Source organism: Sorex fumeus, unplaced genomic scaffold, assembly GCF_029834395.1.
Source record: "Sorex fumeus unplaced genomic scaffold, SorFum_2.1 ptg000264l, whole genome shotgun sequence".
NCBI classification, from domain to species: domain Eukaryota; kingdom Metazoa; phylum Chordata; class Mammalia; order Eulipotyphla; family Soricidae; genus Sorex; species Sorex fumeus.
The window spans coordinates 8,018,791-8,088,850 of record NW_026606321.1 but is presented as its reverse complement, the minus strand read 5'-3'; the positions used below and the strand labels follow the sequence as shown (position 1 = coordinate 8,088,850).

Sequence of the window (70,060 nt, the reverse complement as noted above, 5' to 3'; positions counted from 1 at the left end):
ACGGCAGTTGGAGGGTGTAACTGTCTAGCTACTGACAGGTCCAGTCCCAAACCGTGCAGGCTTGGAGATCTCAGCCCCGGGTCCCATACACTGGGTTCCTCTGCCAGTTCTGTTATGCCTGAGGCTTATCCAAGTGTGTGAAGAGTGGCCTCAGTATGGCCTTGGCTGGGGCCTGGAGGTCTTCAGCTGTTGGGCCCTGGCGAGGATAATCAGGCACAGGGTAGGAGACTCTGCCTTGTGCTCTCCCGGGAGCTTGTTGTGATAATCTCTGGATCCTGGCCGTTGTTGGGGTTACACGGCAGTTGGAGGGTGTAACTGTCTAGCTACTGACAGGTCCAGTCCCAAACCATGCAGGCTTAGAGATCTCAGCCCCGGGTCCCACACACCTGGGTTCCTCTGCCAGTTCTGTTATGCCTGAGGCTTATCCAAGTGTGTGAAGAGTGGCCTCAGTATGGCCTTGGCTGGGGCCTGGAGGTCTTCAGCTGTTGGGCCCTGGCGAGGATAATCAGGCACAGGGTAGGAGACTCTGCCTTGTGCTCTCCCGGGAGCTTGTTGTGATAATCTCTGGATCCTGGCCGTTGTTGGGGTTACACGGCAGTTGGAGGGTGTAACTGTCTAGCTACTGACAGGTCCAGTCCCAAACCGTGCAGGCTTGGAGATCTCAGCCCCGGGTCCCACACACCTGGGTTCCTCTGCCAGTTCTGTTATGCCTGAGGCTTATCCAAGTGTGTGAAGAGTGGCCTCAGTATGGCCTTGGCTGGGGCCTGGAGGTCTTCAGCTGTTGGGCCCTGGCGAGGATAATCAGGCACAGGGTAGGAGACTCTGCCTTGTGCTCTCCCGGGAGCTTGTTGTGATAATCTCTGGATCCTGGCCGTTGTTGGGGTTACACGGCAGTTGGAGGGTGTAACTGTCTAGCTACTGACAGGTCCAGTCCCAAACCGTGCAGGCTTGGAGATCTCAGCCCCGGGTCCCACACACCTGGGTTCCTCTGCCAGTTCTGTTATGCCTGAGGCTTATCCAAGTGTGTGAAGAGTGGCCTCAGTATGGCCTTGGCTGGGGCCTGGAGGTCTTCAGCTGTTGGGCCCTGGCGAGAATAATCAGGCACAGGGTAGGAGACTCTGCCTTGTGCTCTCCCGGGAGCTTGTGATAATCTCTGGATCCTGGCCGTTGTTGGGGTTACACGGCAGTTGGAGGGTGTAACTGTCTAGCTACTGACAGGTCCAGTCCCAAACCGTGCAGGCTTGGAGATCTCAGCTCCGGGTCCCACACGTTATTCATCGGGGATTAAGTGATTAAGTGATTGTAGTACAATTTGAAGGTGGTGAAGTCTTCCCTCTTCTTTTTCCCAAGGATTATAATAACCAAAATAATCCTTGGGAAAAAGAAGAGGGAAGACTTCACCACCTTCAAATTGTACTACAAAGCAGTAATAATTAGAATGACATTGCACTGAACTGAAAACAGACCTTCCAATAAGTGAAATAAAATTTAAAATCTGGAGATAGACCTTCAGTTAATCTTTGATAAAGGAGAAAAAAAATGAAGTGGAGCAAGAGACGCCTCTTTAATAAGTAGTATTGGGAAAACTTGTTGGCTACAGGCCAAAAAATAAAATTAGATCTCTTCCTGATGCCATACACAAGAGTCAAATCAAATGGATTAGAGGCCTTGATATAAGATCCAAATCTATAAGTACAGAGAGGAAAATATAGCAGAACTCTCTGTAACACTGAAACTAAACACATCTTCAAGGATGAAATGCCACTGACCAAGTAAGTGGAAGCAAACATAAATAAATGGGACTTCATTAAAGAAAGAAGCTTCTGCACTCAAAAAAATACCAAATGACCAGAGTACAAAAACAACTCACAGACTGGAAAACATTATTTTCCCACCACTCATCTGAGGAAAGATTAATATCTGGAACATAGAAAGTACTGGTAGAACTTAACAAAAATTCTACCCCATTTGAAAAATGGGGAGAAGAGATAAACAGAAATTTCCTCAAAGAAGAAATCCAAACTTCTTTTCGTGTGCAAAAGGTACATGAAAAGAATGGTCTAAAAAAATGGTCTATATTACAAATCATCAGGCAAATGCAAATCACAACAACAATGAGATACCACCAGATACCAGATACCAGAGAGATTGGAACTCATCATCACCAAGAACCAAAAGCAACCAGTGCTGGTGTGGGTATGGGGAAAAGGGACCCCCATTCTCTGCTGATGGGAATGCTGACTGGTCTAACCATTTTGGAAAATATTGTTGACATTCCTCACTTTTGCTCAGCATTGAGTTTCCACATGACCCAGAAAATCTGTGCCTGGGAATAAACCCTAATTTGCCCAAAACATAACGCAGTAAAGGCATCTGCACTCCTGTTTATTGCAGCACTATTCTCAATGGCCAGAATCTGGAAACAAACCAAGTGTCCGAGAACAGATAAGTGAATAAAGAAGCAATGGGGCCTATACAAGAAACACCACACAGCTGTTGGAAAAAGTAAAGTTATGAAATTTGGTGACACAGGAAGGGAGATTATAGTGCTGAATGGGGTGAGTCAGCGTGAGAGGGACAGATGTAGAACCATCACTCTCGTTTGTGAGACATAAAGAAACATGGTAGGAGAATAATGACCAAAGGCAATACAAATGAAGGCCAGGACAGAATTTAGCAGAAAGCCTGCCACAATAGGGGAGGAGAGTCAGGTCAAAGAGGAGGGTACCGGGATGATGTCAGGGGGAGTGATCACTCCAGCCAAGAACTGGGTGCTGAAAAGGGGTAAAGTGATACGTATGATATCCTATCAGTAACAGTATTGCAAACCACAGTGTCTAAAAGAGGAAAAAGTGTCTGCCACAGAGGCAGGCTTGGCGGGAAACTGGGGACATTGTTTGAGGGAAGTGGACACTGGGAAGGGATGAATTTCAATCATGAACAACTTTGTATCTCATGGTGATTCAATAAATTCAAAAATTAAAAGAAAGAAAGAGAGAGAAGGAAGGGATGGAGGGAGGGAGAGAGAGAGAGGGAGGGAGAAAGGAAGAAGGGAAGAAGGAAGGGAGGGAGGAAGTGATGTCGGTGGGCCCCAAGGGTGACTTATATGAAGTGGGGAGGAGAAAGACGGTCACTTTCTCCTCACCCGCCTCTGCCACCTGGGACCCAGGCTTAGTGGGTTCTTGTCTCGCCTCGCAGAAAGGAATTTCAGGAGTAGACAAGCAGTGAAACAAATAGATTTTATTTGGAGGATTTTTAGGTGCGGAGGGGGGAGAGAGAGAGAGAGAGAGAGAGAGAGAGAGAGAGAGAGAGAGAGAGATAGTAAAGTTAGACATGAAAGCATGAAAATACACATATCAAGAGGGGAGATGCTGGCGACACACGTGCTCGGGCACCACATGTGCTCGGCCACATGGGCGCAAGCAGCACATGGGCTCAGGCAGCATATGCGCGCCCTTCCTTTGTTCAAGGTGGCCTTTATAGGGTTTCTCCAGCCTGTCCCCACATGAGGCCTCTTTTCAGGTAAAAGTCCGTTGCTAAGGAGGTTACCAGGGAGGTCCAAAAAGAGGAATTTCATGGGGAGGCCTATATCCTGAGGGTCTGGGGATGGTCTTATCAAGTCTTTATTCTCTGTGTCCACAGGGTGGGTCGGTCCTAGAATTCTTCTTCCGTGAAACTTTGTTTAATTGCAAAGGGCCTTTCCCTATCTACCTGCTTACATCAGAAGGAAGGAAGGAAGGAAGGAAGGAAGGAAGGAAGGAAGGAAGGGAGGGAGGAAGGGAGGGAGGAAGGAAGGACCAGCTCTCCAAGGATGGATAGACCAGCTCTCCAAGGAAGGATGGACCAGCCCTCCATGAACAGATGGACCAGCTATCCAAGGATGGAAGGAAGGAAGGAAGGAAGGAAGGAAGGAAGGAAGGAAGGAAGGGAGGGAGGGAGGGAGGGAAAAAATAGGAAGAAAAAGTGAACTACCACCATTAACATCAGTTAAGAACTGGAAGCAAGCACTCAACAAACCAGAGACGAGTGGATCAAGATGAGCTGATCTCTATACACATAGTGGAAAACTACCTAGTTATGGGGAAAAAAGATGAAATCTTGCCTTTTGATACAACATGGATGAAATTAGAGGGGAGACCATGCCAAGTGAAATAAGTCAGGGGGAGGAAAAATGCCAAATGATCTCACTGACAGGGGCGACACAAAGACTCCAAGCCGGGAAACAGACAGTGTGCATCCAGGGAGAGCAAGTTCTTGGTGGGTGGTGGGAGGTAGTAAGGAGCTTCAGGTGTTCGCTTTGCACACGGCTAAGCCAGGTTTGATCCCTGCCATGACATATGGTCCCCTGAGCATCACCAGGAGTGATTCCTGAGCACAGACCCAGAGGTAAACTCTGAGCACCGATAGATGTGGCCACAAACATCACAGAGCAAAACAAGCAAAAACAAACCTTTAACTTCGGCGACAGAACAAAGGTTATGGGTTGAGACACCGGGGTTTGGGGTAGAGAGGGAAGAGGCAGACTAGAAGGAGTGGATGCTCATTGGCTCTGACGGTGGAGGCAAATGACTGTGCAATGACTGTGGTTGCCCAAGAATGATCACTAACCATTAATAGTATTGTAGCACATTGCCACAATAACTTATTTTTATTACATCAATGCCCTGGTCATAAAATTATGCAAAGGGTATGTTTAATTTCTCTTTACTATTTCACAACTTTTCTATCCTCTAAGCAAATTTTAAGGTAGAGTAGAAAAAATTAAAAAAGCGCAGGACAGGGGTTAGGTGTTTGCCTTGCATGTGGCCGGCTCTGCTTCAAGCCTTGCATAGGATAACATTGGTGTGTCCTTTCTCCCTTGCCACAGGGAGCTTAGGTTTATTGGGTTACAGCCATCACAGTGCTCCCTAGTCACTCCCATTCCTCTGTATTTATTTGTAAACTCTTCTCTGTGCTCTCCTCCCCAACCAGTTAATCACCTTTTCCCCCTAATCAAGTCTGTTGATTTGTAAGGTCAGGGTGGTTCTTCTAAGGACACGGAACTTGTAAGTTAAATATTGCTTTTCCCCATCTTTTGCATAGTTTACTTTATAGCAATGTCCTTTTTGTATAGACACCGTTAATATTATGCTTTGTGCATATCTCTTACTGTGCTCACAAAAATGACATTGCTAGAAATATTAGAAGTAAATTTACTACAACTATTTAAGTGGATTACTAGCTGGGGAAAGAAGAAAGCAACACACCCTGGATGAGATATCCTTGAGCGGATCTCCTAGGAATCTGGAGAAATCTCCTGAGGTGAGATTTTTGTCCTTGAGTTTTGTCCATTCCTGGAGGAGTGGCCTTACCTCTCTTTGTTGATTTGTCAATGTTCAGCCCACCTTTGTATCCCCACCCTACATGACTTCTATATCATGAGACTGTAAAGGGAGCAAGAAGGAGAAGGAAGGAGGAGGCAGAGAGAGAAGCAGGAGAATCAGAGGGGAATGGAGAGGACATTGGAATTAAATGCAATGGAGACTGACCAGCTTGGCCCTCGTTCCTTCACCTGCCCATCGGCCTCCCTGGGGTGGGGGAGCGGAGACCACCAAACACGGGCAGTGAGAGCTGCTGCCCTTTACTAAGTACACACCTTGGACACAAGCACTAGCAGGTGTAGCCCACCCAGCCTCTTGCCCCCTAATAAGACTCATTTAAGAGGCTGTGGTATCAGAGTGTGTCCTAGGAAGGAATCAGGGAGTTAGTCAGGGGCAGGAAAGAGAAATCCCTGGCACTCAGCCATCCCTGGACCCTCATACTGAACTGTTGGCTGATTGTCTGAAAAGTACTAGGACTGGGGCCAGCCAAACTCCCCACTACCACTTGGGACTCCCCAAGAAAAAAAGTACAGGAAGTTCTCACATACGATCAGCTAATAGCTCTATGGAGAGCAATGTGGAGATCTATACCACTGATAGCCCTAGAACCCCCATACAATCCAGTTGTGCTGCTCTTGGCTTCTATCACAAAGACATTCATCTGGAAGGCTGAAGGCACACCCACCTATGCTCATTGCCACACTTAGTACAAACAATTCAAATGCCCAGACACAGATGAACGGGGCAAGGTGTGGGTTGCATAGGTACACAGCAGAATACTCTGCAGCTCTGAAAAGGAACAAAACCACGCAGTTTGCAGCAACACAGATGGATGAGAGGATATTCTGCTGAGTTAGTTCAGAGGGGAGGGTGGGTGCAGAATGATCTTCCCCCAAGGTGGGACTTGACGGAACACTGGAAGGCCACAGCAAAGGTCCAAGGCGACCACTCTCCCTATCACCCCAAAGAGGCTTGCTAGGTCCCTGGGAGTCATCCTTTCTTAGTGGATGTCCTGGTCGTTCGTGTGTGTGTGTGTGTGTGTGTGTGTGTGTGTGTGTGTGTGTGTTGGGGGTGACCGAGACTTAAACCCGAAAGCTTTATAACTGCTCTCACGGTGATTCAATAAATAAAATTATAAAAAATGAAAAAAGAGTAAGGTGGAGGTCATGCACAATTCAATCAGCTAATCAGTGGCTGAATAAATAGCAGTACTCCTACATGAAAAAAAAGAATTAGAACTCATATCAGAATTTATATCCTCTTGAATTACAGAACATTTATTTTAGAGTTTTCCTCCAATTTTTCACCCAATGTGTGTCTGTTAGAAACCTGTTAGGAATTCAAAATGTTTCTAATAAAAACAAAACGTATTAATTCTAATTCTAGGGAGAGGATCTTTCTGATGAAGCCTTCTTCCTAAGACACAAAAAATATGAAGAAAGAGAACAAGCCAGGTGGTCACTGTAGGACCAAAACAAATGGCACAGAAGAAAGAGCAAAAAACAAAAACAAAAAAAGTAAGAAAGAAAAAAAGAAAAGCCACTCATTGGGCTTGAATGATGCCAAGTCCTTTTTCTCTCATGATACACTTGCTCCTGGTCAGACACCGGGACTCTGTGCCGTGACTGCCATCTGCCAGTAAGTTTGTCTAGCTTCTGACAACGGGAGCAGCAAACTCACCGACTGAGTCGGCAGCTGGAGAATTTGGAGTCCTGGAGATGCCTGAAGCCAGCTCTGCGGATTTGCTCCCAGAGGGAGCAGGAGCTGCACCCGCACCGTCTGCACCTGTCGCCGGGTCATTCTCTCAGAGGATTCCGGAAGGAGCTCGGACTCTGCGAGGCTTCAGTTTCACCTAGTGACAGCACACTGCACATAGCCTGGGGAATCTCTCTCTCCCTCTCCCCCTCCCGTTCTCTCCCCTTCCTCTCCCTGCTCTCTTCCTCCCTCTCTCTTCCCTCTCTCCCCCTCTCTCCCTCTCTCCCTCTTTTCCCCCTCCTCTCTCTCTCTCTTCCTCTCTCTTCCCCACTCTCTCCCTCCCTATCCCCCTTTCTCTTTCTCCCTCCCTCCCTCTCATTCTTCCCCCCTCCTTCTCCCTCTCTCTGTCTCTCTGTCTCTGTTTCTGTCTCTGCCCCTGCCAGTGGCTGCCCGCCCCCCCCCCCCCCCCCAGCTCCGCCCGAGTGCTTACAGGCTTCGGAGCAGCCCCCTGGCTGTGCCCTGTGACTGGGAGGACAGCGCCCCCTGCCTGCAGGTCCTTGTCCCATAGGGGCTCCCCGGGGAGCAGCCCCCTGAACCTACCCTGCCAGCCATCCCCTTTTCTGGGCACCTGGGGGTATAGACAGCGGGAAGAGTCTCAGAGATAAGCTCTGTGTGGCCTGGGCAGCGGCATGTCCCTGCCAAGGGAAGCTTCTAGAAAAGGAGCCAAGTTCACCGGGAACTGGGACACACCTGGGGGGGGGGGGGCGCAGGTCTCTTCCACTGGGGGGACCTGGGGGCCTGGGTGGGGATGGGCGCTGCCTCCTCCCTGTCCCTGCAGGGGCCTGGAGATGTGTGGCACCAAGGCTGCATCTCGGCTGTGCCTGTCCTGAGGGGGCATAGCCCACGCTCACAGCCTTCTCTCGCGAGGACCTCGGGGTACAGAGGAGGTCCTGGGGTGCCATGCCGCTGTGCATGCAGCCGACTCTGGTTTGCACACATGCCCTCGTGCACTGACCAGTACAGTCCCAGAGGCTACTCTAGCCCTTCTGGGGGTTACCTCCAGCCCCCTGCCCACCCCCTACCAAGCAAAACAGAAGCAAACACTCAGGCTGGGTCTTTGTGCTTGCCCGCGGGGCAGAAATCCTGGCCCAACCCAGGAGGGGCTGGAACCCCCAAGTCTCATCCTGGGCTTCTTCCGTGCTCCCACCACCCTGCCCCTGCACAGATGGGTCCTAAGGGAGCTGGGGCGCCCAAGACCCGCCCCAGAGGTGCAGTTCCAAGCAGCTTTCCTCACCAGAGGAGCAGTGCGCCCCATCACAACCTTGCTCGTGTTTTCAGTGCAGCGCAAAGAGAGGACTGGTAGCGGCTGGTTTCTAGGGACCCCGAAGGGCCTCCTGCAGCCTGCGGGAGCTTCTCAGCCTTCCCCATCCTCATGGCAACTCCACCATCCAGCCCCAGGGCCATACTCCCTCTGGGCACCACGCAGCCAGCAACAAGGGTTGAGAGTGTGAGAGGCTGTGAGCCTGTGGGAGCAAATGTGTGTGTGAATGTGTGTGAATATGTGTATCCGTGTGTGGGGGAGTACTAGTGTGTGAGTGTGAGTGAACGCCTGAGTGTGTGAGAGAATTCTGTGAGCGTGTGAGAGTGTGCGTGTGAGTGTGTGTATGAGTATGTGAGATAGGTGAGTGTGTGTATGTGCGAGAGTTGGATGAGTGCGTGTGAGTGTGTGGGTGTGAGTTATGAGTGTGTGAGTATGTGAGAATGTATGTGTGTGTGTATGAGTATGTGACAGTGTGTGAGAGAAAAAGTGTATATGTGAGCGTGTGTATGTGAGTGTGAGAGTGTGCAAGTGTTTGAGAGTTTATGTGTGAGAGTGCAGGTGATATATACATGAATGTGTGTTTATATGTGTGTGAGAGGATGTGTACTGAGAGTTGTGTGTATGTGAGAATGTGTGTAAGACTGTGTATGTAAGATTTGTGTGTGAAAGTGTCTGAGTGTGTGTAGGAGTGTGTGTATATGACTGTTACATGTGTGTATGTGAGAGTGTGTGTGGGTGTGAGGGTGTGTTTGTAAGAGTGTGTGTGTGAGAGTGTATATGTGAGAATTGTGTGTATGTGAGTGCGTGCATATGTGACAGTTGTGTATGTGAGAGTGTGTGTGTGAGGATGTGTTTGTTAGAGTGTGCATGAGAGAAAATATGTGAGAGTTGTGTGTTTGTGAGGGTGTGCTGAGAGTGTATATGTGAGAGTTGTGTGTATGTGAGTGTATATAAGGGTGTGTGTGTGTGACAGTTGTGTGTGTGTGAAAGTGTGAGAGTATGTGTGAGAGTGTATGTGGGTGTGAGGGTATGTTTGTGAGAGTGCGCATGAGAGTGTATATGTGAGAGTTGTGTGTTTGTTGTTGTTTTTTGGGGGGAGGGGTCATACCCGGCTGATGCTCAGGGATTACTCCTGGCTCTGCCCTCAGGAATTACTCCTGGTGGTGCTCGGGGACCATATGGGATGCTGGGGATCGAACCCGGGTCGGCCACGTGCAAGGCAAATGCCCTAACGCTGTCCCTGCTGTACTATCACTCCAGCCCCTGAGAGTTGTGTGTATGTGAGAGTGTTCTGAGAGAGTGTGTCTATGTGAGTTGTGTGTATGTGAGAGTTGTGTGAGTGTGTGTGTGTGTAAGTGTGTTGTGGAAATGCTGCCCCTCGGCCAGGGTCCCAGAGGAAGAGGTGAGGAGCAGCGAAGGGCAGGAGTGCTGCTGAGGACGCCCTTCTCTCCCCCACCCTGACTCTGGATTCCCACATGGCCTCCACTAGCCCACGCTGACGGTGAGATTCGTGAGCAATGTCCCCGTGGGCCAGGGCTAGGACGGGCTGCGGCCTCTGCCTCGTGCCGACACCCCGATTGACTCGCCCCACACAGGGCCACGGACACCTCCAGGAGGGACCCTGGGCAGAGGTGGGGAAGCTTCCCCTTGATGGCAGCAGCCAAACCACCCACGACAGGCTGGGGTCACTCTCCTGAGCCTCACCACCTCCAGGTGAGTGAGTCACTAGTCACTCTCCAGGGTGGCTGGGACCCCTCCTCCGGCTTTTTCCATCATGGCCTTTAAGCAGGTACAGTGCAAGCCGGGGCAGCCCCAGGAGCCCCCATTCCCTGCGCTCACCCAGCCCCCTTGGGTGCCACAGTACGTGGGAAGATGGAGCTGGGCTGGGAGTTGCCCCTGGAGACAACTGTCCCTCACCTCCTGCAGGGCCCGACTCCAGACTCCTCTCTGTCCAATGATGCAGGTTCTTGAAAACTGTGGCACTAGACCACAGCACGGTGCCAAAGCAGGTCCCGCGGGAGCAGGGGCAAATTCACCATCACCAGTTGTGGTGTTCTGGTTAGTTTGGGGGCCACGCCTGCAGGTGCTCAGGGCTAGTCCCTGGCTCTGCGCGCAGAGACCACACTGTCAGCAGGCTCGGGGAACCCTATGGGGTGCCAGGGATTGAACCCAGGTCGGCCACAGGCAGGGCAAGCACCCTCCCCGCTGAACTATGGCTCCAGCTCATAGCATCATCCGTAGCTGGGCAATTAGAAACCAAAGCTACAGAGGCCCCCCCAGTTGCCCCCCACCCCCCAAAAGGCCTCCTCAGCAGTGCCACCCTGATCCCTTTATCTCATGGGGGTGGTCACCCAAATGGAAGGCTCTTGGCACTCGGCGCCCATGGCGGCCCTGTTCCCTGTTACCCGGACTGGACGGGGCCCATGGGCAGGTGGTGGGTAGAGACAGCTCGTGCCACTCTGCTCTGCTGTTGAGACGGTGTCTTGGGGACACAGTGGGCGGGGCTTGGGGTGCCTTGGGGACACAGTGGGCGGGGCTTGGGGTGTCTTGGGGACACAGTGGGCGGGGCATGGAGCGAAGCTGAAGTGAATCAGGAGGCGAAAGGCCATGCCCAGAGCAGGCTCCCGAAAGCAAACAGATTGGCAACAACAGCAAGACTCCCCCTGACGGTGAGGACAGGAGGGAAGGCGGGGCGGGAGAGGGGAGGGGGACCTGCTCTTGGTGGTGAGTGTGGTCACACCTGATGCCGATGGGCTAGGGGCTCACACCCTTGACACTCACGCGCAGCTAAACCCACCAACTGAAAGTGCATAATGGGTTAAACCGTGAGAAAGGCCAGAGAGGGGGTGGGGGAAAGGCTGCCGTGGGCTCCGCGGGCTGTGGGTTCTGTGCCGGGTACCCTGCGTGCTTCCGAGTCAGCCAGGAGTGATCCCTGAGCACCGCGGGGAGTCCTCCCCTGAAAAAAAAACCGACTTAAAACGTCAGACGTCAGACAGTCTGTCTGCACACGAAGGGGATGCAGCCTGACGTGGGGGCACGGGGGCATGGAGACCTGGGGACACGGGGGCAAGGGGCAAGGGGGCATGGGGGCACGCAGGCACCGGGCATGGGGCATGAGGGCTGAGCTGGGCCGTGTCACAGCATGAGGACCCAGGCTGTGTCCCCTGCCGTGAAGGTGCCGGAGTAGAGCCGGGGGGTGGGAGCTGCCTGTGAGGGTCCTTCCTCGGGGCGCTGGCTGCAGTGTGGCCCCACCCTCAGAAATGTGCCTCCCCCTCCCTGCCGCGCTCCTGCCTTTCCAGGAACTGCCACACATGCACCCAGCGAGGTCCTTTGGCACTTGTGAGAGGGGGTTCTCCGGCCGGGCTGCCTGCAGGTGTGGGAGGAAGGTGAGACCGTGCTGAACACTCCCTTCCTCTTTGTGAATAAAAATAAAATTCTTCCTTGTCCTGGCACAGCCCTGGCTGTCTCCCTGGGGCCCCGTGGGGAGCTGGTATCTGTCCTGGTGTACCCCTGGCTTCCCCCGGGGCCCTGTGGGGATCTGGGGTCCAACACAGCCCCGCGAACACGCGAGGCCCTTTGAGCCACATCCTGGACCCTTGTTTGTCATGTTTGTCATGTAAAAGTCATATAGAATGTGGAGTTCATGCCGAATTCAATCAGCTAATCAGTGACTGAATAAATAGCAGTACTCCTACATTAAAAAAAAAAAGTCATACAGAAGCCGATCAGGGGCCACAGGGACATGGGGGTGTGGGTCAGGGCTGAGTCCTGCCCTTGCCTGAGTGAAGCCCCAGGCTCAAGTCCTTGCTCTGCAGAATTAAAAATCACAAGCGTAGTGAGCAGAGCCCTTAGGTAAGCCGGGCAGTTCCACAGCCATGTGATGGACTCTTCCTCAGCACAGTGGACAGGGAGCCCCGTCATCGCCTGCATCAGTCCTTCTGGCAGAGGGACTCACTGGGACAGTCTGAGTGTCCAGACACGGCCGTGTTTGGCACGGGGCCACGCCGTCTGCCTGGCCGTCGTGAGTAAAGCGACTATTTTTAGGCCTCCGTGGGCTGGAGCCAGTTTCCCTAGTGTTGTAATTATTCAAATATGTCATTGGCTGGGACCGAGACAATGACCACGTGTGTCTCCGGCGCACTCAGAGAGAGCCCGCTGTGGGTCACCAGACAGACGGCTGACCTCTGCCACGCCCGCCCTGCCTCTGCTGGCCGCACGGTGTGTCCATGCTGGGGACGTCTTCATGAGCATCATGCCCCCAGGGTGTCCCTGGGAGCGGCTCCACCCTTGGCCTCCCTCCCTGTGCGCCTCCTCCAGAGTCAGACCCAAGTGACGCATCTCCACCCGCACCTTCTGCCCATGGCCCTGCGTCCTGCCACCTCCCCAAAGCTCCTAGGGGCCATGTTCAGGTTCTACCTGGCCCAAGGCCATGCAGAGAGGCCCTTGCAGGAGCGAAGGGCCATGCAGGAAGCAAGGCCAGGCCAAGCGCAGAGAGTCATACTCTCCTGCAGCCAGGGTCCGAGGAGGCTGTCAGGGCTGGCCACTGGTGACCACATTGGCCAGTGTCTGCCCTCCTGGAAATCCCATTCCATGGACAGGTGGGCTGAGGGCCTGGGAGGGAGGGAGAAACAGGTGGTTGGAGAGAGAAACTAGTCCCGTGACTGTTGGGTTCTTACCTTTCTTTCTTTCTTTCTTTCTTTCTTTCTTTCTTTCTTTCTTTCTTCCTTCCTTCCTTCCTTCCTTCCTCTCTCTTTCTTTCTTCCTTCCTTCCTTCCTTCCTTCCTCTCTCTCTCTTTCTTTCTTTCTTTCTTTCTTTCTTCCTTCCTTCCTCTTTCTTTCTTTCTTTCTTTCTTTCTTTCTTCCTTCCTTCCTTTCTTCCTCTCTCTCTCTTTCTCTCTCTCTTTCTTTCTTTCTTTCTTTCTCTCTTTCTTTGGCTTTTGGGGCCACACCCAGTGATGCTCAGGGGTTACCCCTGGCTCTGCACTCAGGAATCACTCCTGGCGGTGTTCAGGAGACCCTATGGGAAGCTGGGATTGAACCCAGGTCGGCTGCGTGCAAGGCACATGCCCTCCTGCTGTGATGTCGCTCTGGCCCTGGCTGCTGGTCTTCAGGAAAATGGAAAGGGAGGTGTGAGAGCGATATGCCGGGCTGGGCCAGGCCTGTAGGTTCTGCCCAAGTTGGACACTCTAGGCTGCTGCTCCCGCTGCCCCCCACCCACATAGTCAGGCTGATGCCTGGTGCGTGTGCCAGTGTGCGTGTGCCAGTGTGGCTGTAGCTCTCTGGGACCTCAGTCGGGAGGGCCAGGGACCCCCAGCTGCAGGGATGGGGTGTCTGAAGAGAACCTGGGGCTGGCAGCACCGGCCTTCTCCGGGGGCCGAGGCAGAGGGCCTGACCGCAGCAGGCAGGGACTCTGGAACTGCGGGGATGAAGGGGTGTCCTGCTCCCCCGTGCGGTCAGCCTCTGCAGGAAAGGCCCTCTGGGGCTCATCCTGATTGTGACATACTACGCACACAGCTTGGGTGTTGGTGCTGAGTAGCCTGTATAGCATCTGTGTGTGTCTTTATGTTGCGATTTGGGGGTCACGTCCAGCAGTGCTCAGGGCCTACCCTTTGGGGGATACTCCTAGTGGTATTTGGGGGACCTGGTGGTGCAGGAGTTCGAACAGAGCAAGCGCTCCAGCCTCTTGATGAAAGAAAGCATGTCCGTAGCAAACCCTCGGTCCCTGGACCACCTCCTGGATTGAGGGCGTCTGTGCGAGCTCCGGGCAGAGACCCGGGTGCCCCCCCAAGCCTCACCGGCCCCTTCCTCCACCTGGAATCAATTACAGGGGCTCGGTGACGGCAGCGGGTGCTGAGTGCGGGCCAGCTCCATTTCCTTCCTGCGCTGGACCACACCCGCCTGTTTCCTCAGCTGCCAAGGCCCGAGCGGGTCAGGCCTGGGTCTGGGGGGCAAGCTGGGAGGTGCCCGCATCCCCCACTCTCTCTGGGCCCTGCCTCCTCATACCCCCAAGTCCCCCCAGCCCTCCTGGCTCCCCGTGGAGAAGTGCATCAGCCAGGAAGCAACTTCGGCGAAGACGGGGTGGGGGTGGGGGTGTTCCTGTGTGATCACGTGGACCTTGCTTCCAGAACCTGGCCTGGGGACCCACATGCACCTGGGCTGTGAACGAGAGACCAGCTAAGAGTGGGCCAGCCCCTGGGCTGGAGGGTTCCCACTCCCTGCCCTCCAGGCCTTGCCTGAAGCATCCGTCTCCCCCGGAGCCTTTCCTGATGCCCCTGGTCCCCACAAGACCCCTCTGCCTGCCCCTGGCCCTGCCGTGCCCTTGCCCACCCATCTTCCCCTGACTGGCTGGAGGAGGTGGCCGCTACTCAGGGTGCCCCCTAGTAGCGGGACAGGGCCAGTCTGTCTGTCCGTCTGTTGTACCAGAAAACAGTGATGAAAAGTAATCTCTTAGGTTCAAAGAATGAGACCGTGGTTCCTAGGGGGTAAGGGGTGGGGGTCGTGGTGTGGTGAAGGACGGAGCCGAGACTTTGGGGAGGAGCACAGCTTCACGTGTGCAGGCCTGATGGATCGTATTATAAATGCCATATTATAAACCCGCACTACTTCACTTTGAAGAACACAGTGCGTGAGCCAGGAGTAGCCCCTGTGCATCGCCGAATGTGGCCCCCAAAAAAAGCAAAAAAAAAAAAGCAAAAAAAGAACGCCTGCTCAGGTGGGGGTGAGGAGAGAGCATGGGCCCATGGCTGGCATGTGCGACCCCTGAGCGGTTCAGGCCCTGTGCACCTCAGCCCCACCCGCCAGCACCTGCCCCGAAGGAAACGAACCTGATAGCATCTTACAGAAGGGAAGGGCAGATCATTCTATAGAAACATCTTTCCTAAATGTCCCCTGAGTGAATGGCCCAAGGGCTTCAAACTCTCCAAAAGTTCCACTTTACGCAGGTTTTTGGGGAGTGTGGACACACTTGGCCAGGATGGAGCCCAGTGGGGGGATGTTTGCCTGCATGTGTGAGACTCTGGGTGAGACCCCCAGCTAGCAAAAACCCCAGAGAAGGAGGAAACCACCGCACTCTGGGTACTTTTGAAGGAGACACAGAATCACCAGGCCAAGGGATATACCTGAGAGATAACGTCTCAGTGTCTGTATGGCAAACATAAGGCCCAAAAGGCGGGGGGGGGGGGGGGGGGGGGAGGGGGAGGGAGAGAGGGAGAGAGAGGGAGGAGGGAGAAAGGGAGGGAAAGAAGAAGAGTGAGGGAGAGAGGGAGAGAAGGAAGCCAGAGGCCCCCGCTGTGCTGTTGTTTGGGTCTCATAACACAAAATACTCGCATTTTCTGGCCCAGATGCTGTTCTCTCCAGGAGCTCTCTGTAGGAAGGTCCCCAGGGGGCCAGGGAGCCATGGACTGAGGCGCGGTGGTCTGTGTGTGGTGGCCGCATGGCTGTCTCCTTCCAGCATGACAACCCTTCCAGCTTGGAGGCAGCAGCAGGGCCAAGGGCCCATTTGGGATGTGGAAAGGGGGTTTCCTCTTGTGACTCTTCCTCTGACCTGGGAGAACTTCTGAAAGGTCGTGGATGTGACTATCTGATGACCCCTGCCATTGCCCACTCAGAACGGGTCCTACTGAGACTGGAGGGGAGCACCAGAAAATCAGGTCTCACCCCTGGCCCAAGGAGTGTGTGTATGGGGTCCTTCCCACTTAATCACTTAATCACTTAACTTCCCGTTAGTCATCGATTTGCTCGAGCGGGCGCCAGTAACGTCTCCATTTGTCCCTGTCGCGTGCTAGTGTAGCCCAATGGCATCTGTTCGCTCCGGGAACATGAAGGGCCTCAAACCGATCGTTCATGATCTTGACGAAGAAGTCTGACCATCTGGTAGGTGGGCGGCCACGCGGTCTTTTGACATCCCGTGGAATCCAATCAGTAACAGCTCTAGTCCAACGGTCGTCTTTAAATCTCATTACGTGACCAGCCCATCTGATTTTGATGGGCTGGTCCATCATCATTTGACACCTTGGCAAATGAGACAGCATCCCTGATCCTTGATCGTCGACGGATGTCAGAACTCCGGATTCGTTCTCTCATTTGAGTGAAACGTGATATTCCAAGCATAGCTCTTTCTATTCTTCTTTGGGAGACCTGAATAGCGTTCTCATCCTGTTTGTGTAGGGCCCAGGTCTCTGAGGCATATGTTAATGCAGGAAGAACAGTGGAATCAAAGAGATGTGCCCAGAGCCGGAGGTTCTTCGTCCTCTTAGCTATTTCTTCGACGTTCTTGAAGGCGTTCCAAGCCGCTCTCTTCCTCCTGCGCAGCTCGGGTGTCAGGTCATTTGTCATGTTGACCTCTCGACCTAGGTAGACATAGCTGTTGCATTCGGAGATGGTCGTTCCATTGAGAGCGAATGGGGCGTCAGGAACAAGGCTGTTTCTCATAAACATTGTCTTCATGAGATTCAGCTGTAGTCCTACCTTACCACACTCACGGTCAAAGTTGGCCAGCATTTGTGCTGCTTGGCTGATGTTTGGTGTTATTAAAACAATGTCATCAGCAAAGCGGAGGTGGTGTAGTTGCCGACCATCTATTTTCACTCCCATTCCTTCCCATTCCAGTCGTCGCATGATGTTCTCGAAGGTGGCACTGAAGAGTTTCGGTGAAATGGTATCACCCTGCCGCACCCCTCTCTTGACATCAACGATCACTTCTTTGTAGAATGGTGAGATCCTGGTAGTGAATCCGCAATACAGCTCACGGAGGATCCTGATGTATTGGGCTTGAATGCCCTGATTGGCTAGGGCTTCCATGACCGCTTCCATCTCAACAGAATCAAAGGCCTTCTTTAAATCAATGAACGTTAAACAGAGCGGCATCTTGAACTCCCGAGAAACCTCAATGAGCTTGGTTATCGTGTGGATATGGTCGATGGTGCTGAATCCTTTGCGGAACCCTGCTTGCTCGCATGGTTGTCCTTCATCTAGTGTTCTGCCAATCCTATTTAGGATGACTCGAGTGAACAACTTGTAGATGACAGACAATAGGCAGATTGGGCGATAGTTGCCAATGTCCTTCCCACATATTTGGCAATACAGACTCACCTGGCAGAACCAGAGGAATCTGGGGTGGGGGGGAGGGGAGGATGTTGGGGGGGGGAGGGCATCAGAGTCAGATGACTTGGGCAGTAGTCAAAAGCATCTACTCTCAAAATAGGAAGCTTCAGGGTCAGCCGTCTAAGCCCCAGGTCTCACGAGAAAAGCCGTCTCAGGCACACTCACTGCTCAAGCCCAGAATTCCTTCTGACTGGAGAGATGCTTTTAGCATTTAGACCAGGAGGGCTGCTAGTTGCAAGGGATCACTGCTGGGCACACAGAGACTGAAGCAAGGGCCATGGCCTTTGACAATGGACAGGGCTTTACTGCAGGCTGACCAACAGGGCTGGAGCGATAGCACAGCGGGTAGGGTGTTTGCCTTGCAAGCGGCCAACATAGCCGACCCAAGTTCGATTCCTCCGCCCCTCTCAGAGAGCCCGGCAAGCTACCAAGAGTATCTTGCCCGCATAGCAAAGCCTGGCAAGCTACCCGTGACGTATTCAATATGCCAAACACAGTAACAACAAAGTCTCACAATGGAGACATTACTGGGCCTACTTGAGCAAATCAATGAACAATGGGAGGACAGTGACAGTGACCAACAAGGGGCAGTGGACAAGGCCCGAGTCTGTCCCTTGATCTTATGGCCAGCAAGGGAAGATTTTCAGGTGAAGGCAGAAGCACAGAGGGGGCAGGATTGACCTGGGTAAAGCTACTGGGTGGGCTCTGAGTTAGTCCCCCCGGTAATGCTAGCTGGACACCTCTGGTGTTGGTGGCCCTAGCTCTGGAGTAGACTTTGGGGGTGGGGTGTCGACACAGTTCATCTTTTATTTTTTATTTTATTATTTCTTTATTTTTTTTCTTTTTGGGTCACACCCAGCGATGCACAGGGGTTCCTCCTGGCTCTGCATTCAGGAATTACTCCTGGCGGTATTCAGGGGACCATATGGGATGCTGGGAATCGAACCCGGGTCCACTGCGACTGCATGCAAGGCAAATGCCCTCCCCACTGTGCTATCGCTCCAGCCCCCATGAGTTCATCTTTTGTTCTGCCAAAGGCCGAGAGAACTAGGCTCAGTGGGCGGGCAAAGCACGGTCTCCAGAGATGATGGTGCTGCAGTTCAGATGCTCCGGCTCCGGCAAACACCTCCTGGGTGAGGGCAATGTTGCTCTGTGTGTCAGCGTCTGCATGACCCTGCCCTGGTCCCCCAGAGCTCCAGCACTCCGTGACCCACCCCTCTCATTCATGGCCACCTGGCTCAAATCATCCCCCACTGGTGGGTCCCCTGGGGGTGACCTGCAGTTAAGCCCCTTCTGTTCTCAAAAGCAGCCCCCCTCTGAGATGACTGAAGCTCCGACTCCTGGGAGGGGCAGGCTGTTTGACATCCCCAGGAACCCAGCAGAGCCGCCTCACTTGCTCTAGCTCGCTCAGTGGAGAGGCGAAGGCTTGTGAGTTGTGGCTTTACGTTGGCTACTTTCCCCACACTCGGAGAATGGGCGCAGCTGGCTGGCGGGTGAGACTTGTGCTCAGCCAATGCTGCTCCTTGGAGGCCAGCGTGAGAGGGGCCACTCCTGACCGGGCAACTCTCTGCCCACCCTCCCCTGACCTGCAAGACAAGGTGAGCCGTGTGTCCCCTGGCGAGCAGAGCCACACACAGACCTGCAGATGGTACAAACCCCTCTCGAAGGCCCCTTAGTGTTGGGGTTGCTGGTTAGCCAGGAGCAGCGGACTAGCACACACATAACCTGATTTGTTTTCCCAGAAACATATTTATTTCCTGAGCAATTGAGTTTGGAAACCCGGGTTTAGGTGGAGCTGTTTCAAATTCTCCTTCGTTTAAGAATCTCCCAGCCTCACTCCTGCCACATTTTGGTGGACCTGGTGAGCCTCAGATATCTACATATTGACCAGCAGAGCTGAGGGTGGCACCAGTCATGCATAGTGGTCTACAGAGAACAATCATCACATGCCATATATTCTCCACCACTACCGAGAGAAGAGAGGAAAGAGAGAGAAAGAGAGAGAGAGAGAGAATGAGGAGAGAGAATGAGACCGATGGGAGAGAAAAGGAGAGAAAGGAGAGCTGAGAAGGAAAGGAGAGAGAAAGAGAGAGGGGGAGGGAGAGGAGGGAGAAGAGAAAGAAAGAAGAGGGAGCAAGAGAGGAAAAGGAAAGAGAGGAGAGGGGGGAGAGAAGACAAGAGATGAGAGAGGAGAATGCATGGAGGGAGGGAGCAAGGAGAAGAAAAATGAGAAAGGCAGAGACAGGTGAGAGCAAGGAGAGAAAAAGGAGAGAAAGAGGAGGAGAAAGGAGAAGAGAGGGCTGGAGCGATAGTATAGTGGGTAGGGCATTTTCCTTGTACACAGCTGACCCAGGCTCCCCTGAGCACCGCCAGAAGTAATTCCTGAGTGCAGAGCCAGGACTAACCCCTGAGCATTGCCAAGTGTAACCCAAAAAGAGAAAAAAAAGAGAAGAGAGACTGGGGAGGGAGAGAAAAGAGAAAATGGATGAGGAGAGGGAGAGAATGAAAAAAGAGTGAGAAGGAGAGAGGAGAGGGAGGGAGGGAGGGAGGGAGGGAGGGAGAGATGAAGGGAGAAAAAGAGGGAGAGGGAGAAAAAGAGGGAGAGGGAGAAAAAGAGGGAGAGGGAGAGAGGGAGATAGAGGGAGGGGAGAGAGGGAGGGGAGAGAGGGAGAGAGAGAGGGAAAGAGCGAGGGAGAGAGGGAGAGAGGGGCCGGAAGAAGAGAGTTTTTGGCCACATTGCTAAGCAATGAGTAAAACCTCCCTGCAGCCGGGCCCAGTTTCTGAGGGGGAGCATTTGACTCTCAGCACAGCTCTGTGATTTATGTTAATAAATATATTGTTCCTGAGGTACAGAAGCACATTTATGATCAAATATATCAAGACCCAAACCTCAACTCTAATTATAAGAAGTTGACTGGTGGGTAATGGATCAAATTAAAGCTCATTAGCCAGAGGCAAACTGCAAAGACAGAGCAAGAGGCCACAGGGGGGACTGGGGGGAAACTCGCAGCCCATGATAGACCTGGGACCCCGGCAGGGTGACCACTGGCTTCCTCCCCGCCGGGCTCATCAATCATCGGCCTCTCCACCAATGTTCAGCCAGGAATGATAAGGAAGGAGGGAGATAAAACTCTCCCCCTGGACATCACAACAGGACAAGGGCACACCGGGGACAGATGGTCTAGTTTACGGGAGACGGTAGAATCACTCCCTGTCCTCCGGAAGATGCGCTCTCCCTTGGAGCCCAGGGACATGGCCGCATTCATAATCAAGTTAACATGAGGTCACTAGGATGCAAGACAGCACAAACGACACCCTATAGATTGCAGACACAGGGGTGGGCAGGAGCACCATGTGATGGGACCGAGTTTGGACCCATGTGCCAGCCAGTCAAGGACTGCTGAGATCACTGACAACCGGAAGCTCCAAGGCCCAGAGCAGATCCTCCCTCTGTTGGTAGGGTCTTGGCCCCACACATGCTCTGGGTCAGGACTTTTAACCTCCAGAACCTCCAGTTCTGGTCATGTTATGCCATGCAGTTTTGCAGTGTTTTGCAAAGTGGACCCAGGAAACCAAGGAAGATAGATGCAAAAAGTAAAACAGCTTGCAGGAAAGGAAAGAGGGAGCACTGAAGGTTGGGCTTGGAATTGAGTTACAGTCCCTCAGAAGTCCTTACAGTACCAGAGCTGGGGAGGCAGGTGCAAAGGCCCTGGGGCAGGGCTGGGTCTGGAGAGGTGAGAGGAGGGACTTCCTGGGGAGAGGAAGGCTGTTCTAATCTGCTCTGTGAGAAATGATACTGGGAGAATTCTGAGGGAGTGGTGTGATCTGAATTTTAATTTGTTTAACTTTAGGGGGAGGTCACACCCAGAGGTGTTTGGGGGTCCTTCCAGGCCGTGCTCCTATGAGGAACTGGGAATGGTGCTGGGAGTTGTACCCAGTCTCCCACAAGCAAGCATAACTTGAGTTCCCTCTGGTACTGAGCCAACTTTTCATTTCGATTCTAAAGACTGTGTTCTACCTTGCTCGAGTAAAGGCCCTCCCGTTGATCATCGATTTGCTCGAGCGGGCCCAGTAACGTCTCCATTGGAGACTTTGTTGTTACTGTGTCTGGCACCTCGAATACTCTCGGTAGCTTGCCGGGCTCTCCGAGAGGGGCGGAGGAATCGAACTCGGGTCGGCCATGTTGGCTGCGTGCAAGGCAGATGCCCTACCCGCTGTGCTATCGCTCCGTGTCAAAAACAGGTCTCCATGGCTGAAAGCTCTGGGCCTTCCTGGGGTCGGGAGGGGTGACCTCCCCCTGTTCTTTCAGAAGCTCCAGCAGCCACTTCCACGTCCCACAGCTGCACGTAAGCTCATCAACCGGCCCTACTCCAGACACTCAGAAATAAATTTTGAAAGAGCATTTGAAAAAATGCTCTATGTCACTAAATCATCAGGGAGGTGTAAATCAAAACAACAATGAGATATCATCTCATGCCACAGAGACTGGCACACCCCAACAAGAACAAGAACAACCGGTGCTGGTGCAGATGTGGGGCGAAAGGGACTCTCCTTCACTGTTGGCGGGAATGTCGACTGGTCCAGCCTTTATGGAAAACAATATGGCATTCCTCACAAAACTAGAAATTGAGCTTCTATCTAACCCAGTAATACCACTTCTTGGAATATACCCTGGGGATCCCAAAACACAGCAGAAATACCATGGGCAGGGCAGAGCATTAAGACAAGGGGTAGGACACTTGCCTTGCACGTGGCCAACTCAGGTTCGATCCCTGGAGTTCCATATGGTCTCCCTAGCATCACCAGAAATAATTCCTGAGTGCAGAGCCAGGAGTAACCCCTGGACATTGCCAGATGTGACTAAAAACAAAAAAACAAAACAAAACAAAAATGTGATCTGCTTTTCTATGTTTTGTATTGTAGCACTATTTGCAGTAGCCAGAATCTGAAAACAACCTGGGTCCCTGAGAACAGTCGACTGGATAAAGAAATGATGGTGCATCTACACAGTGGAACACTACACAACCACCAGGAAAAATAAAATCACGAAATTTGCTAATAAGTGGATGGACATGGACAGTATCATGTTGAGTGAAATTAGTCAGAGGGAGAGGGACAGACATAGAATGACTGCACTCATTTGCAGGACTTAAAAAAACATAGTACGAGACCAACACCCAAGTAGCATAGAAATGAAGCGGTTGGAGACTTACCACAATGGTGGTGGGAGGGCATTGGACAGAGAAGGGGCCACCGTGACAGTGTTGGAAACGAACACTCAGCGGGAAAGGAGGGAAAGAAGAGTGTTGGAACATTGTTACGACTGAAACCCAATTACCAACAACTTTGTAACTGTGTATCTCATGGTGATTCAATTAAAAAAAAAAAAGAAAGAAAAGAATTGTATTTTATTAGTGTGTGTGAAGCTAGGGATTTAACCCAGGACTCCACATCCAAGAGAGATGTCCTAGGCTGAACTGCCACACTGGCCCCTGAGCTGATGGTTTAAAGAAGCCGAATCAGCAGAAAATGCCAGCATATGGGGCCAGCATGGAGCACGGGAAACTGAGGCTCCCTGTCACAGCAGCTTCACAGGTGGGACTGAGACAGCGGGAAGGCACGTGTCCTGGCTCAGCCCCCGGACTCCACATGCCCCGCCCCAGCCCAGCAGGTGAGATTCCCTGTGTGCAGAGCCCTGCATAGCCATGTGAGACCTGCCCAAACAAACAGAACCGCCGAAGAAAACCCAAAAACCAAAACGGGCTTAGAAGTATGTGTGGTTGTGTAATGTATATGTGGTGTGTGTATGATGTTCGATGTGTTTGTGGTGTGTGTTGTGGTGTGTATATGGTGTTTGATGTATCTGAGGTGTGTGTATGGTACATGTGGTGTGTGTGCATGGTGTATGGTGTGGTGTGTGTGATGTGTATAGTGTATGGTGTATTGTGTGTATATGGGGTGTGGTGTACGGGTGTGTGTGTATGGTGTGTGTGTGGTGTGTATAGTGTGCATATGGTCTATGGTGTGTGTGTGTGTGGTGTACGGTGTGTGTGTGTTGGGGGGTGCGCGCGGCTGGGGCCGGCGGGCTGGGTGAGGGGCGGGCAGCGGCGCGTGCAGGGGTGAAGGCGTCCCCTCCGCAGCGGGGGTGGGAGGCGGCCCGGTCCCGGCAGGCAGTCGCGTCCCCGCGCAGCCCCGGAGCCCGCAGTGGGGGCTGCCAGGGCAGCGGAGCCCCCGCGGCGGGACGGGCGGGGGCAGCGGCTCCGGGCCTCGCAGGTGCCGCGCGCGGGCGCCCGCACACTCCCGCCGGGCCGGGCCGGGGCGGCGCGGCCAGCCCGCAGCGGGAGCCTCCTCCGGAGGGGCACCCGGGGGTGCCCCGCCTGGCCAGGCCGCGGGGGCCCGAGCGCCGCCCGCCCGCCCGGGCGCGGCCTAGCCCGGAGGCCGGACCCCGAGCGCCGCACGCCCCGCCCGGCCCGGCCCGGCCCCGTCCGCGCGCGCCCCCGCCCGCCGCGCGCAGGCGCCGTAACGCCGGCGGCGGCCGGGCCGAGCGGGTTTGAAAGGCGCGGCGCGTGCGCAGTGGCGGCGGGGCGGGCGCGGCGTCCCGGGCGCCGATTGGCGCGCTCGGCGGCCCCCGCCCCCGCCGGCCGCCCCGCGCCCGCCCAGGGCCCGTCCCGCGGCAGCCCTGCTCCGCCGCCCCGCGCCGCCCGCCCGAGCCGCACAGGCCGGGGCGTCCGTGCGTCCGTGCGTCCGTGCGTCCGTCCGTCCGTCCGGCCGCCGTGCGTCGGCGCGCGGCCCGGCTCGGGGCGCGGCGGGGGCGGGGCCGGGCGGCGGCGGCGGCGGCGGCGGCGGGCGCGGGGCCCGCGGGCGGCGCGTGGATGGATCCGCGCGTGGCCTGGATCCAGCCGGAGCAGAAGGGACCGGCCAATGCGCTGTGGATGCAGATCTGGGAGACGTCGCAGGGCGTGGGCCGCGGCGCCTCGGGCTTCGCGTCCTACTTCTGCCTCAACTCGCCGGCGCTGGACCCCGCGGCCGCGGCGGCGCGGGGGGGCGGCCGGGCGGGGCGCGGGCGGCGGGGCCGGCGGGGGCCCCGGGGGGCCCGGGGCGCCCGGGGGGCCCGGCCCCGCGCCGCCCGCGCCGCCCGCGCCCGCGCCCGGCCCCGCCGCGCTGCCCCCCGCGCTGCTGACGGCGCTCGGGCCCGACGGCGCGCGGCGCCTGCACAAGTCGCCGTCGCTGTCGTCGTCGTCGTCGTCGTCGTCGTCGTCCAACGCCGAGTCGGGCACCGAGAGCCCCGGCTGCTCGTCGTCGTCCAGCGGCGCGTCGCTGGGCCGGCCGGCCGCCGCCTGCTTCCACTTCGGGCCGGCCGCGCCCGCCGCGTCCCCGCCGCAGCCCCGCGCGCCCCCGGGCCGGCGGAAGCGCGAGAACAAGGCCAGCACCTACGGCCTCAACTACCTGCTGTCCGGCAGCCGCGCGGCCGCGCTCAGCGGAGGGGGCGGCCCCGGGCCGCAGGCGCCCCGGCCGGGCACGCCGTGGAAGGGCCGCGCCTACAGCGCCGGCATCCAGGGGTGAGTGCGCGGCCCGCCCCTCGCGCCCCGCGGACCCCCGCGCGCCCCTCGCGGCCCCCGCGCGCTCCCCGGGCCCCGCGCGCCCCGGGCCCGCCCCGCGTGGACCCCGCGGCGGGACCCCGGGCGGGGGCCGGCGGAAGAGCCGTTCCCGGCGGTTGGGGTGTTCCCCGGAACCGGCGCATCCTCGGGCCGGCCCGGGCGGTCCCGGAGCGCCCGCGCCCACCCAGCGGGGCCTGATTAGGGGGCGGCGCGGTGGCACTGCGGAGGCCGCTCGCCGCCGACCACGCTGGGGGTGTGGCCGCGCGGCCAGGTGCGGCTGCCGAGCCGGCGTGGACGCGGGCTTCCGTGCTGCTGTCCGGGCGCCGAGGGCTTGCCAGGGCTGCAGGGTTGTCCGGCGGAGGCCCCCCCGTTGCTGGGTGGTTACCGGGCCGGTGGTGGTCGGTGCTGTTGGGGCGGGACGTGGGCCCGCCGTGCTGGGGTCTGCGCGTTGCCCGGTGCGGCAGGTCCGGGCGCCCGAGCCTGCAGTCCACACCCGGCGGGGCTGCTGCCAGTCCGAGCCCGGGGTCCGGACACTGTCCCCCTCCGGTCTGCAGGGAGGAGCCCACCTGCCCTCCTGGTCCCCAGCAGGTCCCGCATCACACTCCCGTGCCAGTGCCCGGCTTAGGCTTCCCCTCGGGGCGCCCCGCTGCATCCTTTTGTTGATAGGTGCTGGCGCGGGCCGGGTGCTGGGCCGGGCACCGTGGCAGGGGCGGTGGTTGGCTGCTCAGATCCGCGGCTTCACAGCAGCTCCGGTGGTCAGGCAGACGGGGCTTCCCTCCTGTCAGAGGCTGCCAGGGGCGCCTGAGGGGGTGCGGCCCTGCTCCTAGGGCATTGCCCAGTACCGCTAGAGGGGTCCTGAGCGGCAGGCCTTCTGGGTGCTGCTGACCCCTCAGTTGGCCCGTTAAGTTGAGCTTTGGGGCTGCACGGTCCAGGCTGCTGCTCATTTCCCTTGTCTTCTCTCCTGTGGGTCTGCTTTCCCCACCTGGCCTAGGGGCTGCCCACTTGCTGCCCTGCCTGGAGAAACCAACCGGCCTGCTGGCCTGGAGGGCGGGGTGGGCTCTCTCTGCCCCCTCTGCGCCTCTGAAGGCAGGGGTCTCTCCCTGTCCCCCTCTACGCCTCTGAAGGCTGGGGTCTCTCCCTGACCCCTCCCCCCCTCGCTTCCGAAGACAGGGAGTCTCGCCCTGCCCCCCCTCCCCCCATAACTTTTCTGCCAGCCTTGAGTGAGTGAATGGGCCTGGCCGGGTGAAGTGTCCCCAGAGCCCTGCTCCCTGGAGCGTGCCACGGCCACCATGTTTGCACCCGATGCTCTCCAAAGGGAAGCAGGGGCGAGAAGGGCCAAGTGGGGTCTATGCGGAAGAAGCTGCTGCCAAGGAGACTGCCTTGTCCCGACAGACGTTTCTGGAAAGAGGGGCCTGGTGGGGGAAGGAGCGGTCTTGCAGGGCACTCGTGGCCTGGCCTTGCACACGCACATGAGACTGACCTGGGCTGCGGGTCACCTGCTTCCTCCTGGGCGTCCGGGACCAACAGGGGAAAGTGGAGAGGGTCAGTGCCCTGGCCTTCAGCCTTTGGGAGCTGAAGGACATACGCTGTCGCCTGGGCCTCTGCCCCGAGGGTGTGGGCAGCGTGCGCATGCCACTGATCTACACTCCCTCTAGCTCCGCCAGCTTACAGCACCTCACTTTATAGGATGGGAGAGGCCCTGGGGGAGCTGGGTCCGAGGGGTGTGCAGTGGCTGTTCCCGCCCCCAGTGACCACAGGTCAGCTCTGTGCCATGGTAGAGGATTGTGGGGTGGGGGGGGGGGGCTCTCCCAGACCTGGGCAAGAGAGACCATGTCCAGCAGATGGGGGCATGGGCCCAGCACTCTCATGCCACCCTGCTGGGTCCGGGCCTTGAGGCCTCCTTGCGCTCGTCCCTCGCTCCTGGGCAGTGTTCCATTCCCCTAACAAGAGGCTGCTGCTTGCCCGAAGGGGGATGCCGAGGTGCCTCCATGCCCGGACGTGATGTCAGGATCACACCGTGGGGTGAGGTGGGGTCTGGAACGTGGGTTAGAGGGCGGGCTGCAGGCCGCTGTGCAGAGGGGCCCTTCCGGAAGGTGGTTTGCCCGCCCGGCTGCCTCCCGAGTGAGAACAGGTGGGTGGACTTGACCTGGGCACCCCTGACACTAACCCTGTGATTGCAGCCGGTTCAGGGATCGGGTCCAAGGTACCGTTTCCCCTGCAGGTCTGTGTGGGCGCGTCCACCCCCGTGTCTCTGGCTGCTGACCTAGTTCTGGGGAGTCGGTGCTCAGGGCCATCTCAGCTGCACCCGTTGCCCCGGTCAAGCCCGTTTCTGCCCCCCCCCCCCCCCCCACTGGCCAGAGTCCTGGGTCCCAGCTGGCGGCCAGCGGGGCCTCGGCGGTGCCTGCAGGGTTCCTGTGGCCAGGGCTTTGTGTGGGGGTTCAGCCTCCTAGAAAGAGGGCTCAGCGAGGGGCACGGGCGTGGGAAAGCAGGTGGGGAGTTGGGGGTTGCAGCTGAGCTTCGTGTTTGCTGCCCCGTGGGTGCCTGGACGCTTCTCCTCCCAGTACCCGCAGGCCTGCAGCCTCTGAGCCCACCCCAGACAGCAGCAGAGGGCACTGTGCTGGGACTCCCCAGCTCCCCAAGGACTGTCTGTACCCCCAGGCCCCTTGACATTTGTGCTGCAGCCCAGGGCCAGGGGAGGGTCCTCGCCCAGGACCCTGCTGCTTTTCTTAGTTTCCTTTTTGGGGGGTCATACCCTCTGAGGCTGGGGGGTCACACTCGCGTCAGCCCCCTCTCCACCCGCCCCCCCCCCCGTGAGTTACCCCGGCCCCTGCACGCGCTGTCCATTTTGCTTCTCTGGTCCCCTGGGAAAGGGGCGGCCTTCCCAGTGCCAGGCACACTGCAGTCCCCCGGCCAGTGTTGGGGGACGGGTGGGTGGAAGGACCTACTAGCAGACTGTCCTGTGGAGGGAAGACACCACAGTTCGCTTTGATGCTAAGTCTAGAGTTTAAATAGACGGGTGCTAGTTTGGTTGGAGGTGCCTTGCTTTATGGTGTGGTCGGTGACGGGGTTTCATGCCCAGGGCAGCTCCAGCTGCAGTCCCCACCCTGTTTGCCCCCCCCCCCCCCCCCCCCCCCGGGTTCCTGCCTTCAGAAAGGTCGGCTCTGTGGACCAGGTCTCAGGTTCTATTGCCTTTGGGCGTTTGTTACTTCTTTACTGTGTTTCTCTATACCTCACATATGGGAAGGGAGTATTTTGTAGCTGCACCTTTCCTTCTGGCTGAAGCCATTCAACATGGTATTCTCCAGTTCCATCCATGAGGCAGCAACCTGCACGGTTCCATCTTCTTTTTAATAGCCGAGTAGTATTCCATCGTATATATATATATATGTATATATCACAGTTTCTCTTTCCAGTCGTCTGCTCTTGGACAGTTGGGATGTTTCCAGATCTTGGCTGTTGTGAACTGCGTGGCAATGAAAATTGGAGCATAAATTGTCTTCTCAAAATAGTGTTTTTGGGCCTTAGGGTGTTTGCTAAGCAGTGGAATTGCGGGGTCAGGTGGAAGCTTACCTCTTGGTGTTTTAGACGTGTCCGTGTTGTTTTCCAGAGCGGTCACTGTGTGCCACCGAGCCAAACCTCATCGGAAACTGAACGGAGAGGTGAACTGACGTTTCCTGAAGGCTTCTGGGCGGGTGTGTGGGCATGGAGTTTTAATTCCCAGATGGGTCACTCTTTGCATCCCTAATCCTGTGGATTAGGTCCAGGTTAATTCCTTGAGCCGTCACATGTGGTGGGAGCTTGTGTCTCTCACCTTGGGAGATTTCAGATGATGCTGACATTCTGGAACCCCGTGGATCGGAAGGAGTGATGGCGGGGAGGGAGGGGAGAGCGGGCAGGCAGCCCGTGGTTTCTGTCCTGTTTGCTTTGCCCCTCTGTTGGTGGGGGCATCAGTTCCAGCCCCGAGGGTGTGTGTACGGCCCAGAGCTGGCTGGGCCCGCATACACTGCTGTGGTTTGTGGTAAGAGGCTAAGCATTGGTATTTCTCCCTTTCCGGACTCAATGCTCTAGAGTGCGTGGGCTCTCCTACGTGAGACCTGTCGTGGTGGTGGGAGTGACCCTCCCCTCAGAGTGGACTTTCTCCCCCACAGCCAGGAGCTGACTTCCAGTGTGCAGAGTCAGGTTTTGTCAGAGTCAGGCCTGGGGTTCCAGAGCTCCCTGTGGTGGAGAATGAAGTTTTGCCAGGCAGGCTCCTGGCGGGGGTGTGGGCACCCTTGCCCCGTGCCTTCTGGGGCGCAAGCCTCTAGTCTCACAAGAAACAGGTCCTCTCAGTGAGCTAAGTTGAGGAGCGGCGTCAGGGGGTGACTCTTGTGTCCCAACCAGTCATCACACATGTGGACGACTCCCCGGACACTCAGGGCTCTGGGGGGCTTCCGGCTGAGCATCTGTGCCAGTTAGAGCAGAGGTGTCAGGCTGGATTTGAGCCCGTGTCCGAGTTGGACCTTCCTGTGGAACTGGGCCTGTCTGTGGCCTCGCTTCAGGTGGACAGTGCCGGAGCTGAGCTGACCGGGCCCCCTGGCCGATGGCCGAGGGCCCCCGGAACTGGTGTCCACGTGACCTCCGGTTTGGGTAGGCGCCGTCCCGGGCACTGAGGCTCAGCGTCCTGACGTGTGCGGGTGTGGGGAGCTGCTGGACCCCTCGCGGCGTGTTGACTGGGAAATTTGGACGCGCTGTGGGCACGTCACATGAGGGATTACAAAGGCCCTTTCCTTTCCTCCCGTCCACTGAGGAAATTGAAACCAAAAGTCTGGGGCTTCTTGTTGCCAGCTGGACGGAAAAATGCCTCTCGCTGGGTTCTGAAAGTTTAGAGACTTTCCCTCTCTGCCGGAGCGTCCTCCCGGAGACCGCTGGAGGCGGAAGCGCCGCCCGGGAGAGGCCCCCAGCCCTCAGAGCCAGGCCCACCCTGCGCACCGTAGAGTGGGTCGCGGCAAGGCCCGGTGCTGTGCCACCAGCGGCCGCCCTGCCCTCTCCCTGTGCCATGTCCTCTGGAAGGGGTCTCAGTAGGCGCCGCTCTCTCTCTGTACTAGCCGCCAGCATGCCTGGTGTGTGTGGAGATTTGGCGAGTGCTGGGGACGCGGACCCGGGCCCCACGAGACGGTCCCGTAGATGAGAGGGATACGTTCTGCTGCCACCCCGCGCACCGGCCACCAGGTACTTGGGATACGCCGGGTGTGCACCCGAGGAACGGAGTTCCAACTCTTAAACGGGACTCAGCCTTGCATTCGGGCAGGCAGAGCTGGGGCACGCTTAGGCGTTTATTTGAAAGTGATTTGGTAGCTTGTCTTAAGTCAGTCGGAAGTCGGGCACCCACGAAGCTGTGTTCCCCCGCGGGTCGCCCCTGCAAAGCTCGAGGTTGCGACTGTGTGTTTTCAGAGGCCACTGTGTTTGTAAGCTGTGCGGCCGCAGGCAGCTCCTGGTTGGGTGCTCCCCAGCGTGGCTTTCCTGCTGGAGTGGGGTAGGGGGTGAACGCTGCGTCTCTCCTGGTTGGCCTGGCCAGGGCCCCGCGCGGATTCCACATGTGGCCGCAGTGTATTTCTGTGTGTGGCCCCAGCGTGGCTCAGGGTGTGGCCCCAGCGTGGCCCTGGGTGCGGCCTTGTGTGCCAGCTGCCCCACAGGCCCCTCCCTGCCTCTGGTAGCCCGCTGACAGGGCGGCTGCGCCTGTAGACGGAGCCCAGATAGGCCAATGACGTGAGCTGGCCGAGGCGCACGGGAGCTCCCGGCAGTGCTCGCCGCCGCGGTTCTCCGAGAGAGCAGCACCCGTTCCGTTCCTGTGAGTGTCCTGCAGGCTCAGGAGAAGAGGACTCTGGGCCAGGGGTGGCCCTGGGGCCACTGGGCACCGCCTCATCGCCCCGAGGACACTCGTGGGCATGTGCTGTGAGGGGAGCACGGTGCTGGAGGCCTTTCCCACTGCCTCTAGCTCGGCCCCTTTCGGGACAGACTCCTGCTGGTGCCTAGGAGCTGCTCCTCGCCAGTGCTCAGAACATCTGTTGCCGTGGATTGAACTTGGGGCTCCCACACGCGAAACCTTTGCTCCAGCCCTTAACCCAGCAGCTGAGCCCAGATGCAGCTGGTCGTGAGAGACTCGCTAGGTGTCAGTAGCCTTCAGCCAGTCTTAATAAAGAGTAGTTAGGCATCAGCCGCCATCCTGGGCCCACTGGGAGGCCGAGGCCCCGAGGTCTGTGTGCGGCTTAGCGAGGGCCGGGCCGGCAGCGGGACCGGGGCTCGCCGTGCCCCGAGGGCAGATACAGACTCCACTGGGCGCCTCGTCACGGAACGTGGAATTGTTAGAAATGGAAGGAAAACTCTGAAATGCCAAGAAATGCAGAGCAGGGGCCCTTGCAGGGCCTGCAAAGGGTCCTGTTCAGTGTCCCCGGCTCCCCCGGGAGCAGCAGCACATCTGTCTGGGCACTGAGGCCGAGTGTGCCCCCGGAGAGCTGCCCACTGGCCTGCGGGGCCGGGCACTGGAGGAGGAGCCGCCTCTGGGTGCGGGTGTGGGTGTGGGTGTGACTGAGTGTGGGTGTGAGTGGGTGCGGGTGTGAGTGTGGCTGTGAGTGTTGATGTTTGAGTGTGGGTGTGAATGTGCGTGTGTGAATGTGATGGAAGGTCTGGAGCCCGGACACCCAGTGGGAAGGAACTGCCTCTGAGTGTGTGTGTGCTTGTGAGTGTGAGTACAAGTGAGTGTGAGGTCTGTCGGTCCAGGCGCCAGGCAGGGAGGAGCCTTCTGGGCTCGAGGCCCCCATACTCCTAGGCATCGTGTGCCTGGACTGTGTCTCTGGCTCCCAGCCCGGCCCTGTGAGTGACCCCGGGGAGCACACGTGTGGGCGCACTATTGAAGGGAACCCTGCCCTATCCTCACCCCCTGACTGTCACCCAGGCTAGGAAGGGAGACAGAACCCAGGTGGCAGTGGGGCTGGGCGAGGGGCTTGCCTTGCATACGTGCTCACGCCTGGACGCCTGGGTGGTTTCCCTTCCTCCCACGCCTGCCCTGAGCCCCACCTGCTGTGCCCGTGGGCCTCCCAACCAGCACTTTACTCCCGACTCCCAGGGGACTTTTTTTTTTTTTTTTTGCTTTTAGGTCACACCTGGCAATGCCCAGGGGTTGCTCCTGGCTCTGCACTCAGGAATTACTCCTGGCGGTGCTCGGGGGGACCATATGGGATGCCGGGAATTGAACCCAGGTTGGCTGCGTGCAAGGCAAATGCCCTCCACCGCTGTGCTGTCGCTCCGGCCCCCAGGGCACTCGTGTGCAGCCCAGAAGGAGCAGGACAGGCCCGAGAGAGGATGGCCGGCTGGGGCAGGCCTGTGGGCGAGCCTCGAGGTGGCTCCATCAAGGGAGCTGTCCCTGTGCCTGTCGCCTCCTGCCCTCGTCGCTGGCCCCCTGTTGGAGTCTCTTACTCTCCGCCCCGGCGGTGCTGGGTTTGGAGGCTCCTTTGGGTTGCGACCTGGCGTGGGCCTGGTGTGGGTCCGAAAGCCTGGGAGTTAGCGCCACAGGAAGCGGTGGAGGGCACTGTCCGGTCAGGCAGATGGGGAACAGCCTGCCGTGGCTCCCGCGGGCCCTGGCAGTGCTCGTTCCCCGCGGGGTGCGGGTGTGCAAAGGTTGGGAGCCTCCTGGTCTCCCGCCTCTAGGTGGCTGACCCCACCGTCAACCAGACGCCCCCGAGAAAGCATGCTCCCTGCTCCCCCCCCCCGCCCCCCCCATTGCCCCTGAGGACACCCAGGTTCCCTTGACAGCCGCGCCTCCTTGGGGAGTGTCGGAGTTTCCAGATCTTTCTGGGGTGCTTTTCCTGCACCCTTTTATGCCCCGAGTCCTGGAGCTCAGGGTCAGCCCTTGGATCCCAGCACTGCAGATTGTCTTGGCCTTTGGTCAGTGGACGGCTGCCCCTGGGATGTCGCCTCTTTTCTGACCCTCCCCAGGGGGTCCTCGGGGCTGCTTGGGGCTGTGACTATGTCTGGGCCATCCTTTCGTCCTGTCTGCTTCCTGGGAGGGAGCCATGCCCCTGGGCCGCACTTGTGGGCCTAGGTCCTCTGGGTCCAGTGCTGGACAGAGAGGATGGGGCTGGGGCATTGGGCTGTGTGTTCTGAGGCTACTGCTGTTTTCTGTCCGTCGGGGGCTGTCGTCTGCAGGTGGTGCGGCTCCCCCGACGTGGCCCCTGGGCCTGCTGTGTTCCCTGGTGCGCTTTGTGTATTCAGGAGGGGGGACCGCGGACCCCTGTGCCCTTATCGTGGGCCTGGCCTGGCCCCGTCTCTGCCCTGCTGGTGGCCTGTCCAATCTCTGCCTCGCCCATGAGGCCCGGGACACAGCTTCCCCAGAGCCTGGCCCTGCCTGCGGAGGCCACCCGCTTGGGTCAGCTTCCTCATGGATGTCCCAGGCCGGCAGCGGACCCCCGCCCCCCTCACAGCCAGGCCCTGTGTCCCCCTCACCACAGGCCTCTCCTGCACCCCACCCGCCCCCTCAGGTGGCTGTCGGGTTGCCGAGTCCCAGCTGTGTGGGAAGCAGGGTCCGGGCCGCTGTCCTGCAGGGGACGGAGTGGGGTGAGTCAGAGACCAGCTGCACCCCTGCCTCTGCGGCCCGACCAGGCAGGGCCAGGGGTCCCTGGACCCCAGAGGAGGGCAGGGCAAACGCACCGCCCGGAGGAAACCTGCTGAACGCCTGCCAGCACAGCCCCCGCCAGCTGCTTTCATTTCTTGCAGTGCCTTGGGGCCTTACCTGGCAGTGCTCGAGGACCATCCGGGATGCCAGGGACCGAACCCAGGTCGGCCCGCATGAGGCTATGGTCTCCCCACTGAACTGTCCCTCTGGCCCCCTCCGACTGCGCAGTCTCACCGTCCTCACTCTTGGGGGCTCTGACCCTTCCCTTCCTGTGCTCTGACCCCGCGTGAGGGGGCTTGTGAGGACAGCCCCGAGTCCCAGGTCTCTGGCGCTCCCTGCGGAGCGTGCCTTGGCCTGGCACTGTCGCCGGGTCTTGTGCCAGCGCTGGGGCCCCTGCAGGAGCAGGTCTTCCCCCGGGGCTCCCGGACGCGGGATCTCGTCCCCGGCACGGTGCAGCCGTGAGGGATAGGCCGTCTTGGACTGGCCAGGTCCACCCCGACATGCTCCACCCTGTCCCCGCAGGCTGCACGAGGAGATCATCGACTTCTATCACTTCATGTCCCCCTGCCCCGAGGAGGCAGCCATGAGGCGGGACGTGGTGAAGCGCATCGAGACGGTGGTCAAGGACCTGTGGCCCACGGCCGACGTGGGTATCTGTGCTGGCAGGGCGGGGACACGGCCTGGGGGTGCCACACGCCGGTGGTCCAGGCAGCGCCATTCACCCCGGGGCCCTGAGCGGGGGAGAGACGCGGGGAGGGGCCGGTGGATGGGGCCACACAACCCCCGGGGGACGCCCCCCTGCCCAGAGACCAGCCCCGGGACAGCCCTGCACCCGCTGTCCGTCTAGAGGCAGAAGGTTGCCGAGAGCAGCTCTGGGAGGGCCTGGCTTTGCGTATGTGTGTGTTGGGGGAGGCCTCCAAGCTCCTCTCCGGCTGACTCGCTCCTCCTCCAGTTAGCGATGAGGGGTCTCGGGGGGCTGGGAGGCTGTGGAAGGGCCCTGGGCTGAGGGTCTTGGGGGTCGGGAGGCTGGGACAGGCCCTGGGCTCAGCCAGCCTCTACCCTGCAGGTGCAGATCTTCGGCAGCTTCAGCACAGGCCTCTACCTGCCCACGAGGTGAGTGTGCTGTGTGTGTGTGTGTGTGTGTGGGGGGGGGGGTGATGGCCTCTGCTCTCCTGCCCACCTGTGGGGAGGACCCTGCCTGGGCAGGCTAGAGTATGTCTCCCGCCAACTCTGGTTTTGTTTGGGGGGTCTCCTGGCTCTGTGCACGGGGGCCCCGAGGGGGCCAGCCGTGGACGAGGCTCACGTCCTTCCTGTGTCCCACCTCGGCTGGCCTGGCCAGTACTTCTGACGGTGTTTGTAAACTCGTTCCTATGCCTAGATGTTTTCTTCTTGTGACTCTTTTTTGCCTGAGGAATTTTAACATAATCGGGTCTGTGGGTATGAAGGAGACCCCCAGACGAGTGCTATAACCATAGGTTTACCTTAAAGACCACCCCCCCGTGAGTTGTGTGACCTCAGATGAGACCAGGAACTGCAGTGCAGGGAGCTTGGTTTTAGAAGGTGCCCACAGAATCGAGTTAGGGATTTTTTTTTTTCTTTTTGGGTCACACCTGGAGATGCACAGGGGTTACTCCTGGCTCTTTACTCAGGAATTACTCCTGGTAGTGCTTGGGGGACCATATGGGATGCTGGGAATCAGACCCGGGTCGGCTGCGTGCAAGGCAAACGCCCACCCCGCTGTGCTGTTGCTCTGGCCCCCTCGAGTTAGGGATGTTTTATGAGGACGTTTCTTCTATAGAAAAGGGCTCCCACACGCTTGGTCTCAGGAAGTCTCACCTGGTGAAGGACCCCCGGTTTCCCCATCACTTCCCTGTGCTTCAGGTATTCCCGACTGAGCACTGTGAGGGTGGGCCGGGATCCGACCCCGGGCTGCCCGGCCCGGATGGCTCAGGCTCGAGGTGGGCCCTTGTGACCCTGGGGCCCCACAGGCCTCGGGGCGGCCTGTCCACGCCATGTCCTCCCAGAGCGACCCATGACCTGAAGGGCCCCGGTGGCCTTCTGTCCGCAGTGACATCGACCTGGTGGTCTTCGGGAAGTGGGAACGGCCCCCGCTGCAGCAGCTGGAGCAGGCCCTGCGGAAGCACAGCGTGGCCGAGCCGGGCTCCATCAAGGTGCTGGACAAGGCCACGGTGAGTGGGCGCGGGCCGGGCAATGCCCGCTGCGGGGAGATGGGCCACTCTGGGCATCTCGGGAGCGTGGCTGCTCCCCTCCCCGCCCCACCCGGGACTTGGTGCCAAGCCTGCGTCTGTGTGCCTTTTCCCCCCGCGCTGCCCTGGCCTGCTGTGTGGGTGCCCTCTGCTTCAGGAGGGCCTGGTGTCGGGGCATAGTTCCCAGTGCTCTATGGTGCTCGCTGGCCAAGGGCTTCTGAGCTGCCTCCTCGTCCCTGGGTTTAGCGAAGACTGGAACCCAGATGGGTTTTTGTTTTCTGGAGCTACAGCTGGTCATGCTCAGGGGTCGCGCCTGGTGGTGCTGGGGCCATGGGGGAGATGGGCAGTCGAGCCCAGGGTCCGGCTGCAGAGTTTATGTTCCAGCCCGCTGCACCATGCCCCGGCCCCCGACGCCACAGTGCTGGGGCAGGAGGTGCTTCCGGAATGACTTTGAACGTTTTCAGATCTTCCACAAAGATGATTTGAGAACCAGGACCTGCCCTTCCCCTTCCCAGCCTTTGTGGTGAGGCAGAGACCTGGGTGCGAGTGGACTTCTATCTTCTGCCCGCAGTGCCTGTGCCCCAGCACATGTGCACATGCACACGCACACACATGCACGCACATATGCACACACGTGCTCACATGCACACACATGGTCACACAGGCTCACGCGCACACATGCACACGCATGCACATGCACACACATGCACACGCACGCGCACGGAACAGGCAGTGGTGGGGATGCATGTGCTCCCAGCGAGGGCTGAGGCTGGCCAGTGGGGATGAGTGAGGCCCAGTCCCTTTCCAGTTCGTTCTTCACATCTGGCAGCGAGTCCCCAAGGCACAGCTGCCCTCAGCGCTGGACCCCTGGGAGAGTCGCGTCCTAGAGCCTTCTTCCCATGGACTCTTGGCAGGTCCCGATAATCAAACTCACTGACCAGGAGACTGAGGTCAAGGTGGACATCAGCTTTAACATGGAGACGGGCGTCCGGGCAGCCGAGTTCATCAAGAATTACATGAAGGTGTGCCCGCTGGCTGGAGGCCCAGGGCCGGGTGTGCTGGTGGGTGGGGGTCTGCCCTATGGCTGCCCTGGACCACCCCCCCCCCTCCCGGCCTGCTGGCCCTCCCCTGCTCTCCTGCTCCCGCTTGTGTTTACGAGTGCTCTCTCTGCTGCTCCCATGTGTGGCCTCGGCTCAGGGCAGCTGCTGTTGGACCCTCCCGTTCCGATTTACTTGGGTGCTCTGGAAGGGCTCCTGCCGGGGAGGGGAGCAGGGATAGTCATCCTCCTCCGTGACCTTGTCTGGGGCTTGGACCCTCCCAGAGGCCGCCCAGTGCCTGTGCCCAGAGCTCCTTCTGTGTCGGGGACCTCACTACTGGGGCTCTCCTGCGCCCCTGCCGCCCCCGCTCTGCAGGCTGGCACAAACCTCAACCCCCATGCCCAGCAGGAGGCGCCCTGCTGCCCCCGCCCTGCCCCTGCCCCTCAGCTCTGCCCACTCTGCATGTCCCCGCGGGTGCCCGCTTGCAGAGGGGCTCCTAGTCGTGTCCCCGTCAGCTGCCCAGCCGTTTCTCAGCACCTGCTCTTGCTGGGTGACGAGCTTGGGCTTTCGTAGGACGGGATCTGGGGGGCAGTGATGACAAGTGGCTGAGCTGACCAAGACGCTTTTCCTCTGGTTTTGCAGAAATACTCGCTGCTACCGTACCTGATTTTAGTGTTGAAGCAGTTCCTGCTGCAGAGGGACCTGAACGAAGTGTTTACCGGCGGGATCAGCTCGTATAGCCTGATTTTAATGGCCATCAGCTTCCTGCAGGTGAGTGGGCCCGTGCGCCTCTGCCCGGTCGGCGGGATGGACTCGGGTGGCCGCCGAGCCACTCCCTCGGTCAGTGCCTCTTGGCTGTCAGGGAGGGCGCCAGCTCCAGGGTCACCCGTGGTAGCTGATTGGGCGAGAGCATGGGACGCGGGTGAGCCTTGACCGCAGGGCCAGTGTTCGTGGTCACCTGTGAGCTGGGTCTTCACGGGCCTGGGGCCACCCGGATCCAAGGAAAGGCTGCCCATTCCGGAGTGTCTGTCCCTCCCGTCCTGGTGAGGGCCAGGAGTCCCCTGAGTGCCTCAGGAGAGGGGGACAGCGTTTATGGCATGGTCCAGCTGGACTCTCATCTCAGTGCTCTCTGCATGCCTGTCTCGGCCTGAGCTGGAGGTCTGGCTTTGCAGCTGGAGGTGCTGGTGGCCTTGGGGTCCCAGGGCGCAGAGGGGTGCAGTGGCTGTGTGCATGGGCCGACTGTGTTCTGGGCCACACTCAGCCTGGGGCACCCCTGCTGGCAGCTGGCAAGGCCCTGGAGGGGGTTTTGGGACGTCGCTGCTGGTCTGAGAGCCCTTGCGGGGGGGCAGCTGACTGAGGGAGGCCCGGGGGCTGGGGAGGGTCCCTGGCCTGCAGTAGCAGTGGGAAGATTGGGGTGGGCGACCCCTTTCCTCAGCATGCGCTTCCTACTGGTTCTCTCCACCCTCCCCCTTCCCTGTGGCCGGGCAGGATGGGGTCTGAGGTGGGGGGCCAGTTCTCTGCAGCACCATGGCTCTTAACCACCCAGAGCTTGTTCGCAGCCAGTGGCCCCCCTGGGTTCCGCCCGTGGTGCTCACAGCTGCTGTCATGGGAACACGGCGGGGGGTAGCATAGCCTGGCCGTGGGTCTGTCCCCCTCTGTGCCAAGAGACCGCCCAGTTCAAGTCCATCCTTCAGTTCGACTTGAGGGCACCCAGCACTGAGAGCTTTGGTCTAATACTGACCCCTGTTGGCTGCGCTGACGGGACTACTGTGGCTGTATCCACCAGCGGGTTTGTACTCTGGGGCTACATTGTAACAATTTGTTTCAAAGTAGTTTCCGATACTTCAGCATCAGCAGGTGGCTTTAGTTTACAAGTGCTCTCTGCTGCTCCCACCCTTGGCTCAGGGCAGCTGCTGTCGGACCCTCCCACCCCCATTACTTGGCCGCTCTGGACAGGCTCCTGCCTGGGGAGGGGAGGGGGACAGTCGTCCTTCCTCCATGACCTCGACTGGGCTTCGGACCCTCCCAGATGCCGCCCCAGTGCCTCCGCCTGGAGCCAGGGTGGGACAGTGTCCCGCCTACCCAGCGGCCTTTGGGGTCCGCTTCGTGAAGTGGGCCCCTTAAGCCAGGCCTGCAGGATGTGGCCCGGCAGTTGCGGTTCACCAGGGGTCTCGGGAGAAGCCGCCCCCAGAGGAGCCCCCCCGCAGACCCTGCCCTGCTCCCCCAGCTGCACCCAAGGATCGACGCCCGCAGGGCCGACGAGAACCTGGGCATGCTGCTGGTGGAGTTCTTCGAGCTGTACGGGAGGAACTTCAACTACCTGAAGACCGGGATCCGCATCAAGGAGGGGGGCGCCTACATCGCCAAGGAGGACCTCATGAAGGCCATGACGAGTGGCCACCGGCCCTCCATGCTGTGTATCGAGGACCCGCTGCTGCCCGGTGAGGACGCCCCGCCCTCGCTCGCCCTCGGAGGGCCCCAGCCGTGCTGGCGGGTGGGTGTGTACTCATGGGCCTTCTCCGCCCAGGGAACGACGTGGGCCGCAGCTCGTACGGGGCCATGCAGGTGAAGCAGGTGTTCGACTACGCCTACATTGTGCTGAGCCACGCCGTGTCGCCGCTCGCCAGGTCCTATCCCAACAGAGACTCGGAGAGGTCAGGGGCCCTGCCCGCGAACCTGGGGTGGGGCCTGCAGCTATGTTGGGCGGAGTCTCTGTGGGGGCCTGCGCTATGCATGGCAGTGGCTCTGCGGGCCTCGGCCTGTCCCCCAGAACTGTCCACTGGGCCTTGGCCTGTCCTCTAGTGCTGTCCACTCTAGGTCTTGGCCTGCCCCCAGGGCTGTCCATTCTGGGCCCCAGGGGTTCTGTGGACCTCGGCCGGTCCTCCAGGGCTGTCCACTCTGGGACTTGACCCTCCCCGCAGCGCTGTCCATTCAGCCCCAAGAGCTCAGGGGGTCTTGTGCCCCAGGATACAGTGCTGGCGCCTGGCGACCTCTGCCCTCATATGGCCTGTGTCTTGGTGGAGACACATTTTGGCTCAGGGACTCCTTGGGGGCAGCACCCTTCCTGTGCTCTGATCTCAGGCGCTTATGCTCAGACGCCGCCAGCCCACCTGCATCTGCATGAATCCGGGCCCAGCCTCGGGTCTCGCATGCTCTGTCAGGGAGCATCTCGCGTGTTCCCTGCGGCCTTCCTTGGGTGGGCGTGAGGGGCCCCCCCCGGCCCACCGGCCTGACCCCACCATCCTGCGCAGCACCCTCGGGAGGATCATCAAGGTGACGCAGGAGGTGATCGACTACCGGCAGTGGATCAAGGAGAAGTGGGGGAGCAGGGTCCATGCAGGGCCTGACCTGGGTAAGGCACACCCCTGCCCCTCGGCGGAGCCCTGGGGAAGGGAGGAGGTTGCGGGCACTACGAGAGTCAATGTCAATGTCGGAACCTGTGAACAGCACGGCACGCACTCGTGTGGACACTGCCCTGGGCCTCGATGGGCAGCGAGACTCTGGAACAAAGTGTCCGCTCCTCACAGGCCAGAGGGTCACCCAGGCTGGGCCCTGCTCAGTCTTCGGGCTTCTGGGTTGGGTTCCGGGTTGGGTTCCCGTGCTGTGGCTGGGGGTGGACAGTCGTCCCGAGCCGGGCGGTTCCTAGGGGTGCTGACGGCCCGGCCTCTCCTGTAGACACCAGGATCAAGATCAAAGAGCGAGGGAGCCCCTGCCACTCCGACAAGACGCAGGGCCGGGAGCCCGAGTCCCCCTCGGGCCCGCGGCTCACCCTGTCCTTGCCTGGCCACCAGCTGTTGTCCTCCGGCTCCTCCGCGTCTTCCGTGTCCTCGCTCTCGGGCAGTGACATCGTGAGTGCCTGGCCCCCTCTCCCGGCCCCGGGGTGGGATGTGTCTGTTCTGGGCACACTTGTGGGAGCCTCACCTTCGTTTCCTGGGCCCCCCTCCGTCAGGAAGCCCCCGCCGGCCGGCGCCCCTGTCCCTGCTGCCCCTATACCTGGGCAGCGCGCCCGGCCGGCTGCAGTGCCGCCCGTGTTTTCTGCCCCCAGGACTCGGACACGCCAGCCTGCACCACGCCCAGTGTTTACCAGTTCAGCCTGCAGGCCTCGGCACCCCTGCTGGCCAGCCTCCCCGCCGCCCTGCCCATCCCCAGTGCCAAGGCCCCGCCCTCAGCCTCCAGGACGCTAGTCGTGACGACCAGCTCTCAGGTACATCTCCGCCTGGACCCCACGGGGCACCTGAGCATCGGGGGGCCGGGCAGTGCCCGCAGCGGTCCCGACACCCGTGTCCCTCTCGAGCTGTGCGGCCAGATCCTTTGGGTCCTGCACGTGATGCCCAGTTGCCACAAATCGGACGTGGGCGTGAGCCCGCATGAGGCCTCGCACCTGGCCGCACCCTGGGTCCTGCCTAAGTGAAGAGGCCCTGAGTGGATGGTGGCAGTTGGAACCGTTTGCTACGTGAGCAGCCCTGGGACAGCTGCTTCTGGGCACCGCGGCCTGGACGCACGCGCCCGCCGGAGAGGGCCTGAGTGCTCAGTGCCCGTGCTGCCCGCAGGCCCCGGGAGAGTGGAGCACTATGGTTGGGAGGGGGAGAGGGTCGCAGCGGAAGGGGCCATGAGTTGGGGGGGTCACTGCAGTGTGGGTCCCTGGAGGTGTGGCAGCTCCTGTCAGTGTACAGAGGCCACACCGGTGGTGCTCAGGGGACACTAGTGGTGCCTCAGTTGCTCGGGGAGGGGGCCCCAGTCCTAGGCCTGCGGGGCTGTGACAGCCCCAGCCCTGGAGGGGGACAGCCCAGCCCACCGCCCGCTGTCCTAGCCCCGCGGGGGCTGTGCTGGCCCTGCAGTTCCTGACCCACACCTCGCGTCTCCCTGGTGCTTGGATGCAGTGCAGTTCGGTGTGGTGCTTGGGCTGTGGGTGCCCGTCTTGTCCCCCTTTGCAGGGACCCCCGATGCCCTGCTGGCCGCAGTCAGAGGGTCGAGCTGCTGCGTCCTGGGTGCCGGGGACCTGGGTGTTGGGGGGGGGGGTGTGATGTCGCGTCCCCTGTTGTGCATTCTCACTGCCTCATCTGCGGGCGCTTCTGCCCTCCTGCCGGCCCGAGCCCTTGTCCGTCTGACGTCCATCTGCCCTTCGTTCCAGACCAGGTTCACGGTCCCCCCGCCCGCGCTGGGGGTGGCCTCGGTGCCCTGCAGACAAGTGGCCGTGGAAGGCACGCCCGCCCTGAAGGCCGTGCACCACATGCCCTCCCCGGCGCTGGCGGCCGCACCGGCACCCGCCCCACTCACCAGCCCTCACCTCTACCACAAGGTGGGTGTCACCGTGGGGAGGGGCGGGGGTGGCAACCCGGACCGCACTGCGGCCACTGTTCAGGGTGAGGCACAGATCAAGGTGCTGTGTCTTCCTTGGCGCTCAGTAACCTGATGCCAGACACGCATTTGGGGAGGTGGGTGGGGTTCAGGGGTCTCTGGGCCGCTCTTCCCCCCCCCCCCCAAGAGGAACTTCCCCACCCCTGCAGCATGAGGCCGGTCCCGTTCTGGGGGTGTCCCATGGCCAGTGGGCATTTCTTGCTCTGCCCCGTCTCCTTGCCCCCGGCACGTCTCACCCTAGGTGCCTGGTCTGGCCCTCCTGCACAGAGGAGGCTGGTGTTCTAGAACATTCCAGTGTAGCACCCCATGCCCTGCGGTGGGTCCCTACCCAGCAGGCGTGGGCAACAGCTGCGCATGGGGGCTCACGTGGCCTCACTCGGAGTTGGCCATGCCGGGCTCCCATGCTCACACGTGTTGTGGCAAGGCGCGTGCATTGCGTGTGTGCGTGCGGGGCCCCTTCCCTCCTGGGTCGCAGAGTCCCCCTGGGTGGGCTTTGCCTCGCCCCCGACCCACCCTCCTCTCTGTCGCAGCAGCACAGCGGCATGAAGCTGGCCATGAAGGGGTCCCACGGCCATGGCCACGGCCAGGGGGGCAGCTACAGCGCCGTGGGCAGCGGGGCCGTGCGGCCCCCCGTCGGGAACCGGGGACACCACCAGTACAACCGCACGGGCTGGAGGAGGAAAAAGCACACGCACACGCGGGACAGCCTGCCGGTCAGCCTCAGCAGATAGTGACCCCGGGCGCCGCCCCCTCCCCAACGCGCGGACGGGGCCGGGGCGCCCACGGGACCCACCAGCGCCGCCCGCGGCCACCACCTGCGAGCTCCGCGCCTGGACGCCGGGCGGGTGTGGACGCTGCTGCAGGGGCCCGGAGGGCCGCCGTGGGACTGGTCACTCTGTATATACGGAAAACTTATGATTTGTGCAATAACTCAGATATTTCTTATTTAATTTCATATTTTCACATAAGTTATATTTAAGGGAGGGAGGGATTTTTTTAAAACGCGCTTCGAGCCTTTCCCGAGTCGCATTTTCTAAGTTGGGTTCATCGTGCGGCCTCCCGCCTCCCCGCGGCCGCGGGGGCGCCTCCTGTCCCGGGCTGGGGGCGGGGAGGCCGGGGCGCCGGGGGCGGCTGTCCCCAGCCTCCGCGGCCCGCCAGGCAGCTCGCGCCGGCCATGGAGTTTTAAAGTTTGGGGTTTTGGTTCTTTTAAACTCGGCAACAAATCCAGCATCTGAAGTGCCAGAAGTGAGCTTGGTGGGGCGAGAGCTCGGCGGGCGCCCGCTTGGGGAGCGTGGAAAGGGGTTATGTTGATTCCGTGCGGGATCTGTCGCAGTATGCCTTCGTTCTGTTAAGAGCAACCTAGGAGGACTGTCGGGCGGTGGGGGCCTGGGCCCTGACCCGCCCTTGTCCAGGGGGTCCACCGGTGGGGAGCGTGAGAGAAGCCTGTGCCGCCGTCTCTCGGGACGCGCCAGCATGGGGCAGCACGTTTTCTGCAGTTCCCAATGAACGAGTTAGCCAAAATATTTAAAAGCTATTTAAATTGTGACCCTATTGATCAATATTTATAAACTGATAGATAGGCGTATACTAATCTCTCCACAGTAGCAATATTGACTCCCCACCTGGGCCGGGCCAGGGCCGTGCTCCGCTCCGTGCCCCCGCCAGGAGCCGGACGAACTGGCCCGGCCGCCCCGCGGCCCGCCCGCAGGTGTACCACAGAGATCATGTGCCGGTCCGTCCTGTGTGCACAACGAGACGGAAGCTCAGAATGACATATTTTTATGTAAAGTTTTTCTATTCTTTGATTTTTAATAAACTTTGGAAACAAAATCGTGTGTGTGTTTCTGTGTGTGTGTGTATGTATGCGTGTGTGTGTGTGTGTGTGTGTGTTATGCGTGTGTGTGCCTGTGTGTGCGGACATGCATGGCTGCAGTCCCGGGCCCCCGGCCCTCCCGCGGTGTGTGCCAGCCTGCCTTCGTCTGCACGCACGGCTAATGCTCGCTGGGCCGCAGGAACTATCCAAGTGGCTGCTTCTGGCAGACGCGGCCCCTCGGACTTCAGTTTGGTTCTTGAAGCGACCAGACTGATCACAGTTTGTCTTCGGCTCCTTCAGGAAGAGCACAGCGCCTGTCAGACGTCCCCGGGCCTTGTGAGTGAGTTGGCTGCTCCTCAGCTGTCCACCCAGCCTTGGCCGCAGGGAGGAACCTCGGACAGGCGCCTGTGAGGGTCGCGGCGCCGGCCATTGCCCTGACCTCCCCGCAGGCCCTGCCCTCGGCTCCTGAGACGTGGGGCGTTGGAGGGAGGGGGGCCTGGGGCCTGGGGGTGTCACCCACACACATGAGCTAGTGCGGCGCTGGGGACGGCTCCAGAGACGTGGCAACCTGCCGGCCGTGATGCCCGTCCCCTGCTTGGTCACAGACGCACTACCCTGTCGGCCTCCACGCTGAGCCCTGGGGCCATACATGCCCTCCCCCTCTCCCCTGGGACTAGTGTTTGCCCCCTGAGTGCCTGCTCTGTGTCGCCCTTTCAGCCTCAGCCCCTGGTCCCTGGATGCTCTGGGAATGTGCAGGGACACATGTCCTTCTTTCTTGCAAAGATCCTGCCCGCCTTGAGGCAGCTGACAGAGGAGGGTGGTTTAGGACCCAGAGTGGCTGCTGGGAGGTACATGTGCCCACAAACATGCTCACATAAGCATGCACACGCACACGTGCTCATAGAATACACCCACAGTGCTCGTGTGTGCAGGCACAATCACATGCATTTGCACATACACACATGCAGACACGTCTACATACAGACGTGCATCTATATGCATGCAGAATGCGCATGTGTGTATACATATGTTCACGCAGGCACATGCACACATCTGATGTACCCATGATGCACATCTGCGCAGTCATGAGTGTATACACTATACCTACTGTGCGTGTGCATGCCTGTGCATGCAGACCGGTGCACAGATGCGTGTGCGCACATACACACGTACATATATAGACATGCATATGCAGATAGGCACATGCATGTATATGCATACAGAGTGCATGTGTGTCTATGCAACATGTGTCCCTAAAGCACACACTATGCAGTTACCCCTGTATATATCCACACGTGTGCGGGCACATTTACACACCCTAATGCACACAGTTTGCACAGGCACATGGGCGAGTATGTGTGCTCACGAACAGACTTGCACATGCTGTGTGTGGGGATGAGTATATGCAGGCATACAGCCACATACACGTATGTATTCACATGCACACGCTCCAGATACACAACATTTGGGGCTGATCCTCATTAAACCTAGACTGAGGGGTCAGAGCTAGAGGACAGCTAGGAGGGTGGTGGCCTTGCACGCGGCCAGCCTGTGCTCCTGCCTGGCACCCCCTAGGGTGACTCCTGAGCACAGAGCCAAGAGTGGCCCCGGAGCACTTCCCACTGGGCCCAGTAACAGCAGCAGCGAAGGAATAGGCCGGAACTTGGTTTGACTCCGATTCGCACAACTGACAGAGTGGGACCCTGGGACATAGGCATGGCCGGCGTCGCTTTCGTGAGAAAGGCCAGGTGAGGCCCAGCCCCGGGCACCCCTCCCTGGATTCGGGCAGGGAAGGTGCAGCAGGGAGCCAGGCCAGGCCCGGAGTTGGACCTCGGGAGAGCACGTGGCTGTTGTGGTATGAGCTGTGGCAGGAACCAGGCCCTACCCGATTTCAGGTCCCGGGGAAGTATCCTGTGAGCAAGGTGACAGTTGTGTCCATACGTGAGACCACCCAGCCTCTGAGACAGCTGGGAGGCCACGTAGAGCTGCCCCGCTCAAGGGCCCACGGCCTGGTGGGCTGGACCCAGAGACATCCACTCCCTGCTGCCCTTTGCTCCTCATGAGCCTGATGACCTCCTGCTGACCTCGTCCCGGCAGACACCAACGCCACTGAGTCGGGTTGCTTCCAGGTCTGGCTGGGCACAGCCTGCTGGGGAATTCTCTAGAACTTCCCAGATGCAGGCATAAGTGTCCCCAGAAGTGACGAGGCTTCTGAGGCTGAAGGTGGGCGGTCAGCTCCCCTGGCTTTGATGTTGATCACGGTCAAAATCCCGGAACAGAAGCACAGCAACGCTGGAGTGAATCTGAGACACCCTCGGGGAGAAAAGCACCGAGAAAGGCCTGGACTGAATGCAAATGTTCACCTTGAGGGCTGAGACCCAGGAGCTGCGTTCAGGCTCATCCCTGGTCAGTCCCCTGGAGGACCCTTGCATGACTTGGGGGGGCGGGTGGGATCCCGGACCAAGGCCCCAAACAGCATCACGTCCGTGGGCCTTTGCCCTGAACTGTGAGTTCCCTTGGCAGAGAATTGGCCGCCCGACCCCCATGACTCACACTTCAGTTCTCATCAGCCTCCATCTGAACTCTGCCTCCCGCTGGGCAAAATCACTCACTGCTTGTCTTTCTTCTGACTTTTGCTTCCCAGAATTATTTTATTGTTTTGCCACAAATGATGTAGGCAGGTAGAGGAGGAAGGGCGCGCCCCTCGGGAAGTGATAAACCCCAATAGCCTAAGACTGCAAGAAGCAGGAACTAGGGCCTGATGAGACCCTCACCTGGTGCCAACGGACCCAGAGAAGGCCAGACCCCACCCCACCCCCACGCCCCACCGCCAAATGCTCCAGAGGAACAAAAGTCAGGAAAGGCAACTCTACCCCCTTGGCAACCACCCTAGCAACGGACTCTTACCTTGCCAGAAAGCCCCATGTAGGATGGCGAGGGAAAACCCCTATAAAAGCATCTTGAACAAAGGAGGTGTGAATATGCTGCCTGAATCCATGTGTTGCGCGTGTCCACGTGGTCACGGACATGCAGCCTGAGCACATGTGCTGCCCACATCTCCCCTCTTGAGATGTGTACTGGACTCTCTCTCCATCTTCTCTGTTGAGCGCATCACTCTCTCTCCCTCTCCCTCCATCCCCTCTCTCAAAAAGGCCTCCAGGGACTGGAGCAATAGCACAGCGTGTAGGGCGTTTGCCTTGTCCAGGGCTGACCCGGGTTCAATCCCCAGCATTCCATATGGTCCCCCGAGTACTGCCAGGAGAAACTCCTGAGTGCAGAGCCAGGAGTTACCCATGAGCATAGCTGGGTGTGACCCAAAAAGCAAAAAAAAAAAAAAAAAAAAAAAAAGCCTCCAAATAAAAGCTTTTTACTTCACCATCTCCTGAAATTTCTTTCTGTGAGAAAGACAAGGACCTGGAAGGCCTGGGTGAGGCTGGGTTTCCTTCTCTGGCCTTCATTCCTGCTGGAGCTTCTCTCTGAGATGGGCATAGCCTTGGCTGGGTCTGTTGGCACCAGGTAAGTCTCCCCAGGCTGGGATTTTTTGCAGCCTGAGGGCTATTGGCTTTATTCCACTGCCGTGGGGTCTTCCCTATCCCTTGCCTCCATCAGTACCATCTGTCTTTTGTTTGCTTGGGGCCACCCCAGGTGGTACTCAGGCCTTACTCCTGGCTCTGCACTTGGGATCACTCCCAGCTCAGGATCACACGGGCTGCTGGGAATCAAACCTGGGTCAGCTGCGTGCAAGGCAAATGCCCCTCCCTCCCCCTTCCAGCAGCTGAGCGGCACCGCCCAATGGTGCCCCATCTTCTTCAGACATCGCCCACCAAGGATGGAAGCCAGAGATGGCGCTGGGCCTGCACCTCACTGTGTGTCTTGGGAGCCTGGGCCAGTGTGTGTGTGTGGGGGGGGTGGGGTGTGTGTTCGAGGAGGCGCCCACTCCCCTTTCTGGCCGGCTGGCCCCTTCCTGGGCGCTTGCTGGCTTAGTTTATTTCAGTGGTTCTGCCTCACTCCGGTCCACCCTGTTCGCACTCAGATCACTTCACTGCACCCGCAGCGGTGGGGGACCCTGTACCTGTACCTGGACAGGCTATCTGCGGCCAGCAGGGTGGGGAAGGGCCCCCGCGGTGCACTGCTGCCGTGGGTCGGCAGGGGGCGCTCTCGGCACGGCTAAAAACAGGACGAGGCTGCAGTGTTTCTTCCAGTCCTTCCCTTCCCTCCCCTGCCCTGGACCTGGTGGGCCCCACTGCCCGGTGCAAGCACTCAGCTCCGCCCCGGGGGGAGAGGGATGGAGAAGCCCAGTCAGTCAAGCGCCTTTCTGAGCCACATGCCCAGGGCCCACATTTCTTCGTTCTAAAAAGAATATTTCACCTCCTTCGAGAACTTTCCACCGTACTACCTTCCAGTTTGCTAATTCTGTCTTTTCTGTTTCCATTTTACTGTTAAAACTTTTCATTAGCAGTCAGAGAGATAGTGTAGTGGGTCGGGTGTCTGTCTGGCCCGGCCCTGGCACCCGGTATGGTCCCCTGAGACCGCCAGGAGTGACCCCTGAGCCTGGAGCCAGGAGTCAGCCCTGAGCACTGCCAGGGGTGGCCCCAAACAAACAAAAAATAAAAACAAACCCAACTTTCCATTAATTTCCCAGGGGTGGCCCCAAACAAAACAATTAACAACAACAACAAAAACCAAACTTTTCATTAAATTCCCAATTTTATGTGTTTTATTTTTCGAGTCTGCGAGAGTCATTATCTTAAAAAAATAAATTCCGCGTCTGGAGCCATAGCACAGCGGGTAGGACGTTTGCCTTGCACGCGGCCGACCCGGGTTCAATTCCCAGCATCCCATATGGTCCCCCGAGCACCGCCAGGAGTAATTCCTGAGTGCATGGAGAATAACTGGATGACAGTGACACAGTGATTATTTCTGGGTACGTTTCACCTAGGAGCTATTTACCTACTCACCAGAAAGCAGTTGCTAAACTAAATAATCAGGCACAGAGACACGGTGATTGTTTTTCCTTCCTCTTAGCTTTTTGGGCCCCTACTGGGGGCTGGGACACCTGTCCTCGTGGTGTTCGTGGTGTTCGGGGACCACTTGGAGTTGGGGTGCGGGTGGGCGGGGCCTCCGGCGAGCTTAGTGCCTCAGCCCCCAGCTGCCTGGGCCCAGGACACTGTGGGTCTGCAGTGTCTCCATTCTTGGTGGCCTGTGGGCAGTGTTCCCTAGACTCGGGTTGTCCCGGGGGTCCCCACAGCTCCTGGCTCCCACCCTGAGGCCGTTAACAGAGTCGGTGTCACTGGGAGATGTTAGACCAGCTTCCTGGCCTCGCAGTGCCACAGGGGAGCAGCCGAGGGCGAATGGCACCAGGGGAGGAGCCAGGTGCGGGCAGGGCCGGGGGCTGCTTGGGGGTCGTGGTTTACCGAGCCTTGGCCTGGGGGACACTGCTGGCCTGCAGGTTCGTGTCTCCTGGAGCTCTCAGTGCCCCCTCCCCCCTCCTGCCCCCTCACTCATGGCACTCTGGGCTCGGGCATCTTTCTGTTTACCCGATTTTAAGGCTTTTAATTATTCAGCATTTCACCCGCGGCGATTTGCAATAGGGTTCAAGGTAGGGTTTTGTGTGTGTGTGTGTATGATGCTTCCCCTCCACCCTGCACTGTGTAGCCAAGTAACAGCATCTTTTGAATTCCCCTCCAGTGCATCTGCCCCAGGACCTTTGGACCTGCTGCAGCTCTTCTTTGTTCCTGGTCAGCCCCTGCTCCCTCGTGGGTTTCAGCCTCCCTGGCCCTAAGCTTGTGTGTTCCCACCCCCTAGTGCTGGGCGGTGGACGACAGATTATGGGAGTAGGGTGAGCAGTGGAGGCCTCTCCCCTCTGCACTGGGCAGGAGCGGCCATTGCCGGGGCTTAACTAAGGCAGCAGGTGTGTCTTCCTGTCTCTGGCTAAGCTCTCAGATCCGCAGGCATGTCAAGGAAAGGACGATTCCCCCGGCGACCGATGGTGTGTTCTGGACTGAAACACCCTTCATATTCCTTGCAGTTCATGATGTTGGTCAGCCTCTCCAAAATGCACCTATGAAGTTCCTCCCCCTCTGCCACCAGTTTGAAACAACGCACACTGTGCCAGGGCTCATGAAAACCGTGTCTTCCTGTGTGCTCCTGGTGGTGGCACTGTAGATGCGGGTTTGACGGTCTGACTCGGCTCCTCTCAAGGAGAACAACACCAGCCGCCCCTAACAGCTCTCGAGACCAGCTTCTTTCTTTCTTTCTTTCTTTCTTTCTTTCTTTCTTTCTTTCTTTCTTTCTGTAAAATACCATGAGGTACAGTTGTAGACATACAAATTTTTGTCCTTGGGTTTCAGTTATAAAATGATTGAGTGGCCATGAGTGCCCATTCTCCACCTCCAATGCTCCCAGTATCCTTCCCACCCCTCCATCCCTCCATCCCCCCCACCCCTGTGGCAGGGCATTCCCTTTTGTCTTCTCTCTCCTTTTGTGTACTGTGGCTTGCAAAAGAGGCATTGAGTGGCACTCGTGTTTGGTCTATAGTCCACTTTCAGCATGCATCTCCCACCCTGGGAGGATCCTCCCAACACCCTTTATTTGGTGCTCCCTTCTCTATCTGAGCTGCCTTTTCCTCCAGCATGTGTGGCTGAGACCAGTTTCTTTCTCTTCGCTTTGAAATGTGGCGTCCGGAAGCTGCTACTGCTCATCGGCAGCTCCTGTTGCTGTGCTTTCTCCAAGTCATTAATTTTATTTACTTCTTGGGGAAAATAGGGATATTCCCCTCCCTCCCCTCCTGTAGGCAGTGACAGCGTGGTCAGGTGAGTGCTGGTGGGGCAGTGCCAGTGGCTTCAGCCATGCCCTATGCCTCTTCCCGACCCCTCCGGACTCCCCCTGGGCAATGGGGATTCTTTTCTAGGGCTCCCAGGACACTCAGAACCACAGTCACAGGCTGGGGAGAGGCCGAGCCTCGCTGCTGGGGCCTGGACTCCACCTCCAGCCCCATGACGTCACGAGCACTGCTGGGTGACCTCTGAACAAACCCAAAGCAAACCCGACCTGCCCCACCAGTGACAGCCCCGTGGGCACGTCCCAGCTGTCCCTTAGCAACACCTCTCCTGCGGGGTGGGGCGCATCCTTACAGCACACTGTGGCAAGCTGCACTCCTCGTCTCAGCCATCAGGGCAGGACTCCGGTCCCAGTGCTCCCCGGAAGCCCCACCTTTCTTTCGTCTTTCCTGCGGTCACTGCCAGGGTCCTCAGGATTCACAGGCGGGGAGGACATAGGCGGTGGCCGCGGTCTCAGGCCAACCTCTGGCCGTGTCCACAGACCCAAGAGCTTGCTGGGCACTGTCACAGGCCTGGCAAACTGTGGGCAGGTGATGTATGGGCGTCCTTCCCCCGGGCAGGGGGTGGCCCTTGACTGGCCTGTCTCTGCCTCTGCCTCTTCTGTCTACACCCCTGGACGTTGGAGTGTGCAGGTCTGATCTCTAGTCATTGAGTCAGTACCAGGGCGGGCTGTTGAAATCTGACCCGTTCTCCAGTGCTCTTGGCCTCAGGTGCAGCCCTATCCTCTGACTCCAAGGGAGTCTGGGCTCACATGCCGGTGGGCAGGGGGCTCAGTCAGAGCAATTGTCCAGCTGCTAGATCAACGGGAGAACCCAGAAGTGATGGGACCAGATGCACAAGGACCTTTGGTTAGGCTTCAGGGATTCTGGGATAAGCCCTGGTTTCCCGAGAAAACAAGTGTGAAGACAGCTCATTCTCTCTCTCTCTTTCTCTCTCTCTCTCTCTTTCTCTCTCTCTCTCTCTCTCTTTCTGTGTATGTGTGTGTGTGTGACTCACAATTATGTCGATGACCAGGTTGGGAGTTTGTGCCTAGAGGAATACTCCAGTACGCAATACGGAGCAACAAATGAACTCTACTCGGCAATCTCACGCACTTGAGGCCTTCGCTTCAGCCTAAACGAAGTCAAAATCAGCCACAGGCTTTCACTCTGGGATTCCAGGTCTCCATTAAATGCCGCGTCAGGTGTGAGCCAGCCACCAGCCTAGGGTCCCCCGCCTGGAATGTTTCTTCCGACATTCACCTTCTGGCACTGCAGGCTGGGACTTGAAAGCGAAACTCAGGACGGTGCTTAGCTGCGGGGAGAGCAAGGGGCTCGTGGGCGGACAGTCACCAGCAAGGCCTACGCCTGCGACTGCTCTCTCTCCAGCACTCCACAAGCCCAGTTTCCACAAGGCGGGGGTTTGTGTGAGAGCTCGCGACGGTCTGACTAAGTGGGGGTGATCGCAGGTACCCTCGGGGGCTCAGGTAGGAAGCAGCCTTCAAACGGGCGCAGGGGCTGACAGCCAGGGGAGTTCCATGTGTATGCACATAGGAGGGGGCATGTGCTTGTGTAGGTTTTAGCGTGTGTGCATATGCATGAGAGTGTGTGTGAGAGTGTGTAGGTTTGAGTGTTAGTGTGTGTGGGGGGGTTTGTGGCGTATGCATGAGTGTGTGTGTGGGGGGTTGTGTGTCTGTGCATGTATGAGTGTGTGTACACATGTCTGTTTAAGTGTGTGTTGGGGATTTGTGTGTATATGCATGAGAGTCTGTGTGCATATGTATGTTTGAATGTGAGTGTGTATGTGGGGTTTGTGGGGTTTTTCCTGAGAGTGTGGAGTGTGTGCGTAGGTGTGAATATGTGTGTGCGCGAAAGAGAGAGAGAGAGAGAGAGAGAGAGAGAGAGAGAGAGAGAGAGAGAGAGAAAGAGAGGGATGAAGGGAGAGAGAGAGATAGAGTTACTCAGTTGAACACTTCTTCAGTGCAGTGGCTGACAATGTATTTCTCTGAGTTATCCCCGTTTTAAGCGGATTCCTTGGCATCAAAGCTTAAATCGGGCACTTGCATTACAAAGGGAAGCGGCTTGTTTTACAAACACGCGCTGGTCCTCTTTCTGCCTGGCTTTCCCTTGCTTCTCTGATGCTTTGAAGGTTCCTCTGCAGTTTGTGACTCTGGGCTAGTGGCATCAGTGGTGCAGCTTAAGCACCCACTTTAGAATGGAGAGTATAGGGACCTCAGTCTCCAGTTGGAGCTGCTGTCAAGCTGGGAAGAAAAGAGCATCCTTTGTAATGAGACGTTGTGTGAGGAGTAGGGTAGCAGAGGCGCCCTTGATCAGGCCGAGGAAGCCCCACACTTGAGAGTTTATGTTATGGGTAGTGTTGACTTTTGTAACACTATTCAAGTGGTTTTTGTTCTTTCCATGGCTCTGTGCGTTGGTTGATCTTCAGATGTTAGACTATGCCTGCATCTCTGGACTGTCCTGCTGGCCATTGTCACTTATTGTTCATCTTCCTGTTGCTGAGCCTTGTTACTCCTTCATTAATGAGCGATGAATTCATATTGGTTATCATTCAGTATACAATATCTACATTGTATCTGTGACTTACTTTGGACTCTTGGAAAGTTAGATTATATGGCTTAATCTCCAAAAATTTGGGGGCCATTCATTATTTTTTCTGTATGATTTCTAATGTCTAATCCCATTAGGACAAGAGGAAATGCTTAGTATGTTTCAATCTTTTTAAATTTGGGAAACTTGATCATTATTTAGAGTATAGAGTGACCTAAAAATAAGTTTATGCCTCCTTCACAGAGAATGAATTGTTGAGTGGAATGTCCTGTGATATTGGATTAAGTTGATTGAGAGTGCTCTTCAGTTTTACCATTAACTACATATATTGGGGGGGCTGCACCCAGTGATGCTCGGGAATTACTCTGACTTGGCCCTCAGGACTGACTCCTGGAAGTAGGGGGAGCAGAGGCGACCCCAGAGATCGAATCCAGGCAAACACCGTGGCCGTGGGGCCATCTCTCCAGCCCCAGCATTGACTAATTTTTTTTTTTTGTTTAGCTGTTTTATCAGCTACTGAGAGTTTAATTGGAAGCTCCACTTATAATAATTGAAGTATCTGTTTCTTCTTTCAATCCTGACAGCTTTTGTCTTATCTACTCTGGTTCCTTGTCATTAAGTACAAATTCATTTTTATTGTATCTTCCTGGTTATTTTACCTTTTTAATCTTCATGAAATGACCCTCTTTAGTTTTATTAATAGATTTTTGTCTTAGAATGTAATTCGTCTGATAGTGTTGTAGTCTTTCAATTTTTATAGTTTCTGCTTTCGTGGGATTAGTAAGTGCTCATTTAACACCATCAAATCATTCTTGGAAGCTGTTCCTTTGCATGAAATGACAAATAATAAAACTACTTTATCATAGGGTGCGGTCAACCAGAATTAAGCTTCTCTGTCATTTCCAGTCATTTAAAATCACTAAATTTTAAGTAAAGTTCAACGTGCAACACCCCAAAGTGCATGTTGTTGAAGTGCTGGAAAAAAATCTTCATGTAGACAAGGAAAATGTGCAGACTCCACGGAAAGGTCCTGGTTAGGGATGACTTCCTCATCAGTGCCAATAACAAAATGACATCGGTGTTTTCCCAGACCTGTAGTTTTGACAGATTTCCATATTTTTTTAATCCAGTTTACGTCTCTTAGGTCTGAATGAGTCCCAGTAAGCAGAGAACTTCTCAGACAGAAAGCGACTTCTTGCTTAAAACAAGTGGAGGTGGGAGGAGAGCTAGAATTGAGAAGGGACCATTACGCCAAAGTAGTTGGGGATGTCACTCTGGACATGAAGTGCATGTGAAAGTGGGTAAAGGGACAACATGATTACCTTTCAGCAGCTGTGTTGCAAACCATGATGAGAGAGAGGGGAGACAGAGAGGGAGAGAAAGGGAGAGGGGGGAGGAAAGGGGAAGAGGGAGAGAAGAAGGGAGAGGGAGAGAGGGAGAGAGGGGGAAACGGAGACGAAGAGAGGGACAGAGGGAGAGAGAGAGGGAGGGAGAGAGGGAGAAAGAGAGGGAGAGAGGGAGAGAGAGAGGGAGAGGGAGAGAGAGAGGGAGAGAGATAGAAGAGGGAGAGAGAGATAGAAGAGGGAGAGGGAGAGAGGGAGAGAGAGAGGGAGAGGGAAAGAGAGGGAGAGGGAGAGAGGGAGAGAGAGGGGGAAAGAGACGGAGAGAGGGAGAGAGGGAGAGAGAGAGGGAGAGGGAAAGAGAGGGAGAGGGAGAGAGGGAGAGGGAGAAAGAGGGAGAGAGATAAAAGAGGGAGAGAGAGATAGAAGAGGAAGAGGGAGAGAGGGAGAGAGAGGGGGAGAGGGGAAGAGAGGGAGAGGGAGAGAGAGAGGGAGAGAGATAGAAGAGAGAGAGATAGAAGAGGAAGAGGGAGAGAGGGAGAGAGGGGGAAAGAGATGGAGAGAGGGACAGAGGGAGAGAGAGAGGGAGGGAGAGAGGGAGAGAGAGGGAGAGGGAGAAAGGGAGAGAGAGGGAGAGAGAGATAGAAGAGGAAGAGGGAGAGAGGGAGAGAGAGGGGGAAAGAGACGGAGAGAGGGACAGAGGGAGAGAGGGAGAGGGAGAAAGGGAGAGAGAGAGAGAGAGAGAGAGAGAGAGAGAGAGAGAGAGAGGGGAAAGTGCCCAACGTGCCTTCCATAGGTTGGGCTGAGAGGGTGGGAGGAAAACTAGGAACACTTGGTGGTGGGAAATGTGCACTGGTGCACGAGTGATGGAAAAATTTTATGACTGAAACCCAACCATGAACGACTTCGTAACTGTGTATCTCACAGTTTTCAATTAAAAAAATATATAAAGGAAGTGGCTTCTGATGATAACGTCCTCACCTTATTTTACTCCCTGTTGGTGGCTGGAAATTGGGCTCATTAGCTCAGACTTTTGATGTGCCCGCTTTGATGTTGGGGAGAGGCTTCTTTCCGTGCCAAATCTGCCTCATTCACTTTGGCTGCCACCTACTGTTGCTTCTTCTCGTCACCTTTGCTGCCCTTGTATTGCGGGTGCATTTCTACACCCGCCACTCAGAAACTGTACGAAGAAAAATGGGGACTGGTTCTTTGTTTCCAAAGGCACCGCATGCTTCTAACCTGTGAGTGTGTGTGTATGCGTGTGTGTGTGCATGTTTGTATGTGTGTGCATGTGTGTGAGTGTGTGTGTGTGCATGCACCCAGATGTCTGTAGGAGCAATGTGGGGAAGGGAGGAGAACCCATTTCATAAATCATGAAATTCACTGACGGCTCCAACTTGATATCTCATCCTCGTCTGACATTTCACCACTATTTTCTTTTCTTTTTTTTTTGGCTTTTTGGGTCACACCTGGCGATGCACAGGGGTTACTCCTGGCTCTGCACTCAGGAATTACTCCTGGCGGTGCTCAGGGAACCATATGGGGTGCTGGGAATCGAACCCGGGTCGGCCATCTGCGAGGCAAACACCCTCCCTGCTGTGCTATTGCTCCAGTTCCTTCACCACTATTTTTCTGCAAATAGATCTGGATGCTTGCCCCATCCTTCTGAGCCATCCATGCAGATATCATTTTATTTACTGTTCTCTCTTTCCCCTTTTGCCTGAGGCTGCTGCCTCCCTGGGCAGTTACCTTGAAAACACGGGGAACTCTGGTTTCACACTATCTTTTTTTTAGGAGCAATGATTAACCCCAAAGGTTAACCCCAAAGGTTACGGAAGATCTGATTTATCGCTTCTTCTGGAAGGAACTTAAAGTGCTCTGAGATGGGGTGCTGTGTGCTAAGACGATCAAACAAACCGAAGCCAAAAGCCCAAGGGAATCGGAGATCCAAGTGCAAGCTGCAGGCAGAGGGGCCACTAGGAGGCGCTCTGCCCCCATGGAGGGAACTGAGGCTGTGCCATCAAGCTGCGTGTGTGCGTGTGTATGTGTGTGTGTGCGTGTGCGTGCGTGCGTGCGTGCGTGCGTGCGTGTGTGTGTGTGTGTGTGGTGGGTGTTCCTCTGTGCCTGCTACCCTGCTGGCAGTCCAGGAAGGTGCTGGCAACTCTTGCTAAGGCTCTCACCGCCCTCGGTGACTTTCCCTCATGCCATGCCTTGCTTGTGACTGAGGCCTTGATCGCAGGAGAGGAAACAGCTGGACACCATCTCTCATGTGCTGGCTTTTTGGAAGGAGCTGCTTTCCCTTCCCTGTTTGCGTTCCCTCAGGAGGACCGCAGGTGACGGCTCTGTAAGGCCCTTCTCTAAGGGACGGTGGTTCTAGTGGGGCTGAAATTCTGCACTAGAGTCATTTCTTCCTCCACGACTTCTACCATCAGGCCAGAGAGACAGTATAGGGTCAAGGGCCTGCCTTGCACCTGGCTCAGTCCCTGGTACTCTGTACGGTTCCCGGAATGCCGAGTGGCCCTTGAGCACAGAGCCAGGAGTAAGTTCTGAGCACTGCTAGCTGTGGCCCTAATCCATGCACCCCCACCCTTCAAACAACTAAAAATAAAATAAAGTCCAACTTCAAATAATTTTGCAATCCACTGTGTGTAAGGGACACTGGCCTGTGAATGTCCATGTGAGCCCCATGTTTCCTGCCCTAGGGGCAATGGAAGGACAGGTCATTGCCCACCACCAGAGTGCTCACCTTCTCAGAGCACTCTGGAGAGGGTGCACCGCCCCAGAGCTCGCCTGTGATGCAGTAACTGAGAGCCGGGTGATGCTGGAGTGCGGCCTGACTCCTGAGTCCCAGGAGGTTTTGTGGGGAGAGGGATGAGCTTTTCCATGCCCAGATACTGAGCCTTTGAGATCAGTTTGTTCCGAAGGCCTAATCCACTGTGCTCTGACGAAGCTTCCTGTTACCCAGATGCCAGAGAAAACAGCAACTTCAGTAGTTTGGAAAGGGGAATGTTCATACAGAAACAGAAGAAATAGCAACGGTTATTTAAGAGCTGTTTTAAGGGTTCAGTACAATCCTGGTCTTTAGGAAATGAAACTTGAGTTTTCTGGAAAACATGGGGTGTGCAGCAGGGTGTCGTTGGAGAGATAGTTCAGAGGTTAAGACCAAACCTGGTTCAAATCTCAGGTCCCCTGAGCGCTTCCAGGGACTACTCCTGAGCACAGAGCCAAGAGAAGTTCCTGAGCACTGCCGAGTGTAGCTCAAGATGAAAAAAAAAAAAGTTTGGGTAAACCTTTCGGAGACAATCAAGGACTTATAGGATGCTGTTTGATTTCGTTTCAAATGTCTTGGATTTGTGTTACCTCTATACAGATCCTAGTGTCAACTCTTAAAAGTATTTTTAGTCATAAGTAAAAATGAAGGGACAATCGTTGTTTCTACATGAGTATAACAAAGGAAAAGGGCAGTGTTTTCCAGGAACGCAGGAGTTGAAGATGGGCTGGTAGGAGCCCTTGAGCGGGCCCGTCCCAGGGAAAGGGAGCCCTGCTGTGCCCTGCTTTTGGCCAGGACCCTGGGCTCTCCAGAGCGGAGAGGATGAGCCTTAAAGCTTGACGTTCCCTCCTTAGCCCCTGGAGGTCACCTCATCCCGCCTCTCTGGGTGAGACCTGGGGCTTTGATAGGAAGAATCCGGGCAAGATGATGATGTCTTAACGTTCTGGGGAGAGCTGCGAACTGTGGCATTTCAAACATTAATGTCGGGGAGAGCAGCTTCCGTTCTCCCTGACACTTGGATACTTTCTAAGGAAATTCAAAGTGTCCGTACAATGCAACTGCCAGAAGATCTGATTGATAAAAATCATTCACAAATGGATTTCTTTATGTGGACACGTTTGTTCAATTATTTATTATCGAATCACTGTGAAATAGACCCTTACAAGGTTTTTCACAATTTGGTTTCAGTCATGCAGTGTTCCGACACCCACCAGTCCACCCGTGTGCATTTTCCCAGTACCAGTGTCCCCCGGTACCCTCCCTCCCATCCCCCCACTCCCCAAGCCTGCCTCCAAGGCAGATACTTCTCTTTTTTCTTTTTTTAAGTGGATTTTTACTAATTTCCTGATGCCAACATTTCTTGATATATGTCTGCATGCATTGTTTTAAATATAAACCTCCCTTCCATCTTTGTGCTTTTTTTTCCCAACAGTGACCAAAGGTTTCTGGCTGTGCTGCCGGCACTTTCTGTTGCAGTGTTCACCGGGGCTCAGTTCCACTAGCTGCAGTGCTCACACACAGCTCAGCTGCACTGCACATGTTTCTGTCTATGGGGATCCCAGATGTCAGCAGTGCCTAGATGGCACATGGTAATGTGGGCCGGTGCCAGGATCAAATTTGTGACCTCATGTCTGGAGGGCAGGTACTCTACCACAGAAATTCCTGGATCCCTATGCCAACATTTAGAAGTGGATTCACTTAATAAAGCAAAGTGCATGAGCATAATACAAATGACATAGCTTGACACTGTTTCCCAAGCCCTGCAGCCAGTTTCTGGATAACACAGAAGAGGAATGATTCCTTTGGTGACTTGCCAGAGTTACGTGGTGTTAACACAACTTTATTTATTTAAAATCTTTATTAGTGAAAACTATGAGGTACAGTTGTAGACTTACAAATTTTTGTGCTTGGGTTTCAATTATACAATCATCGAGTTTCCATCCCTTCACCAGTGCCCATTTTCCACCACCACTGATCCCAGTATCCCTCCCACCCCCCACCCCCCCATTCCACCCTGCCTCTGTGGCAGGGCATTCCCCTCTGTTCTCTCTCTCCTATTGGGTGTTGTGGTTTGCAAAAGAGGCATTGAGTGGCAATTGTGTTCGGTCTATAGTCTACTTTCAGCATGCTTCTCCCAACCTGGGATGATCTTCCCAACACTCTTTATTTGGTGCTCCCTTCTCTATCTGAGCTGCCTTTCTTTACCCCTAGAGGTTGCAGCTGGCCTCCAAGCCATGGAGTGAGGCTCCTGGTACTTATCTCGGCTATTCTTGGGCGTTAGTCTCCTATTTTGTTACTTTATGTTCCCCAGATGAATGCAATCTTTCTATATCTGTTCCTTTTTTTCTGACTCATTTCACTTAGCATGACACTTTCCATGTAGTACCACTTGTATGTAAATTTTATGACTTCATCTTTTCTAACAGTTACATAGTACTCCATTGTGTAGATGTACCAAAGCTTCTTTAACCAGTCATCTGTTCTCGGGCACTCAGTTTTTTTCCAGACTCTGGCTATTGTAAACAGTGCTGCAATGAACAAACAAGTGCAGATGTCACTTTGACTATACTTTTTTTGCCTTTCTGGGATATATTCCCAGGAGTGGTACTGCTGGGTCAAATGGGAGCTCAATTTCTAATTTTTTGAGAATCGTCCATACTGTTTTCCAAAAGGGCTGAACCAGTCGGCATTCCCACCAGCAATGAGGGAGGGTCCATTTCTCAACACATCCGCTCCAGCACCAGTTGCTTTTGTTCTTTTGGATGTGGGCTAGTCTCTGTGGTGTGAGATAATATCTCATTCTTGTTTTGATCTGCATCTCCCTGATGATGAATGATGTAGAGCATTTTCTCATGTGCCTTTTTGCCATTCGGATTTTTTTCTTTGAGAAAGTTTCTGTTCATTTTGTTGCCCCATTTTTTGATGGGGTTGGATGTTTTCTTCTTGTGGAGTCCAACCAGTACTTTGTATATCCTTGATATCAACCCCTAACACAACTTTAGAAAAAAGAATTTTAGCTCATGAAATGATCACGATCACGATCACGATCATCCTGTTGTTCGTCGATTGCCTCAAGCAGGCACCAGTAACGTCTCCTTCGTCCTAGCCTTGGATTTTAAAAAGTGCCATATTCAAGGCTCTTTCAGGGTTAGGAGAATGAGACCCATCATTGTTACTGGTATTTGGCATAATGGATACACCACGGGGAGTTTGCCAGACTCTGCCGTGTGGGCAGGTTACCTTTGGTAGCCTGCCAGGTTGTCCAAAGTAAGAATGAGATAATCAGATGTCTGAGAGCTGGGTTTTATAGTCTCTGGGTCTTGGCTTATAAATAAATATAAGAAGAAAAAAATAAATAAAACTATGAAAAAAAAAGTAAGGTGGAGTTCATGCCCAAATCAATCAGCTAATCAGTGGCTGAATAAATAGCAGTACTCCTACATAAAAAGAAAAAAAAAACGAAATGATAGCAGGCGCCAAATGCTGTCTAGTAGATGATAGCTAAGGAGACATGAGCATGACATTTGTTATTTTTCAAGTTTCTCTTAAATATAATCTGAAATGAAACAGGATACAATATATATGGATGATGTGTTTGTGTGTGTGTCTCTCTGTGTGTGTATTCCAAGACATGTCTGTTTTTCCAAACAGTGGAAAACATTAAAGACCTTGAGTGCATGTTTCTAGGGTAATAGCTGTGCATTCACCAGATTTTAAGGAGCTGAGGAGAAGAAGGGTTAGCATTTATTCATCTGGTCACTTGACCAGGAGCTTGAGCTGTTGATCCTAATCTTTTTTTTTCTTTTTGGGTTACACCCAGCGATGCACAGGGGTTACTCCTGGCTCTGCACTCAGGAATTAATCCTGGCAATGCTCAGGGGACCATATGGGATGCAGGAAATTGAACCCAGGTCAGCTGTGTGCAAGACAAACACCCTACCTGTGATGCTATCACTCCAGCACCGTTCCTAAGCTTCTGAGGGCATCTGAGGAGACTCCGTTTCTGCCAAGGAAGGTCCCGACCTGGAGGGTGAGACAGTCAGGGTAGGAAAGATTTAGATTACTTCAAGCGTAAAGGGTTTGGAGATGCAAAACCGTCCAGGATTATTCCCTCTGTGCCCACTGCGTCCTCTCTCCAGCTGGGGTTGGGGGGCTCGGACGGTTTTAAGCTGCCGCTGTTTAAGGCGAACACAACCTACTTCTGTGAAGGTGCCAAATCTGGGGTCACTCTGTACCCTAACAGGATGGGATTGGTTCCACCGATTTTCTACGGTGGGATCTGAGTCTTGGGGTCATTCCTGCTTCCCTAGCAGGTGAAGTTGGTTTCACCACATTTATTGGGTCTCTTCTGAGCACTGGGGCTGTGGGTTTGCACCAGGAACCCTGGCCAGAGGTAAGGGGTCTGGGAAAATGCCCACCAGGCTGACAGAGAGCCAGGACCATGGAGCAGCAGGAACATGACCTTCGGACAGTGAGAAAGTGTGTCAACTGAAGAGATGGACAAGGGAGACAAGCAGGAGTGTGACAGGTCAAAGGCGCCTCACCACTTCCTCCTTAATGGGCCAAGGTCTGGTGAGTGACGGCAGCCACCCCACCCAGGCCTCTGGTGTCCTAGTTTGGCACAGAGGGAGAAACAAACCATTAGGAAGCCCAGCAAGTTTTCTGAGTAATAGAGTAATAGCCATTATTTCTGGTTTTTTTTTTTGAAACTTTAGGACAATTCATTTGAAAGGTCATTTTCTTGTAAAAATTACCAACAACAGAAAATCTTCAGAAATGGGAAAACTGAACGGATTAATTAACACGTATTTGTGAGTCCTTTCTCCTGAGCTACACAGAGCTTTCAACAGAAGGAGCATGGGCATGTTAACTGAGTATGCCGTCTGTGGAATTCAGAGATGGCCTATTAGCACAATCTAGCCTGTAATTATTTCTGGTTTTGAAGCCCTTTTTAATACTTTTATTGATTTCTTTGTTTCCCTGACTTTCATTACAATGTGTGTGTTGCAGATGCATCATCGGAAACCAACATGTCTCTAAAGCAACATCTCTCAACTGGGGGCCATAGGTGCGCCCTGTGAACCCCCAGGATATTTCAAGGGGCGAGAATTGCATAATTGACTCTGGCAGAGCGTGAGACCAGGGGACCAACCGTGAGGACTGAGAGGCAGCAGGCAGGACGGAAGCACGGCCGGAGCGGGACCACGGTTGGGAGGGGGCCTGAGAGCAGTGACCCAGGCCCTGTGGGGTTCACTTCCAGGGACCCGGTGCCTCCTTCACCGTGGAACCGGCCCTTCTGCCCCCAACAGCCTGCCCTGCTGCCCCCTTCTTTTCCGGTAGCCACTGACTCCAATTTTGTTTTACCAAGTTCATTGGATTGTCATTTCTTTAACAGACGCCGTGGGTCACAGGAGAGCCAAGATCCAGGCTGTCCCGATGTGGGGGCTGTAGGTCAACGTCACTCACCAGCTCCTTCCTGGCAGGGGGCATTTCCAGCCTCTCTGCAACTCCTGTCTCCCTGCCTCTTACACACACACACACAGACACACATAGACACATAGAGACACACACACGCATGCACACACACGCACACACACAAATGCATGCACACACACATGCATGCATGCACACACACATGCACACAATGCACACACAGGCACGCACACACGTGCACACACACGCATGTGCGCACACACACATGCACGCACTTACACACATGCGCACAACCCACCCCCTTTCTCAGGCACCCCAACTGCACAGGTATGAGCCGTGCCCTCCCCAGCAGCCTGAGGAAGGCCTGTGCGCAGGGCACATCCTGCTGCTCTGCCTGTCCAGGGTACCCCCCTCTGCCCCACTGCTAACCTCTGCTCTGCCCCACTCCTGCCTCACTCCTGCCGCCCATCAGTGGAGTTTGCCTGGTTTGACCACCTTGAGGAGGGGAGTCTCCAAAGGGGCTTTCAGGACAGTAGCCTCTTCTGCCCTCTGGCATCAGCAGACACCCCCGCCCCCCACACACCTGTGATGCTCCTTCCCTGGGGGGCACTAGCCTGGGCACCTGCCTGGTTTCCCTGCCCAGTGCTCATTGGTGAATTATCCCCTTTCCTGCACGGCCTCTCTGCTCCGGGGCCCAGATCTTGTCCCCGCTAGGCCTTCATGCTCTTGGCCATCCCGCTGAAAGGGCTTGGGTTAGGGGCCACACCCAGCTGTGCCCAGGCCGAACATCCGGCTCTTTACTTAGGGATCACTCCTGGCACGCACCCACACTGGGGGTCGAGGTCAAATCTAGGTCGGCACATGCAAGGGAAGTGGCTCTGTGGATCCATGGACTGATGAGCAAAAACTAAAAACATGCATGAAAACCAAAAACATGCAAAAAATAAAAACGTGCATTAAACACCAATAGAAAAAAAATTTTGAAAAAAATCGATAAAATATTTGCAAAGTGTGCAACAGCTCAGAATATATATGAAGGGGGCTGGGAGCCTCAGTGGTTCTCTGTAGTTTTCATTCATTTTGCTGTGAAGCAAAGCAGTCTAAAAATAAAGTTAATTAAAAGTACTTGTGCAGACACATAACAGTTCTCCACCTAACAAAACTATAGAGAGGGTGTAGAAAAGGTGTAGACAGAGACGTTTTCTCCTCAAAATGACCCTGGAGTGTTTTCTCCCTCCGAGGAGCCTCTTAGCCGTCCTATTGGTATTCGTCCAGGTTCCTGCTTAATTACAAATCGTAGATGGGTTTATAATGCGCCTATTATTCTGCAGCCCTTGATTATTTTCCTACTGACAATATATCTTCAAAACCTTCCCACGTCAGAACATAATGCTGGAATCTATTTCTCACACTCCTAATATTGCTCATTTTCCTCTGGGGTCATCTTTCTTTTTGAGTGGTGGATGGTTTTCATCATGCATTCTGGATATGTATTCTGAGCTCTTATACACATTGCAAATATGTTTATCATTTTTTTTCAAATTTCCCCTATGGGTGTTTAATAATTCCATGCATATTTTTAGTTACACATGTCCCAGTGGTCATACTAGTGTTGAAGACTTGAGTTTTATGCCAAGTCTAGAAAATCCTTCTCCTCCCTAAGATTACAAAATTTTGCTTTCCAAAACTATTTTGAATGTATTTTTTGGCCATAATATAAGTATTTCATATTATTTTCCTCATGAATGAATGTATGGCCAACTGGTTTAGTGCCCTCGTGGAAGACTATTTTTTTCCTACACCAATTTGTGGTATTGCTTGGCTTTCAACTCAGTTCCTTTTCCATTCAGTTCCCTTATATTTTCCATTATATTAAAAAATGAACTATTTAACTTTTTCTTTGACTTTCTATTAAGACACCAGGATTTACAAAGTTATCCATAGCAGAGTGATGGCCCAGAGACAGTCCTCACCTGGAGTGGCAGAGCAGCAGTCAGAAAGTCAGTGAATTATTTCATTTTTGAACATATGCTATTTAGTTTAATTTATAATATTACTAGAAGACAGTAGAGAGCACATTTTCGATACTGTTGTTTATCGATGATAGTAACCCTTTCAGCTTTTATAACAATGTTGTTAGTTTTATTTTCCTTCGTGCTTCACAGGTAAGATGCTGTGAAGTACCAGTCTTGCAGGGTACCAGGGTAGGGGGACTTTGAATTGTTTGCAGCTGTGACTGGGGTCAAAGTCTTAAATCCCTGAGCCACACCGGTCTCTACACACCAGAACTTAAACCCCAACAGATAGGCATTTAAGAAGATTTTCTCAAATTGACAGAGCATTCACGCTGAAAATCACTTCCTCAGAAAGCCTGAGATAAATCAGATAAACCAGTATCCTGAGGAAGACGTCCTCACAGTCACACTAGCAGGCGCCATCTCTGCACTTGTGGCTGAAGGGAACTCTTCAAGGATAGACAGATGCATCATTTAATTTCTATAATAAGACCTGTCTTTTGTTACCTGGTCCACTGGTTTCCCTTAATCACATGTTTTACATAAAAATCTAGTGGTTGTTCTGGTTCTTCTTAACTTTTGTTTATTCTAAACATCAGGTTTAGAATGAAAACAAGCCGTGGGTCTAATACATTCGGCCAGGATTGCATTGAAATTGTTGACCAATTTGGGGGAGGAATGACATTTTTTCAGCATCTCTCCTGGTATGTGTTATGCTTACATATTCAGTTTTTGGAAATATCCTACAAAAATGCCCGAAGGCTTTGTCCTTAGCTCCTCTTGTCTCCCTTGCAGGGCTTTGCAATTCTGAGCCTGGATTCACACAAAGCCACGTAGGAGGCATGCGAGGTGCCGTTTTCCAATGACGGGGACTGGTGGGGACCCTGTTACGTGTCCCGCTTGGGCCTGGAATGTAGACTATGATATTTGTGCTTCCTGCTCATGGTTCTAACATCCCCCAGGCTTCAAAGCAGTAAGCCCGGGTGTCACTGCGTGCGAGGAATGGTGGGACACCCTTGGATCCCTTCATCTGAAGAATCAAAAAAAAATAGTAACACATCCAAGGAATGCTCAATGTTATTTTAAATTTTTCACACAGGATTCTGTTTCTTCCTGAGTTTTCATGAATCTATATATCTAAGTGAACCAATTTAAATCTTAGTGACTTGCAGGAAGAAAGGAGACTATTGGGATGGGGGCGTTTCTCGGGCTGGAGCGATAGCACAGCGGGTAGGGCGTTCGCCTTACACGCGGCCAACATGGCCGACCCGAGTTCGATTCCTCCGCCCCTCTCAGAGAGCCCGGCAAGCTACCGAGAGTATCTCGCCCGCACGGCAGAGCCTGGCAAGCTCCCCAGGACGTATTCGATATGCCAGACACAGTAACAACAAAGTCTCCAATGGAGACGTTACTGGGCCTGCTCGAGCAAATCGACGATCAACGGGAGGGCCTTCACCTTTACCTTATTCTTTTCTCAGCAGAATTTGTAACTGAAGATTTCCCTTTCTGCTTTCCCTGGAAGTGAGAGTCCGTTTTCCTCAGAAATCAGATGAGCTCAGCGCTTGCGTTTTGCTGAGTGTCTTCTCTTGAAATGGGTCCTGTGTAGTGCTCTCCTCTGGAAACCTCTGTCTCTTGAGTTTACCCAGTGCTTCTCTACTCAGTGAAATATTGCCAACTGGCAGAGAGAGATACAGGAACTGAACAGTGGCGTTACAGAGGAACCCAGCCGAGGCAAGCAGAGCCGCAGGGGCAGAGACTGAGAGTCTGTTCTGGAGCAGCTGCTCTGCCTGTCCGACTCCCCCCACCGTGTTGGAGGCAGCTGGAGCCTGGCAAGCGTGAACAGGCTGGTCTTGGGCCAAGGAAGTCCATTTTGGGGTGTCGGTAGACGTCAAGTTCATGCAACTTTTACGTGTCACACATTATTCGCCGTTAATCTTTAAGAGCCAGTTAAAAAGGTCAGCGCCATTCTCAGCTCAGCTGTCCTGTTGGAGTGGACAGTGGGGGCTGGACCTGGGGCCGTAGGACAGTGAGGACGGCTCTTGCCTTGAATGCAGCTGACCCTGGTTCGATCCCCGGCATCCTGTATGGCTCCCCGAGCCCCACCAGGTGTGATTCTTGAGCACAGAGTCGGGAGTCAGCCCTGACCACTGCTGGCTATGCCCCCCCCACTCTGCTCATAGCCAAAACAAACAAACAAACAAACAAACACCAAATAGACAATGGAATTGGACACAACCGTTTTGGAAAACATGGTGTTTCCTCAAGAAGCTGAAAGCAGATGCGTCATCTGAGCCAGCAACTCCACTCTGCACTTCTAGTGCCAGAGTAAAAATTTCTCTTTTAGGAAATCTTTTTTAAAAAGTGAGTTATTTTTGATATTCAGAAAATTGCACATTTTGTATATAAACATTTCAACAAATTCGTGAACATATGCAATACTACGAGATGATGATAACAGCCAATAGGATACCTATTAACAATCCCCCAAAAGATTTTTGTGTTCCCTTGTAATGTTTTTTTCCTCCAATTTTTATTGAGGCACCATGATTTACAATATGTCAATGATACGGTTTCATGCAAACATAAACTCAAAAAGTTATCTCCATCTCAATGTTTATTGTAGCATTACTTATAATGGCTAAGATATGGAAATAATATGTATCCATGGTAGATAATTAGATAAAGGAACTGCAATAAAATGCTATTTCATTATAAAAAGATGATTTTTTATGCCGTTTGCAGCCAAATGGAAGGAACTTGAAGGAATAATATGAGGCTAAATAAGTCAGAAAGAGAAAGATAGATAATGGATAATTTCACCCACGTGTGGGATATGAGAAAGCAAATCTAATGAATGGATAAAACAAACTGAAAATAAATCAGCAGACAGTACATTGAGTTATAGGTGAGGGGGTGGAAAGTGGGTGGAAATGGGAGGAACTGGTTGGGGTTCAAGAGGGGGTGTCTTGGGTGTTATTTGGGTGCTGATGTTTGTTGGCAATTGATAATGGGCTGAACTTGACTCATCTGCTAAAAGTCGGCTGACCTTCCTGCCAAATCTTACCGTTAACCTAACTACCTCCAAAGTTAGGTGTTGGCTCCGCGTAGTAGGAGCTTTACCGGACTGTGTAACAGCCCTGTCCCGTCTCCTTGGAGCTCTGGGGTGGACTGGATGAAACCCTGATGTTGCTGAGAGCTTGGCTGATCCCGTGGACACTGCCGCATGGGAGTTCTTGGCACTGTGGTGAGGACCCCGCTGACTACATGTGAAGCCCCTGTCTTTCCTCGGTTCTCAGGACTACCTTTGGGCATGAATTTTTCCCACTTGAACTCAAATAGAGCCCCGAGACACCACAGGTGGGGGACCACGCCCAGCTCTTGTACCCCGAGCTCACACGCCACATCCTCTGTCCTTACTGAGAGGCTTCCTGGCCTCCCACGTCCCTGCGACCTCTCAGGAAGGGAACTGCTCCCTCTCTTTCACCCCCTCCCTTCCCCAAGCCACCACCGTGGTTCTCACTGAGCCTGGGAGGGTTTTTTCCTACCCCCATTTGTTTGCTTTGTTCATATTTTTCATTAAGTCTCCATTTTTGTTTTGTTTTGTTTTGCTTTTTGGGTCACACCCAGCGATGCACAGGGGTTACTCCTGGCTGATGCACTCAGGAATTACTCCTGGCGGTGCTGGGGGACCATATGGGATGCTGGGAATCTAACCAGGGTCGGCCACATGAAAGACAAACGCCCTACCCACTGTGCTAACACTCCAGCCCCAAGTCTCCATTTTTTCAAGCAAGGTAATTTTTTATCGAAACATTTAGAAAGAGATGAGGGGAGAGAAAGAGAGCAGCACTGTATTTATTTATTTATTTATTTATTTATTTATTTATCCTTTTTGGGTCACACCCAGTGATGCTCAGGGATCACTCCTGGCTCTGTACTCAGAAATTACTCCTGGCGGTGCTCGGGGGGCCCTATAAAGTGCCAAGGATCGAACTCGGATCTGCTGCATGCAAGGCAAACGTCCTCCCCGCTGTGCTATTGCTCCGGCCGAGAGAACACAGGCCTCTCCAGAGGGGCGATGGGCAAGCAGAAGACAGAGGTGGCCAGGGATCTTGTGTGCACAGGGAGGACGGGGCTCAGAGAGGCCTCACGGTTCCACACAATGGGACTTGAGAGACGGCAAGTACGTCGGTGCTTCATTGCTGCTTAAACCAGGCCTCACAAGACACGCGAGTAACCTCTGATCTTTATTCTATGTCTTAGTTTTATTTTTGACGGGGAGGCTGAGCCGCGTGGTTGAGGACAGAAACCAAGGCTGAGCTGATGGTTGGGGTCCTCCTCTGTCCATCTCTGGACACTTGAGGGTCATTCACGGCTGAGACGAGAAATGCTGGGTCTAGGCCGCATTTGCTTCTAGGTCCTCCTGCACTTCAGACTCTCCTGGGTTTGGAAGGAGTCTTGGCCTGGTCCTCTGTATTTTACCAAATATGCCCAGGGTTAGCTTTGTGTGGTTGGGGTGGTGGTGGTGGTCGTGGTGGGGTCTCAATGCACAGGGTTGAGCAGAAACCTTCTCTTTGGTAGTCTCGTGTTGGTTCATATGCTAAGTAAACAGACTCTAGTCTCCACTCTAAAAAACTCCCCTGCCTCGTTCAGGGCACGCACAGAGTAAAAGAGAAGCCTCACCCCTGAGGAAAACAGCGTGGAGACTCGACAGCAAGAAGAGAGCTTCCCTAGCACCTAGCCAGTGCACTGTTGGGGTCGATTCCAAGAACACAAAATGTGTAATTTTGTGTAATTTGATATGACATCTGATATGACATCAGAAATTACATAAATGCACACCACTATTTCCTGCTAGGAAACAAGCGGAGCACCCAATGATGGGTGAGTGGATAAAGAAACTGTAGCATAGCCACGCTAGGGACGCTGCCCAGTTGGAAACTTCCCATCCACTGCGACTCAAAAGGAACTGGAGGACA

The 70,060-nt window shown here is 55.6% G+C and overlaps 1 protein-coding gene across 1 annotated transcript; it reads left to right on the top strand.

Annotated features, from left to right (window-relative positions):
• Positions 1 to 24,298: 24,298 nt before the first annotated feature.
• On the top strand, positions 24,299 to 44,065 carry TENT4A (terminal nucleotidyltransferase 4A). Its single transcript, XM_056109038.1, is given in 14 exon segments — positions 24,299 to 24,518; positions 24,520 to 25,037; positions 34,246 to 34,369; positions 34,790 to 34,836; positions 35,792 to 35,912; positions 36,845 to 36,952; positions 37,610 to 37,738; positions 39,195 to 39,408; positions 39,495 to 39,621; positions 40,219 to 40,319; positions 40,643 to 40,815; positions 41,013 to 41,171; positions 42,099 to 42,266; positions 42,856 to 44,065. Coding segments are annotated over 14 exon segments (2,358 nt in total). The 5' UTR covers positions 24,299 to 24,350; the 3' UTR covers positions 43,057 to 44,065.
• The last annotated feature ends 25,995 nt before the right edge of the window (positions 44,066 to 70,060 follow it).